General features: G+C 44.4%; 1 pseudogene; it reads right to left on the minus strand.

Moving 5' to 3' along the window:
* Nucleotides 1–33239: 33239 nt before the first annotated feature.
* On the minus strand, nt 33240–43807 carry LOC129137922 (endogenous retrovirus group K member 8 Gag polyprotein-like; annotated as a pseudogene).
* Nucleotides 43808–72089: the final 28282 nt, after the last annotated feature.

A 72089-nucleotide genomic window follows, 5' to 3' on the forward strand; every position in this document is an offset into this window, starting at 1 on the left:
GGATTCCAGAACACTCCCGTTGTTTTTTGAATGTTTTTCCCTCACATAAGATTCCAGAACACTGCTGCTGGGGACTGAATATTTGTCACTCACATTCCAGAACAGTTCTACGGTTGTCTGAATGTTTCTCCCTCACATAGGATTCCAGAACACTGCTACAAGGGTCTGAATGTTTGTCCCTCAGATAGGATTTCAGAACACTTCTACAATCGTCTGATTGTTGGTCCCTCACATCGGATTCCAGAACACTGCGACGAGGGTCTGAGTATTTGTTCCTCACAGGGGATTCCAAAACACTCCTGCTGTGTTCTGTTTGTCCCTCACATAGGATTCCAGATCACTGCAACGAGGGTCTGAATGAATGTGCCTCATATAGTATTCCAGAACACTGCTGCTGGGGTCTGAATGTTTGTCCCTCACATAGGATTCCAGAACACTGCTGCTGCAGTCTACTTGCGTGTCCCTCACATTGGATGCCAGAACACTGCTGCTGGCTCTGAGTGTTTCTGCCACACATAGAATTCCAGAACACTGCAACGGGGGTCTGAATGTATGATCCTCACATAGGATTCCAGACCACTCCCGCTCTTGTTTGAGTGTTTGTCTGTCACATAGGATTCCAGAACACTGCTGCTAGGGTCTGAATGTTTGTCCGTAACATAGGACTCCAGAACACTCCCGCCGTTGTTTGAACGTTTCTCCCTCATATAGGATTCTAGAACACTGCTTCTAGGTTCTGAGTGTTTGTCCCTCACATAGGATTCCAGAACACTGCTACAATTGTCTGAACCTTTGTCCGTCATATAATATTCCAGAACACTTCTGTGAGGATCGAAATGTTTGTCACATTTTATTACAGAACACCCCCGCTGTGGTCTGAATGTTTCTCCCGCACATAGGATGACAGAATACTGCTGAGAGGGTCTGAATGATTGTCCCTCAAATAGGATTCCAGATCAATGCTGCTGGGGTCTAAAGGTTTGTCCGTCACATCGGATTCCAGGCTACTACTACAGGGTTCTGAATGTTTATTCCTCACAGGGGATTCCAGATCACTCCTTCTGTGTTCTGAAAGTTTGACCCTCACATAGGATTCTGGAACACTGCCATGATTGTCTGAAAGTTTTTCCCTCACACAGAATTCAAGAACAATGCAACGAGGGGCTGAATGATTGTCTCTCATGTAGGATTTCAGAAGACTGCTGCTGGGGTCTGAATGTTTGTCCCTCACATACGAGTCCAGAACACTGCTGCTGAGGTCTGCATGTATGTCCATCGCATAGAATACCAGAACACTGATGCGGAGTTCTGAGTCTTTCTCCGTCACATAGAATTCCGGAAAACTGCGATGATGGTCTGAATGTTTGTCCGTAACATAAGATTCCCGAACACTCCCGCTGTTTTTTGTTTGAATGTTTGTTCCTCACATAGGATTACAGAACACTGCTGCTGGGTTCTGAATGTTTGTCCCTCACATAGGATTCCAGAACACTGCTACGATTGTCTGAATGTCTGTCCATCACATAGGATTCCAGAACACTCCTACGAGGGTCTGAATGTCTGTCCCTCACATAGGATTCCAGAACACTGCTGCTGGGGTCTAAATCTTTGCCCGTCACATTGGATTCCAGAACACAGCTATGAGGGTCTGAATGTTTCTCCCTCACAGGCGATTCCAGAACACTCCTGCTGTGGTGTGAATGTTTGTCCCTCACATAGGTTTCCAGAGCACTAGTAGGAGTGTCTGATTTTTTGTCCTCCCATAGGATTCCAAAACACTGCTACGAGGTTCTGAATGTTTTTCCCTCACATAGGATTTCAGAACACTGCTGCGAGCATCTGAATTTTTGTTTCTCACATAGGACAAAAGAACACTGGTGCTGGGGTCTGAATGTTTGTTGCTCCCATAGGATTCCAGAACACTCCTGCTGTAGTCTGAATGTTTCTCATTAACAAAAGATTCCAGAGCACTCCTGCTGGGATCTCAATATTTGTCCCTCACACAGGATTCAAGGACACTGCTGCTCTGGTCTGAAAGTTTGTCCCTCACATAGGATTCCAGTACACTGCTACGAGGGTCTGAATATTTGTCCCTCACATAGGATTCCAGAACACTGCTGCGATTGTTTGAATGTTTGTCTTTCACGTAGGATTCCAGAACACTGATACAAGAGTCTGAATGTTTGTCCCTCACATCGGATTCCAGAACACTCCTACGATTGTCTGAATGTTTGTCCCTTAGATAGGATTCCAGAACACTGCTACGAGGGTCTGAATGTTTTTCCTTCATATAGGATTCCAAAACACTCCTGCTGTGTTCTGAGTGTTTGTAGACACATCAGATCCAGAACACTACTGTTGTGATCTGAATGTTTCTGTATCACACCGGATTCCAGAACACGCTACGAGGTTCTGAATGACTGTCCCACACATAGGATTCCAGAACACCGCTGCTGGGGTCTAAATGTTTGTCCGTCACACAGGATTCAAGAACAGTGCTACGAGGGTCTGAACGTTTCTTCCTCACTGGGGATTCCAGAATACTCCTGCTGTGGTCTGAATGTTTGTCCCTCACACAGAATTCCAGAACACTGTTACCAGGGTCTGAATGATTGTCCTTCATATAGGATTCCAGAACTCTGCTGCTGGTGCCTGAATGTTTTTCCCTCACATAGGATTCCAGAACACTGCTGCTGGGGTCTACATGTATGTCTGTCACATAGGAATCCAGAACACTGCTGCTGGGTTCTGTGAGTCTCTCCCTCACATAAATTCCAGAACACTGCGACGAGGGTCTGCATGTTTTTCCGAAACGTAGGATGTCAGACGCTCTCGCTGTTTTTTGAATGTGTATCCCTCCCATAGGATTCCAGAACACTCTACGATTGTCTGAATGTCTGACCCTCACATAGGATTCCAGAACACTGCTGGGTGGCTCTGAATTTTTGTCCCTCACATAGGATTCCAGAACACTGGTAGGATGATCTGAATCCTTGTCCCTCACATAGGATTCCAGAACACTGCTAGGATGATCTGAATATTTGTCCCTAACATAGGATTGCAGAACACTGCTATGATTGTATGAATGTTTGCCTCTCACATAGGATTCCAGAACACGGCTTTGATTATCTAAATGTTAGTCCCTCACATAGGATTCCTGAACACTCCTGCTGTGGTCTGATAGTTTTTCCCTCACATAGGATTCCAGAACACTGCTACGAGGCTCTGAATGTTTGTCCCTCACATAGGATTCCAAAAGACTCCTGCGGTGTTCGAAGTGTTTGTCCCCCACATAGGATTCCAGAACAATCTTGCTGTGGCCTCAATGTTTGTCCCTCCATAGGATTCCAGAATACAGTTGCTGGGTACTGAGGGTTTGTCCCTCACATAGGATTCCAGAACACTGCTACGAGGTTCTGAATGTTTGTCTCTCACATAGGATTCAAGAACACTGCTGCTGGGGTCTAAATGTTTGTCCATCACATCGGAATCCAGACCACTTCTATGAGGGTCTAAAAGTTTCTTCCTCACAGGAGATTCCAGAACACTTCTGCAGTGTTCTGAATGTTTGTACCTCACATAGGATTCCAGAACACTGCTGCTGCCGTCTAAATGTTTGTCTGTCACATAGGATTCCAGAACACTGCTATGAGGTCTCAATGTTTGTCCTTCACGTAGTATTCCAGAACACTGCTACGAGGGTCTGAATGTTTGTACCTCACAGAGCATTCCAGAACACTGCCATGAGTTTCTGGATGTTTATCCCTCACACAGAATTCCACGATACTGCTACAAGGGTCTGAATGATTGTCCCTCTCATAGGATTCCAGAACACTGCTGCTGGGGTCTGAATGTTTGTACCTCACATAGGATTCCAGAACACTGCTGCTGGGTTCTGGATGTTTGTCCATCATATAGGATTCCACCACACTGCTGCTGGGGTGTAAATTTATGTGCGTCACCTAGATTCCAGAACACTGCTGCAGGTTTCTGAGTGTTTCTCCCTCACATAGAATTCTAGAACACTGCAACTAGGGTCTGAATGTTTGTCCTTAACATAGGATTTCAGAACACTCCCTCTGTTGGTTGAATGTTTCTCCCTCACATAGGATTCCAGAACACTGCTCCTGGGGTCTGAATGTTTGTCCCTCACATAGGATTCCGGAACACTGCTAGGATTATCTTAATACATGTCCCTCACAAAGGATTCCAGAACACTCCTATGAGGGTCTGAATGTATGTCCCACACATAGGATTCCAGAACACTGCTGCTGGGGTCTGAATGTTTGTCCCTCACATAGAATACCAGAAAACTGCTACGATTGTCTGAATGTTTGTTCATCACTGGGGATTCCAGAACACTGCTACTGGGTCTAAATGTTTATCCATCACTTAGGATTCCAGAACACTGCTACGAGGGTCGGAATGTTTGTTCCTCACAGTGGATTCCAGAACACTCCTGCTGTGGTCTGAATGTTTGTCCCTCACATAGCGCTCCAGAACACTTCTACAAGGGTCTGAATGTTTCTCACTCACACAGAATTCCAAAACACTGCAACGAGGGTCTGAATGATCATCCCTCACATAGGAGTCCAGAACAATGCTGCTGGGGTCTGCATGTCTGTCCGTCACATAGGATTCCAGAACAATGCTGGTGGGTTCTGAATGTTTCTCCCTCACATAGAATTCCAGAACACTCGGACAAGGGTCTGAATATTTGCCTGTAACATAGGATTCCAGAACACTCCCACTGTTGTATGAATGTTTGTCCCTCACATAGGATTCCAGAATTCTGCTATGATTGTCTGAATGTTTTTCCCTCACATAAAACTCCAGAACACTGCTGCTGGGGTCTGAATGTTTGTCTGTCACATAGGATTCCAGAACACTTTTACTAGTGTCTGAATGTTTGTTCCTCACTGGGGATTCCAGAACACTCTTCCTGTGGTCTGAATGGTTGTCCTTCACATAGGATTCCAGAACACTGCTACGACGTTCTGAATGCTTGTCCCTCACACAGAATTCCAGAACACTGCTACGAGGGTACGAATGACTGTGCCTCGCATAGAATTCCAGAACACTCCTGCTGAGGTCTAAATGTTTGTCCGTAACATAGGATTACAGAACAATCCTGCTGTGGTCTGAAATTTTGACACTCACCCAGGGTTCCAGAACACTGCTGCTCATTTTTGAGTGTTTGTCCCTCACATAGGATTCAAGAACACTGTGAAGACGGTGTGAATATTTGCCTGTAACATAGGATTATGGAACACTCCTGCTGTTGTCTGAATGTTTATCACTCACATAGGATTCTGGAACACTGCTGCTGGAGTCTGAATGTTTGTACCTCACATAGGATTCCAGAATACTCCTTTGAGGGTCTGAATGTTTGTCCCTCACATAGGATTCCAGAACACTGCTACAAAACTCTGAATGCTTTTCCCTCACATAGGATTCCAGAACACTGCTACAAAACTCTGAATGTTTTCCCCTCACATAGGATTCCAGAACACTGCTACGAGGGTCTGAATGTTTGTCCCTTACATAGGATTCCTGAGCATTGTTTCCGTGGTCTGAATTTTTGCCACTCACATAGGATTCCAGAACAGTGCTACGAGGGTCTGAATGTTTGTCCCTCACATAGGATTCCAGAACACTTCTGCTGGTATCTGAATGTTTGTACCTCACATAGGATTCCAGAACACTGCTGCTGAGGTCTGAATGTCTGTCCCTCACATAGGATTCTAGAACACTGCTGTTGGGGTTTGAATGTCCCTCACATACAATTCCAGATCAGTGCTGCGAGTGTCTGAATGTTTGTCCTGCAGATGGGATTCTAGAACACTGCTGCGAGGGTCTAAATGTCTGTCCCTGACATAACATTCCAGCACACTGCTACGAGGTTTTGAAATGTTTGTCCCTCACATAGGATTCCAGAACACTCCTGCTGTGGTCTGAATGCTTGTCCCTCACATACGATTCCAGAACACTACTACGAGGGTCTGAATTTTTGTCACTCACATAGGATTCCAAAACATTCCTGTTATTTTCTTAGTGTTTGTCCCTCACATATCATTCCAGAACAGTCCCGCTGTGGTCTGAATGTTTGTCCCTCACATAGGATTCCAGAAAACTGCTACAAGATTCTGAATGGTTGTCCTCACTGAGGATTCCAGAACACTGCTGCTGGGGTATAAATATTTGGCCGTCACATAGGATTCCAGAACACTACTACGAGGGTCTGTATGTTTGTTCCTCACAGAGGATTCCAGAACACTAATGCTGTGGTCTGAATGTTTGTTCCTAACACAGGATTCTGGAGCACTGCTATGAGGGTCTGAATGTTTGTCCCTCACATAGAATTCCAGATCACTGCTACGAGGGTCTGAATGTTTGTCCCTCACATAGGATTCCAGAACACTCCTGCTATAGTCTGTATATTTGTCCCTCACATATGATTCCAGAACACTGCTTCGAGGGTCTAAATGTTTGTCCCTCACACAGGATTTCAAAACCTTTCTCCTGGGTTCGGAGTGTTGGTCCCTCACATAGGTTTCCAGAACAATCCTGGCGTGGTCTGAATGTTTATCCCTCACATAGGGTTCCAGAACACTGCTGCTGGTTTCAGTGTGTTTGTCGCTCATGTAGGATTCCAGAACACTGCTATGAGGGTCTGAATGTTTCTCCCTCACATAGGATTCCAGAACACTGCTGCTGGGGTCTAAATGTTTGTCTGTCACATAGGATGATTTCACATAGGATTACAGAACACTGCTAAGAGGGTCTGAATGTTTGTTCCTCACAGAGGATTCCAGAACACTCCTGCTGTTGTCTGAATGTTTGTCAATCACATAGGATTTCAGAACACTGCTATGAGGCTCTGAATGTTTGTTCCTCACACAGAATTCCAGAATACTGCTACCAGGGTCTGAATGATTATCCCTATTCTAGGATTCCAGAACACTGTTGCTGGGGTCTGAATGTTTGTCCGTCTCATAGGATTCCAGAATAATGCTGCTGGGGTCTACATGTGTGTCCATCCCATAGGATTCCAGAACAGTGCTGCTGGTTTCTAAGTGTTTCTCCCTCACATAGAATTCCAGAACACTGCGACAAGGGTCTGAATGTTTGTCCATAACATAGGATTACAGAACACTCCCGCAGTTGTTTGAATGTTTGTCCCTCACATAGGAATCCAGAACACTGCTAATGGGGACTGAATGCTTGTCCCTCACGCAGGATTCCAGAACAATGTTACGATTATATTAATATTTGTCCATAACATAGGATTACAGAACACTCCCGCAGTTGTTTGAATGTTTGTCCCTCTCAAAGGATTCCAGAACACTGCTACGAGGGTCTGAATGTTTGTCCGTAACATATGATTCAAGGACACTCCCGCTGTTGTTTGAATGTTTGTCCCTCACATAGGATTCCAGAACACTGCTGCTGTGGTCTAAATGTTGGTCCCTCACATAGGATTACAGAACACTGCCACGAGGGTCTGAATATTTGTTCCTCACAGGGGATTCCAGAACACTCCTGCTGTGGTCTGAATGTTTGTCAATCACATAGGATTCCAGAACACTCCTATGAGGCTCTGAATGTTTGTCCCTCACACAGAATTGCAGAACACTGCAGCCAGGGTCTTAATGATTATCCCTACTCTAGGATTCCAGAACACTGCTGCTGGGGTCTGAATGTTTGTCCGTCTCACAGGATTCCAGAACAATGCTGCTGGGGTCTACATGTGTGTCCATCCCATAAGATTCCAGAACACTGCAGCTGGTTTCTAAGTGTTTCTCCCTCACATAGGATTCCAGAACACTTTGATGAGGGTCTGAATGTTTGTCCGTAACATAGGATTACAGAACACTCCAGCTGTTGTGGGAATGTTTGTCCCTCACATAGGAATCCAGAACACTGCTAATGGGGACTGAATGTTTGTCCCTCACACAGGATTACAGTACAATGTTATGATTGTCTTAATATTTGTCCCTCATGTAGGATTCCAGAACAAACCTGGAGGGTCTGAATGTTTGTCCCTCTCATAGGATTCCAGAACACTGCTACGAGGGTCTGAGTGTTTGTCCATAACATATGATTCAAGAGCACTCCCGCTGTTGTTTGAATGTTTGTCCCTCACATAGGATTCCAGAACACTGCTGCTGGGGTCTGAATGTTTGACTCTCACATAGGATTCCAGAACACTGCTACGATTGTCTCAATGTTTCTTCCTCACCTAGAATTCCAGACCACTGAGATGAGGGTCAGAATTTTTGTCCCTCAATAGGATTCCAGAATGCTGCTGCTAGGGTCTGAATGTTTGTCCCTCACATAGGATTCCAGAACACTGCTACGATTGTCTGAATGTTTCTTCCTCACCTAGAATTCCAGACCACTGAGATGAGGGTCAGAATTTTTGTCCCTCAATAGGATTCCAGAATGCTGCTGCTAGGGTCTGAATGTTTGTCCCTCACTTAGGATTCCAGAACACTGCTGCTGGGGTCTACATTTATGTCCGAAACATAGGATTCCAGAACACTGCTGCTGGTTTCTGAGTGTTTCTCACTCACAAACAATTCCAGAACACTGCGACGAGGGTTTGAATGTTTGTCCGTAACATAGGATTCAAAAACACTCAAGTATTTATTTGAATGTTTGTCCCTCACATAGGATTCCAGAACACTGCCACTGAGGTATGAATGTTTGTCCCTCACATAGGATTTCAAAACACTGCTACGAGGGTGTGAATGTTTGTCCCTCACTTAGGATTCCAGAACACTCCTGCTGTGGACTGAATGTTTGTCCCTCAGAAAGGAAGCCAGAACAGTGCTACCAGGGTCTGAATATTTGTCCCTCACATAGGATTCAAGAACCCTGCTGCTGGGACCTAAATGTTTGTCCTTCAAATAGGATTCCAGAACACTACTACGAGGGTCTGAATGTTTGTTCCTCACAGGGGATTCCAGAACACTTCTGCTGTGGTCTGAATGTTTGTCACTCACATGGGATTCCACATCACTGCTATGAGAGTCTGAATGTTTGTCCCTCACAAAGAATTCCAGAACACTGCTACGAGGGTCTGCATGACTGTCCATCACATAGGATACCAGAACACTGCGGCTGGGGTCTGAATGTTTGTCCCTCACACAGGATTCCAGAACACTGCTGCTGGGGTCTGAATGTTTGTCCGTCACAAAGGATTCCAGAACACGGCTGCTATGGTCTACAAGTATGTCCTTCACATAGGATTCCAGAACACTGCGACGAGGGTCTGAATGCTTGTCCGTGACATAGGATTCCAGAACACTCCCGAGGATGTTTGAATATTTTTCACTCATATAATATTCCAGAACACTGCTACGACGTTCTGAAATATTGTCCCTCACATAAGATTCTATAATACTGCTGCTGGGGTCTAAATGTTTGTCTGTCAGATAATATTCCAGACACTGCTAGGAGGTTCAAAATGTTTGTTCCTCACAGGGGATTCCAATACACTCTTGGTGTGGCCTGAATTTTTGTCCCTTACACAGGACGCCAGAACACTGCTACGAGTGTCTTAATGTTTGTCCCTCACATGGGATTCCAGAACACTGCTGCTGTGGTCGAAATGTGTGTCAGTCACATAGGATTACAGAACACACCTACGAGGGTCTGAATGTTTGTTCCCCACAGGGGATTCCAGAAGAGTCCTGCAGTGGTCAAAATGTTTGTCCCTGACACAGGATTCTGGAATACTGCTGAAAGTGTCTGAATGGTTGTCCCTCAAGTAGGATTCCAGAACACTGCTGCTGGGGTCTGAAAGTTTGTCACTAACATTGGATTCCAGAACACTGCTACGACTGTCTGAATGTTTGTCCCTCACATAGGATTCCAGAACACTCTTACGAGGATATGCATGTTTGTCCCTTACATGGGATTCCAGAACACTGCTACGATTGTCTGAATGTTTGTACCTCACATAGGATTCCAGAACACTGCTACGAGGTTTTGAAATTTTGTCCCACACACAGGATTGCAGAACACAGCTATGAGGGTGTAAAAGTTTGTTTCTCAAAGGGAATTCCAAAACAGTCCTGCTGTGGTCTGAATGTTTGTCCCTCACATAGGATTCCAGAACACTGTTGTGAAGGTCAGACTGTTCATCCCTCACATAGTATTCTAAAACACTCCTGCTATGTTTTGAGTGTTTGTCACTCACATAGGATTCCAGAACACTGCTGCTGGGTTCTAAATATTTGTCCATCAGATAAGATTCCAGTACACTGCTATGAGGGTCGGAATGTTTGTTCCTCACAGGGGATTCCAGAACACTCTTGCTGTGGTCGGAATGTTTTTCCCTCACACAGGATTGCAGAACACTGTTACGACGGTCTGAATGTTTGTCCCTCACACAGAATTCCAAAACACGGCTATGATGGTCTGAATGATTGTCCCTCACATGGGATTCCAGAACACTGCTGCTGGAGTCTGAATGTTTGTCCCTCACATAGGATTCCAGAACACTGCCGCTGGGTTCCGAGTTTTTGTCCCTCACAGGGAATTCCAGAACACTGCAACGACGGTCTCAATGTTTGTCCGTAACATAGGGTTCCAGAACACTCTCTCTGTTTTTTGAATGTTTGTCCCTCACATAGGATTCCAGAACCCTGCTACGATTGTCTGAATGTTTGTCCCTCACATAGGATCCCAGAACACTGCCACGATTGTCTCAATGCTTGTCCCTCACATAGGATTCCAGAACACTGCTACGACGATCTAAATGTTTGTCCCTCACATAGGATTCCTGAACACTGCTATGATTGAATGTTTGCCCCCACATAGGATTCCAGAATACTGCTACGAGGGTCTGAAAGTTTGTCTCTCATATAGGATTCCAGAAAACTGCTAAGATTGTTTGAAAGTTTGTCACTCACATGGGATTCCAGAACACTCGCGCTGGGGTCTGAATGTTTATCCCTCACACAAAATTCCAGAACACTGCCACGAGGGTCGGAATGATTGTCCCTCACATAGGATTCCAGAATACTGCTGCTGGAGTCTACATGTAGGTCTGTCACATAGGGTTCCAGAACACTGCTACAGGAATCGGAGTGTTTTTCCCTCACATAGAATTCAAGAACACTGCGAGGAGGGTCTGAATGTTTTTCCTTGTCATAGGATTCCAGAACACACCTGCAGTTGTTTGAATGTTTTTCCCGCACATAGGATTCCAGAACACACCTGCAGTTGTTTGAATGTTTTTCCCTCACATAGGATTCCAGAATACTGCTGCTGTGGTCTGAATGTTTGTCCCTCACACAGAATTCCAGAACACTGCTACGAGTTTCTGAATGATTTACCCTCACATACGATTCCCGAAGACTGTTCCTGGGGTCTGAATGTTTGTCCCTCACATAGGCCTTCAGAACACTGCTGCTGGGTTCTACATGTATGTCCGTCACATAGGATTCCAGAACACTGCTAAGAGGATCCGAATGTTTGTCCCTCACGTACGATTCCAAAACACTCCTGCTATGTTCTGAGTGTTTGTCCCTCACATATTATTCCAGAACAATCCTGCTGTGGTGTGAATGTTTGTCCCTCACATAGGGTTCCAGAACACTGTTGCTGGGTTTTGAGTGTTTCTCCCTCACATAGGAATCCAGAACACTGCTACAAGGGTCTGAATGCTTGTCCCTCACATGGGATTACAGAACACTGCAGTTGCAGTTGGGGTCTTAATGTTTGTCCGTTACATAGGATTCCAGAACACTGCTAAGAGGATCCGAATGTTTTTCCCTCATATAGGATTCCAGAACACTGCAGCTAGGTTCTGAATGATTTACCCTCACATAGGATTCCAGAACACTGCTGCTGGGGTCTGAACGTTTGTCCCTCACACAGGATTCCAGAACACTGCTACGAGGGTCTGAATGATTGTCCCCCACATGTGATTTCAGAAAATTAATGCTGGGGTCTGAATGTTTGTCCCTCACATAGGATTCTAGAGCACTGCTGCTAGAGTCCACATGTATCTCCGTCACATAGGATTCCAGAACACTGCTGCTGGGTTCTGAGTGTTTCTTCCTCACATGGAATTCCAGAACACTGCGACGAGCGTCTGAAAGTTTTTCCCTCACATAGGATTCCAGAACACTGCTACGATTGTCTGAATGTTTCTCCCTCACGTAAGATTCCAGAACAGAGTTACCATTCTCTTAAGGTTTCTCCCTCGCATAGGATGCCAGAATATTGCTACGAGGGTCTGAATGTTTCTCCCTCACACTGGATTCCAGAACACTTTTACGATTGTCTGAATGTTTGTCCCTGACATAGGATTCCAGAACACTGCTATGAGGGTCTGAATGTTTGTCCCTCACATAGGATCCCAAAACACTCCTGCTGTGTTCGGAGTGTTTGTCCCACACATAGGATTCCAGAACACTGCTGCTGGGGTCTAAATGTTTGTCTGTCACATAGTATTCCACGACACTCCTACTAGGGTCTGAATGTTTCTTCCTCAAATAGGATTCCAGAACACTGCTGCTGGGGTCTAAATGTTTGTCTGTCACATACTATTCCACAACACTGCTACGAGTGTCTGACTGTCTGTCCCTCACATAGGATTAAAGAACACTGCTACAAGTGTGTGAATGTTTGTCCCACACATAGGATTCTAGAACACTGCTCTGAGGGTCTGAATGTTTGTTCCTCACAAGTGATTCCAGAACACTCCTGGTGAGGTCTGAATGTTTGTCCCTCACAAAAGATTCCAGTACCCTACTGCTGGGGTCTGAATGTTTGTCCCTCACATAGGAACCCAGGACAATGCTACGATTATCTATATGTATGTCCTTCACATACGATTCCAGAACACTGCTGTTGTGTTGTGAGTGTTTGCCCCTCAGAAAGGATTCCGGAACAATCCTGCTGTGGTCTGAATGTTTTTATCTCACTTAGGGCTCCAGAACATTGCTGCTGGGTTCTGAGTGTTTGAATCTCACATAGGATTCCAGAACACTGCTATGAGCATCTGAATGTTTATCTCTCACATGGGATTCCAGAACACTGTTACGAGGGTCTGAATATTTGTCTCACACGAGTAATTCCAGGACACTGCCACGGGTGTCTGAATGATTTTCCCTCACATAGGATCCCAGAATACTGCAGCTGGGGTCTGAATGTTTGTCCCTCAGTTAGGGTTCCAGAACACTGCTGCTGGGTTCTGAGTGTTTGAATCTCACATAGGATTCCAGAACACTGCTACGAGCATCTGAATGTTTGTCTCTCACATATGATTCAAGAACACTGCTACAAGGGTGTGAATGGCTGTCCTTCACCTTGGATTCCAGAGCACTGCTGATGGGGTCTAAATGTTTGTCTGTCACATAGGATTCCAGAACACTATTTTGAGGGTCTGAATGTTTGATCATCACAGGGGATTCCAGAAGACTTCTGCTGTGGTCTGAATGTTTGTCCCTCACCCAGGATTCCAGAACACTGTTACGAGGGTCTGAATGATTGTCCCTCACACAGAATTCCAGAACACTGCTGCTGGTGTTTGAATGTTTGTCCCTCACATAGTATTCCAGAACACTCCTGCTGGGGTCTACATGAATATCCCTCACATAGGATTCCAGAACACTGCTGCTGGGGTCTGAATCTTTGCCCCTCACTTAGGATTCGGGAACACTGCTACGAGGGTCTGAATGTTTGTCCCTCACATAGGATTCCAGAACACTGCTGCTGGGGTCTGAATGTTTGTCCTTCACAAAGGATTCCAGAACACTGCTACGAGGATCTGAATATTTGTTACTCACAGGGGATTGCAGAACACTCCAGCTGTGGTCTGAATGTTTGTCCCTCAAATAGGATTCCAGAACACTGCTATGAGTGTCTGAATGTTTTTCCATCACACAGAATTACAGGACACTGCTGTTACCGTCTACATGTATGTCTGTCACATAGGATTTAAGAACATTGCTGCCGGTTTCTGAGTGTTTCACCCTCACATGGAATTCCAGATCACTGAGACGAATTTCTGAATGTATGTCCGTAACTTAGGATTCCAGAACACTCACTCTGTTGTTGGAATGTTTGTCCCTCACATACGATTCCAGAACACTGCTGTTGTAGTCTGAATGTTTCTCCCTCACATAGGATTCGAGAACACAGCTACGATTGTCTCAATGTGATCCCTCACATAGGATTCCAGAACAATGCTACAAGGGTCTGAATATTTGTCACTTACATAGGATTCCAGAACACTGCTACAAGTGTCTGTATGTTTGCCCCTCACATAGGATTCCAGAACACTGCTACGATTGTCTGAATGATTGTCCCTCCCATAGGATTCCAGAACACTCCTGCTGGGGTCTGAATGATTTTCCCTCACATAGGATTCCAGAATACTGCTGCTGGGTTCTCACTGTTTCTACCTCACATAGAATTCCAGAGCCCTGAGACGAGGTTCTGAATATTTGTCCATAACCAGGGATTGCAGAACACTCCTGATCTTGGTTCAATGTTTCTCCCTCACATAGGATTACAAAACACTGCTGCTGGGGTCTGAATTTATTTCCCTTTCTTGAGATTCCAGAACACGGCTACGATTTTCTGAATGTTTGTCCCTCACATAGGATTCCAGAACGCTGCTATGAGGGTCTGAATGTTTCTCCCTCATATTGGATTCCAAAACACTCCCGCTGTGTTCTGAGTGTTTGTCCCTCACATAGGATTCCAGAACAATCCTGCTGTGGCCTGAATGTTTGTCCCTCACATAGGGTTCCAGGACACTGTTGCTGGGTTCTGAGTTCTTTTCCCTCACACAGGATTCCATAACACGGCTGCTGGGGTCTACGTGTATGTCCGTCACACAGGATTCCAGAATACCGCTGCAGGGTTCTGAGTGTTTCTCCCTCACGTAGAATTCTGGAACACTGCAATGAGGGTCTGAATGTTTCTCCATAACATAGGATTCCAGAACACTGTTGCCGGGTTCTGAGTGTTTCTCCCTAACATGGAATTCCAGAGCACTGCGACGAGGGTCTGAATGTTTGTCCTTAACATAGTATTCCAGAACACTCCCACCGTTGTTTGAATATATGTCCCTCACATAGGATTCCAGAAAACTGCTGCTGGGGTCTGAAAGTATGTCCCTCAGATAGGATTCCAGAACATAGCTAGAAGTGTCTGAATGTTTGTCCCTCACAGAGGATTCCAAAACACTCCTACGAGGTTCTGAATGTTTGTCCCTCACATAGGATTCCAGAATACTCCTACGAGGTTCTGAAGGTTTGTTCCTCACATAGGATTTCAGAACACTGCTACTATTGTCTGCTTGTTTTTTCCCTCACATAGCATTCCACAACACTGCTACGAGGGTCTGAATCTTTGTCCTAACATAGGATTCCAGAACACTTCTATGACTGTATGAATGTTTGTCCCTCACATAGGATTCCAGAACACTGCTAAGACGGTCTGACTCTTTGTCCCTCACATAGATTACAAAACACTCTTGCTGTCTTCTGAGAGTTTGTCCCTCACATAGGATTACAGAACAATCCTGCTGTGCTCTGAATGTTTGTCCCTCACATAGTGTTCTAGAACACTGCTGCTGGGTTCTTGGTGATTGTTCCTCACATAGGATTCCAGAACCCTGCCACGAGGGTCTGAATGTTTTGTCCCTCACAAAGGATTACAGAACACGGCTACTGTGGTCTACCTGTATGTCCACCATATAGGATTCCTGAACACTGCTTCTCGGTTCAGAGTGTTTGTCCCTTACTTAGGATGCAGAACACTTAGACGAGGGTCTGAATATTTGTCCATAACATATGATTAAAGAAAACTCCCGCTGTTGTTTGAATCCTTGTCCCTCACACAGGATTCCAGTACACTGCCGCTGGAATCTGAACGTTTGTCACTCACAAAGGATTCCAGAACACTGCTACGAGGGTCTGAATGTTTGTTCTGCACAGGGGATTCCAGAATACTCCTGCTGTGGTCTGAATGTTTGTTCCTCACACAAGACTCCAGAACACTCCTATGAGGGTCTGAATGATTGTCCCTCACACAGAATTCCACAACACTGCTGCAAGGGTCTGAATGATTGTCCCTCACATAGGATTCCAGAACACTACTGCTGGGATCTGAATATTTGTCCCGCAGATGGGATTCCAGAACACTGCTACTGGGGTCTACATGTATATCCCTTACATAGGGTTCCAAAACACTGCTGCTGGGTTCTGAGTGTTTCTCTCTCACTTAGAATTCCAGAACACTGCAACGAGGGTCTGAATGTTTGTCCTTAACATAGGATTCCAGAACACTCCTGATGTTGTTTGAATGCTTGTCCCTCACATAGGATTCCAGAACACTGCTGCTGGGGTCTGAATCTTTGCCCCTCACTTAGGATTCGGGAACACTGCTACGAGGGTCTGAATGTTTGTCCCTCACATAGGATTCCAGAACACTGCTGCTGGGGTCTGAATGTTTGTCCTTCACAAAGGATTCCAGAACACTGCTACGAGGATCTGAATATTTGTTACTCACAGGGGATTGCAGAACACTCCAGCTGTGGTCTGAATGTTTGTCCCTCAAATAGGATTCCAGAACACTGCTATGAGTGTCTGAATGTTTTTCCATCACACAGAATTACAGGACACTGCTGTTACCGTCTACATGTATGTCTGTCACATAGGATTTAAGAACATTGCTGCCGGTTTCTGAGTGTTTCACCCTCACATGGAATTCCAGATCACTGAGACGAATTTCTGAATGTATGTCCGTAACTTAGGATTCCAGAACACTCACTCTGTTGTTGGAATGTTTGTCCCTCACATACGATTCCAGAACACTGCTGTTGTAGTCTGAATGTTTCTCCCTCACATAGGATTCGAGAACACAGCTACGATTGTCTCAATGTGATCCCTCACATAGGATTCCAGAACAATGCTACAAGGGTCTGAATATTTGTCACTTACATAGGATTCCAGAACACTGCTACAAGTGTCTGTATGTTTGCCCCTCACATAGGATTCCAGAACACTGCTACGATTGTCTGAATGATTGTCCCTCCCATAGGATTCCAGAACACTCCTGCTGGGGTCTGAATGATTTTCCCTCACATAGGATTCCAGAATACTGCTGCTGGGTTCTCACTGTTTCTACCTCACATAGAATTCCAGAGCCCTGAGACGAGGTTCTGAATATTTGTCCATAACCAGGGATTGCAGAACACTCCTGATCTTGGTTCAATGTTTCTCCCTCACATAGGATTACAAAACACTGCTGCTGGGGTCTGAATTTATTTCCCTTTCTTGAGATTCCAGAACACGGCTACGATTTTCTGAATGTTTGTCCCTCACATAGGATTCCAGAACACTGCTATGAGGGTCTGAATGTTTCTCCCTCATATTGGATTCCAAAACACTCCCGCTGTGTTCTGAGTGTTTGTCCCTCACATAGGATTCCAGAACAATCCTGCTGTGGCCTGAATGTTTGTCCCTCACATAGGGTTCCAGGACACTGTTGCTGGGTTCTGAGTTCTTTTCCCTCACACAGGATTCCATAACACGGCTGCTGGGGTCTACGTGTATGTCCGTCACACAGGATTCCAGAATACCGCTGCAGGGTTCTGAGTGTTTCTCCCTCACGTAGAATTCTGGAACACTGCAATGAGGGTCTGAATGTTTCTCCATAACATAGGATTCCAGAACACTGTTGCCGGGTTCTGAGTGTTTCTCCCTAACATGGAATTCCAGAGCACTGCGACGAGGGTCTGAATGTTTGTCCTTAACATAGTATTCCAGAACACTCCCACCGTTGTTTGAATATATGTCCCTCACATAGGATTCCAGAAAACTGCTGCTGGGGTCTGAAAGTATGTCCCTCAGATAGGATTCCAGAACATAGCTAGAAGTGTCTGAATGTTTGTCCCTCACAGAGGATTCCAAAACACTCCTACGAGGTTCTGAATGTTTGTCCCTCACATAGGATTCCAGAATACTCCTACGAGGTTCTGAAGGTTTGTTCCTCACATAGGATTTCAGAACACTGCTACTATTGTCTGCTTGTTTTTTCCCTCACATAGCATTCCACAACACTGCTACGAGGGTCTGAATCTTTGTCCTAACATAGGATTCCAGAACACTTCTATGACTGTATGAATGTTTGTCCCTCACATAGGATTCCAGAACACTGCTAAGACGGTCTGACTCTTTGTCCCTCACATAGATTACAAAACACTCTTGCTGTCTTCTGAGAGTTTGTCCCTCACATAGGATTACAGAACAATCCTGCTGTGCTCTGAATGTTTGTCCCTCACATAGTGTTCTAGAACACTGCTGCTGGGTTCTTGGTGATTGTTCCTCACATAGGATTCCAGAACCCTGCCACGAGGGTCTGAATGTTTTGTCCCTCACAAAGGATTACAGAACACGGCTACTGTGGTCTACCTGTATGTCCACCATATAGGATTCCTGAACACTGCTTCTCGGTTCAGAGTGTTTGTCCCTTACTTAGGATGCAGAACACTTAGACGAGGGTCTGAATATTTGTCCATAACATATGATTAAAGAAAACTCCCGCTGTTGTTTGAATCCTTGTCCCTCACACAGGATTCCAGTACACTGCCGCTGGAATCTGAACGTTTGTCACTCACAAAGGATTCCAGAACACTGCTACGAGGGTCTGAATGTTTGTTCTGCACAGGGGATTCCAGAATACTCCTGCTGTGGTCTGAATGTTTGTTCCTCACACAAGACTCCAGAACACTCCTATGAGGGTCTGAATGATTGTCCCTCACACAGAATTCCACAACACTGCTGCAAGGGTCTGAATGATTGTCCCTCACATAGGATTCCAGAACACTACTGCTGGGATCTGAATATTTGTCCCGCAGATGGGATTCCAGAACACTGCTACTGGGGTCTACATGTATATCCCTTACATAGGGTTCCAAAACACTGCTGCTGGGTTCTGAGTGTTTCTCTCTCACTTAGAATTCCAGAACACTGCAACGAGGGTCTGAATGTTTGTCCTTAACATAGGATTCCAGAACACTCCTGATGTTGTTTGAATGCTTGTCCCTCACATAGGATTCCAGAACACTGCTGCTGGGGTCTGAATCTTTGCCCCTCACTTAGGATTCGGGAACACTGCTACGAGGGTCTGAATGTTTGTCCCTCACATAGGATTCCAGAACACTGCTGCTGGGGTCTGAATGTTTGTCCTTCACAAAGGATTCCAGAACACTGCTACGAGGATCTGAATATTTGTTACTCACAGGGGATTGCAGAACACTCCAGCTGTGGTCTGAATGTTTGTCCCTCAAATAGGATTCCAGAACACTGCTATGAGTGTCTGAATGTTTTTCCATCACACAGAATTACAGGACACTGCTGTTACCGTCTACATGTATGTCTGTCACATAGGATTTAAGAACATTGCTGCCGGTTTCTGAGTGTTTCACCCTCACATGGAATTCCAGATCACTGAGACGAATTTCTGAATGTATGTCCGTAACTTAGGATTCCAGAACACTCACTCTGTTGTTGGAATGTTTGTCCCTCACATACGATTCCAGAACACTGCTGTTGTAGTCTGAATGTTTCTCCCTCACATAGGATTCGAGAACACAGCTACGATTGTCTCAATGTGATCCCTCACATAGGATTCCAGAACAATGCTACAAGGGTCTGAATATTTGTCACTTACATAGGATTCCAGAACACTGCTACAAGTGTCTGTATGTTTGCCCCTCACATAGGATTCCAGAACACTGCTACGATTGTCTGAATGATTGTCCCTCCCATAGGATTCCAGAACACTCCTGCTGGGGTCTGAATGATTTTCCCTCACATAGGATTCCAGAATACTGCTGCTGGGTTCTCACTGTTTCTACCTCACATAGAATTCCAGAGCCCTGAGACGAGGTTCTGAATATTTGTCCATAACCAGGGATTGCAGAACACTCCTGATCTTGGTTCAATGTTTCTCCCTCACATAGGATTACAAAACACTGCTGCTGGGGTCTGAATTTATTTCCCTTTCTTGAGATTCCAGAACACGGCTACGATTTTCTGAATGTTTGTCCCTCACATAGGATTCCAGAACACTGCTATGAGGGTCTGAATGTTTCTCCCTCATATTGGATTCCAAAACACTCCCGCTGTGTTCTGAGTGTTTGTCCCTCACATAGGATTCCAGAACAATCCTGCTGTGGCCTGAATGTTTGTCCCTCACATAGGGTTCCAGGACACTGTTGCTGGGTTCTGAGTTCTTTTCCCTCACACAGGATTCCATAACACGGCTGCTGGGGTCTACGTGTATGTCCGTCACACAGGATTCCAGAATACCGCTGCAGGGTTCTGAGTGTTTCTCCCTCACGTAGAATTCTGGAACACTGCAATGAGGGTCTGAATGTTTCTCCATAACATAGGATTCCAGAACACTGTTGCCGGGTTCTGAGTGTTTCTCCCTAACATGGAATTCCAGAGCACTGCGACGAGGGTCTGAATGTTTGTCCTTAACATAGTATTCCAGAGCACTCCCACCGTTGTTTGAATATATGTCCCTCACATAGGATTCCAGAAAACTGCTGCTGGGGTCTGAAAGTACGTCCCTCAGATAGGATTCCAGAACATAGCTAGAAGTGTCTGAATGTTTGTCCCTCACAGAGGATTCCAAAACACTCCTACGAGGTTCTGAATGTTTGTCCCTCACATAGGATTCCAGAATACTCCTACGAGGTTCTGAAGGTTTGTTCCTCACATAGGATTTCAGAACACTGCTACTACTGTCTGCGTGTTTTTTCCCTCACATAGCATTCCACAACACTGCTACGAGGGTCTGAATCTTTGTCCTAACATAGGATTCCAGAACACTTCTATGACTGTATGAATGTTTGTCCCTCACATAGGATTCCAGAACACTGCTAAGACGGTCTGACTCTTTGTCCCTCACATAGATTACAAAACACTCTTGCTGTCTTCTGAGAGTTTGTCCCTCACATAGGATTCCAGAATACTGATAGGAGGGTCTGAGTGTTTGTTCCTCACAGGTGATCCTAGAACGTTCTTGCTATGGTCTGAATGCTTGTCCCTCACACAGGATTCCAGAACACTGCAACGAGGGTCTGAATGTTTCTCCCTCACACACATTTCTAGAACACTGCTATGAGGGTCTGAATGTGTATCCATCACCTAGGATTCCAGAACACTGTTGCTGGGGTCTGAATATTTGGCCCTCACATAGGATTCCTGAACACTGCTGCGAAAGTCTGAAAGTTTGTTCCTCACATAGGATTCCTGAACACTGCTACGAGGGTCTGAATGTTTGTCCCTCACATTGGATTCCAAAAAACTCCTCCTGTGTTCTGTGTGTTTCTCCCTCACATAGGATTCCAGGACAATCCTGCTGTGGTCTGAATGTTTGTCCCTCACATAGTGTTACAGAACACTGCTATGATGGTGTGAGTGTTTGTCCATCACATAGGATTCCAGGACACTACCACGAGGGTCGGAATGCTTCCCCCTCACATAGGATTCCAGAACACTGCTACTGGGTTCTAAATGTTTGTCGGTCACATGGGATTCTAGAACACTGCTACGAAGTTCGGGAATGTTTGTTCCTCACAGGGGTTTCCAGAACACTCCTGCTGTGATCTGAATGTTTGTCCCTGACATAGGATTCGAGAACACTGCTCTGAGGGTCTCAATGTTTGTCCCTCACACAGAATTCCAGAGGACTGCTGGGAGGGTCTGAATGATTGTCCCTCACATAGGATTCCACAACACTCCTGCTGTGTCCTGAATGTTTGTCAATCACAAAAGATTCCAGAACCCTCCTGCTGCTGTTTCAATGTTTCTTCCTCCCATAGGATTCAGGAACACTGCTGCTGGGGCCTCAAAGTTTGTCCTTCACATAGGATTCCAGAACACTGCAACTATGGTCTGAATGTTTGTCCCTCACATAGGATTCCAGAACACTGCTACGAGTGTCTGAATGTTTGTCCCTCATATAGGATTCCAGAACACTTCTGCTGGGGTTTAAATGTTCATCCGTCACAAAGGATTCCAGAACACTGCTACGAGGGTCTGAAAGTTTGTTTCTCACAGGGGATTCCAGAAAAATCCTGCTGTGGTTTGAATATTTGTCCCTCACACAGGATTCCAGAACACTCCTAAGAGGTTCTGAACGTTTGTCCCTCACGTAAGATTTCAAAGCACTCCTGCTGTGTTCTGAGTAATTGTCCCACACATAGGATTCCAGAAAAATCCTGCTGTGGTCTGAGTGTTTGTCCCTTAAATAGTTTTTCAGAACATTGCTGCTGTGTTCAGTGTGTTTGTCCCTCACATAGGATTCCAGAACACTTCTATGAGGGTCTGAATGTTTGTCCCTCACATAGGATTCCAGAAAACTTCTGATGGGGTCGAAATGTTTGTCCGCCACATAGGATTCCAGAACACTGATATGAGGGTCTGAATGTTTTTTCTTCACAGGGGACTCCGGAACACTCCTGCTGTGGTCAGAATGTTTGTCCCTCACATAGGATTCCAGAACACTGCTACCAGTGTTTGAATGATTGTCCATCACATAGGATTCCACATCACTACTGCTGGGGTCTGAATGTTGTCCCTCTCATAGGATTCCAGAACACTGCTGCTGGGGTCTGCATGTATGTCCGTCACATGGGATTCCAGAACTCTGCTACGAGGGTCTGAATGATTGTCCCTCACATAGGATTGCAGAACACTTCTGCTGGGTCTGAATGTTTGTCTCTCACATAGGGTTCCAGAACACTTCTACGAGGATCTGAACATTTATCCCTCACATAAGATTCAAAAACACTTCTGCTGTGTTCTGAGTGTTTGTTCCACCCATAGGGTTCCAGAACAATCCTGCTGTGGTCTGAATGTTTGTCACTCACATAGGCTTTCAGGACACTGCGGTGGGTTCTGAGTATTTGTCCCTTAATAGGATTCCAGAACAGTGCTACGAGGGTCTGAATGTGTGTTCCTCACATAGGATTCCAGAACACTGCTGCTGGGGTCTAAATGTTTGTCACATAGGATTCCAGGACACTGCTACGAGGGTCTGAAAGTTTGTCCCTCACACAGAATTCCAGAACACTGCTAGGAGGGTCTCAATGATTGTCCCTCACATAAGATTCAAGAACAATGTTCCTGGCGTTTGAATGCTAGTCCCGCATATAGGATTCCAGAACATTGCTGCTGGGGTCTACATGTATGTCTGACACATAGTATTAAAGAACACTGCTGCTGCGTTCTGAGTATTTCTCCCTCACATGGAATTCCAGAAAACTGTGACGAGGGTCTGAATGTTTGTCAGTAACATGGGATTCCAGAACACTCCCGTTGTTGTTTGAATGTTTGTCCCTCACATAGGATTCCAGAACACTGCGGCTGTGTTCTGAATGTTTGTCCGTCACACAGGATTCCAGAACACTGCTACGATTGTCTGAATGTTTGTCCCACGTATAGGATTCCAGAACACCCATACGAGGGTCTGAATATTTGTCCCTAACACAGGAGTCCAGAAAACTCCTACGATTGTCTGAAGGATTGTCTCTACATAAGATTCCAGAACACTGCTACGATTGTCTGAAGGATTGTCTCTACATAAGATTCCAGAACACTGCTACGATCGTCTGAATGGTTCTCACTCACATAGGATTCCAGAAAACTGGACGACGGTCTGAATGTTTCTCCCTCAGATAGGATAAAAATCACTCCAGCTGTGTTCTGAGTGTTTTTCCCTCACATAGGATTCCAGAACAATCCTGCTCTTGTGTGAATGTTTGTCCCTCTGATAGGATTCCAGAACATTGCTAAGATTTTCTGAATGTTTGTCACTCACATAGGATTCCAGAACACTGCTACGAGTGTCAGAATGATTATCCGTCACATAGGATTCCAGAATACCATTGGGAGTGTCTAATGTTTGTTCCTCACTGGGGATTCCAGAACACTCCTGCTGTGATCTGAATGATTGTCCCTCACACAGGATTCCAGAACACTGCTACGCTTGTTTGAATGATTTTCCCTCACATAGGATTCCAGAATACTGCTGCTGGGGTCTGAATGTTTGTCCCTCACATAGGATTCCATAACAATGCTGATGGCGTCTGAATGTTTGTCCGAAACATAGGACTCCAAAGCAATTCCCCTGTTGTTTGAATGTTTGTCCCTCACAGGATTCCAGAACACTGCTACGAGAGTCTGAGTGTTTGTCCCATACATAGGATTCCAGAACACTGCTGGGAGGTTCTGAATGTTTGTTCCACACATAAGATTCCAGAACATTATTACGAGGCTCTGAATGTTTGTCCCTCACATAGCATTCCAGAACATTGCTGCGAGGGTCTGAATGTTTGTACCTCACATAGGATTCCAGACCACTCCTGCTGTGGTCTTAAAGTTAGTCTGTCACATAGAATTCCAGAACACTGCTACAAGAGTCTCAATGTTTGTCACTCACGTAGGATTCCAGAACACTGCTGCGAGAATCTGAGTGTTCCTCACTGGGGATTCCAGGACATTCCTGCAGTTGTCTTAATGTTTGTCCCTCACAAAGGATTCCAGAACACTGCTACAAGGGTCTGAAAGTTTGTCTGTAACATAGGATTCCAGAACACTCCCGCTGTTGCATGAACGTTTGTCGCTAACATAGGATTCAAGAACACTGCTTCTGGGGTCTGAAGATTTGTCCTTCACATAGGATTCCAGAACACTCCTACGACTGTCCGAATGTTAGTCCCTCACATAGAATCCCAGAACACTGCTAAGAGGGTCGGAATGATTGTCCCACACATAGGATTCGAGAACACTCCTGCTGTGGTCTTAATGTTTGTCTCTCACATATGATTCCAGAGCACTGCTAAGAGTGTCTGAATGTTTTTCCCTCACATAGGATCCCAGAACACTGCTGCTGGTGTCTATATGTTTCTCCGACACATAGGATTCCAGAACACTGCTACGGGGGTCTGAATGTCTTTTCCTCACAGGGGATTAAAGAACACTCCTGCTGTGTTCTAAATGTTTGTCCCTCACACACTCTATCAGAACACTGCTATGAGAGTCTATATGTTTTTCCCTCACACAGAATTCCAGAACAATGTTACTAGGGTTCTAATGATCGTCCCTCACATAGGATTCCATAACACTGCTGATGGGTTCTGAATGTTTGTCCCTCACATAAGATTCCAGAACACTGCTGCTGTGGTCTGCATGTATGTCCATCACATAGGATTCCAGAAAACTGCTGCTGGGCTCTGAATGTTTCTCTCTCAAATAGAATTCCAGAACACTGCCACGAAGTTCTGAATGTGTGTCCATAACATAGGATTCCAGAACACTTCCACTGTTGTTCGAAGGTTTGTCGATCACAAAGGATTCCAGAACACTGCTACAATTGTCTGCATGTTTGTCCCTCACATAGGATTCCAGGACACTACTACGAGGGTCTGAAAGTTTGTCCCTCACATAGGATTCCACAACACTCCTGCTGTGTTCTGAGTGTTTGTTCCTCACATAGGATTCCAGAACAATCCTTCTGTGTTCTGAATATTTGTCTCTCACTTAGGATTCCAGAACACTGCTTCGATTGTCTGAATGTTTGTCCCTCACACAGGATTCCAGTAAACTGCTATGATGGTCTGTATGTTTTTCCCTCACATAGGATTCCAGAACACTGCTGCTGGGGTCTAAATGTTTGTTCATCACATAGGATTCCAGAACACAGCTATTAGGGTGCAAATGCTTGTACCTCACATGAGATTCCAGAACACTCCTGCTGTGGTCTTAAAGCAAGTCCCTCACATAGATTCCAGAAAATTCCTACAAGGGTCTGAATGTTTGTCACTAACATAGGATTCCAGAACACCGCTGCTGGGGTCTAAATGTTTGTCCGTCACATAGGATTCCAGAACACTGCTATGAAGGTCTGAACGTTTGTTCCTCACTGGGGATTCCAGAAAAATCCTGCTGTGGTCTGAATGTTTGTCCCTCAGACAGGATTCCAGAACACTGTTACGAGGGTTTGAATGTTTCTCCCTCACACAGAATTCCAGAACACTGCTACGAGCATATGAATGATTGTCTGCAATATAGTATTCCAAAACATTGTTACGAGTGTCTGAATGTTTGTCCCTCACATAGTATTCCAGAACACTGCTAAGATTGTCTGAATGTTTGCCACTCACGTAGGATTCCAGAACACTGCTATGAGTGTCAGAATGTTTGTCCCTCACATAGGAATCCAAAACACGCCTGCTGTGCTCTGAGTGTCAGTCCCTCATGTAGGATTCCAGAACAATCCTGCTGTGTTCTGAATGGTTGCCCCTCACATATAGTTACAGAACACTGCTGCTCGGTTCTGAGTGTTTGTCCATCACATGGGATTCCAGAACACAGCTGTGAGGGTCTGATTGTTTTTCCCTTACAAAGGATTGCAGAACACTGCTGCTGGGGTCTAAAAGTTTCTCCGTCACACACTATTCCAGAGCACTCCTACGAGGGTCTGAATGTTTGTCCCTCATTTAGGATTCCACAACACTTCTGCTGGGGTGTGAATGTTTGTCCCTCACACAAAATTGTAGAACACTGCTATGACGATCTGAATGATTGTCCCTCATTTAGGATTCCAGAACACTCCTGCTGTTTTCAGAGTGTTTGTCCCTCACGTAGGATTCCAAAACTGTCCTCCTGTCATCGGAATATTTGTCTCTCACATAAGGTTTCAGAACACTGCTGCAGGGTTCTGAGTGTTTGTCCCTCACATAGGATTCCAGAACACTGCTACGAAGGGTCTGAATGTTTGTCCCTCACATAGGATGCCAGAACACTGCTGCTGGGGTCTAGATTTTTGTCCGTCACACCGGATTCCAGAACCCTCCTATGAGGGTCTGAATGTCTGTTTCTCACAGGGGATTCCGGAACACTCCTGCTGTGGTCTCAATGTTTTTCCCTCACTCAGGACTACAGAACACTGCTACGGGAGTCAGAATGTTTGTCCCTCACACAGAATTCCAGAACACTGGTACGAGTGTCTGAATGATTTTCCTTCACATAGGATTCCAGAACACTGTTGCTGGGGTCGTAATGTTTGTCCCTCACATAGGATTCTAGAATAGAGCTGCTGGGGTCTACAGGTATGTCCGTCGCATAGGATTCCAGAACACTCATGTTGGGTTCTGAGTGTTTCTCCCTCACATAGAATTCCAGAACACCGCTACCAGGGTCAGAATGTTTGTCCATAACATAGGATTCCTGAACAATCCCGCTGTTGTTTGAATGTTTGTCCCTCACATAGGATTCCGGAACACTGCTACAATTGTCTGAATGTTTGTCCCTCACATAATATTCCAGAACAATGCTACGACTGTCTGAACGTTTGTTCCTCACAGGGGATTACAGAACACTCCTGCTATGGCCTGAATGACTGTCCCTCACACAGGATTCCAGAACACTGCTATGAGGGTCTGAAAGTTTGTGCTTGACACAGAATTCCAGAACACTGCTACAAGGGTCTGAATGACTGTCCCTCACATAGGATTCCAAAACACTGCTGCTGGGGTCTACATGTATGTCCGTCAGATAGGATTCCAGAACACTGTTATTGGGTTCTGACTCTTTCTCCATCACATATAATTCCAGAACACTGCGACGAGCGTCTGAATGTTTGTCCCTAACACAGGATTCCAGAACACTCTAGCTGTTGTTTGTATGTTTGTCCCTCACATAGGATTCCAGAACACTGCTGCTGGTGTCTGAATGTTTGTCCCTCACATAGGATTCCACAACAATGCTACGATTGTCTGAATGTTTGTCCATCACATACCATTCCAGAACACTGCTATGAAGGTCTGAATGTTTGTCCCTCACATGGGATTCCAGAACACTGCTACGATTGTCTGAATGCTTGTCCCTCACATAGGATTCCAGAACAATCCTGCTGTTGTCTGAATGTTTGTACCTCACGTTGGATTCCAGAACACTGCTACCAGTGTCTGAATGTTTGTCCCTCACACGGGATTCCAGAACACTGCAATGACAGTTTGAATATTTGTCCCTCACACAGAATTCCAGAGCACTGCTATGGGGTTCTGAATGATTGTCCAACACATAGGATTACAGAACACTGTTGTTGGGGTCTGAATGTTTGTCCCTCACACAGGATTCCAGAACAGTGCTACGAGGGTCGGAATGATTTTCCCTCACAGAGGATTTGAGAACACTCCTGCTGTGTTCTGAATGTTTGTCCCTCACATAGGATTTCAGAAAATTGCTATGAGGTTCTGAATGTTTTACCCTCACACAGAATTTCAGAACACTGCTACGAGAGTCTGAATGATTGTCCCTCACATAAGATTCCATAACACTGCTGCAGGCTTCTGAATGTTTGTCCCTCACATAGGATTCCGGAAACCCCTGCAGGGGTCTCCACGTATGTCCGTCACATAGGTTTCCAGAACACTGCTGCTGTGTTCTGAATGTTTGTCCCTCACATAGGATTCCAGAACCCCCCTGCAGGGGTCTGCATGTATGTCCGTCACATAGGTTTCCAGAACACTGCTGCTGTGTTCTGAATGTTTCTACCTCACATAGAATTCCAGAACACTGCCACGATGGTCTGAATGTTTGTCCGTAACACAGGATTTCAGAACACTCCCGCTATTATTTGAATGTTTATCCCTCACATTAGATTCCAGAACACTGCTTCGAGGATCTGAATGTTTGTCCCTCACATAGGATTCCAGAACACTCCTTCTGTGCTCTGAATGTTTGTCCATCACATAGGATTCCAGAACACTGCTACGAGGGTCTCAATGTTTTTCCTTCACATAGGATTCCAACACACTCCTGCTGTGTTCTGAGTGTTTGTCCCTCTCATAGGATTCCGGGGCAATCTTTCTGTGGTATGAATGTTTTTCCCTCACATAGGGTTCCAGAACAATGCTGCTGGGTTCGGAGTGTTTGTCTCTCACATAGGATTCCAGAACACTGCTACCAGTGTCTGAATGCTTGTCCCTCACATAGGATTCCGGAACACTTCTGCTGGGTTCTGAATGTTTGTCCCTCTCAAAGGATTCCAGAACTCTGGTACAAGTTTCTGAAGGTCTGTCTCTCATATGTGATTCCATAACACTGCTTCAGTTGTCTAAATGTTTGTCCGTCATATAGGTTTCCAGAACACTGCTAGGAGGATCTGAGTGTTTATTTCTCACAGGGAATTCCAGAAGACTCCTGCTGTTGTCTGAATGATTGTCTCTCACACAGGATTCCAGAAGACTGCAACAAGGGTCTGAATGTTTGAGCCTCATGTAGGATTCCAGAACAATGGTGCTGAGGTCTGAATCTTTGTCCCTGACATAGTGATTAAGAAAACTGCTAAGAGGGTCTGAATGTTTATCCCTCATGCAGGATTCCAGAACTCTGCTCCTGGGGTCTGAAAGTTTGTCTCTCACATAGGATTCCAGGACACTGCTGCTGGGGTGTACGTGTATCTCCGTCATATAGGATTCCAGAACACTGCTGCTGGATTCTGAGTGTTTCTCCATCACAAAGAATTCCAGAACACTGCCACGAGGGTCTGAGTGTTTGTCCATAACTTAGGATTCCAGAACACTCTCGCTGTTGTTTGAATGTTTGCCCCTCACATAGGATTCCAGAACACTGCTACTATTGTCTGAATGTTTGTCCCCTACATAGGATTCCAGAACAATGCTGCTGGATTCTATATGTTTGTTCGTCACATAGGATTCCAGAACACCCCTACGACAGTCTGAATGTTTGTCACTCACAGGGGATTCCAGAACACTCCTGCTGTAGTCTGAGTGTTTGTCCCTCACATGGGTTTTCCAGAACACTCCTGCTGAGGTCTGAATGATTGTCCCTCACATAAGATTCCAGAAAACTGCTAAGAGGGTCTGAATGTCCCTCACATAGGATTTCAGAACACTGCTGCTGTGGTCTAAATCTTTGTCCGTCACATAGGATTCCAGAACACTGCCACGAGGGTCTGAATGTTTTTCCCACAGAGGGGATTCCAGAACGGTGTGGTCTGAATGTTTGTCCCTCATACAGGGTTCCCGAACACCGCTACGAGGGAATGAATGTTTGTCCCTCACAAAGGATTCCAGAAAACTGTTACAATTGTCTGAGTGTTTGCCCCTCACATAGGATTCCGGAACACAGCTATGAGGGTTTGATTGTTTGGCCCTCATGTAGGATTCCAAAACACTCTTACGGTTTTCAGAGTGTTTCTCCCTCACATAGGATTGCAGAACAATCCTGCCGTGTTCTGAATGTTTGTCCCTCATACAGAGTTCCAGAACACTGCTGCTCGGTTCTGAATGTTTGTCCCTCACATAGGATTCCAGAACACCGCTGCTGGTGTCTACATGTATGTCCCTCCCACAGGATTCCAGAACACAGCTGATAGGTTCTACGTGTTTCTCCGTCACATAGAATTCCAGAACACTGCAACGAGGGTCTGAATGTTGGTCCGTAACATAGGATTCCAGAAGATTCCCTCTGTTGTTTGAATGTTTGTCCCTCAAATAGGATTGCAGAACACTTCTGCTGTGGTCTAAAAATTTGTACCTCACAGAGGATTCCTGAATAGTACTAAGATTGTCTCAGTGTTTGTCCCTCACAGAGGGTTCCTGAATAGTACTAAGATTGTCTCAGTGTTTGTCCCTCACATAGGATTCAAAGCATTCCGACGAGGGTCTGAATGTTTGTCCCTCACATTGGATTACAGAACACTGTTACTACTGTCTGAATGTTTATCCCACACATGGGATTCCAGAACACTGCTTCGAGGGTCTGAATGTTTGTCCCTCACATAGGATTCCAGAACATTGCTGCTGGGGTCTAAATGTTTGTCTCTCACTTAGGATTCCAGAACACTGCTACAGAGGTCTGAATGTTGGATCCTCACAGGGGATTCCAGAACACTCCTGCTGTGGTCTGAATGTCAATCACATGGGATTCCAGAACACTGCTACGAGGGTCTGAATGTTTGTCCCTCACATAGGATTCCAAAACACTCTTGCAGTATTCTGAGAGTTTGTTCCTCACATAGAATTCCAGAGTATACCAGATCTGGTCTGAATCTTTATCCCTTACATAATTTTCCAGAACACCGCTGCTTGGTTATGAGAGTTTGTCTCTCAGATAGGATACCAGAACACTGCTACAAGGGTCTCAATATTTGTCCCTCACATTGCATTCCAGAATACTGCTGCTGGCGTCTAAATGTTTGTCAGTCACATAAGATTTCAGAACACTGTTAGGGGATTCTGAATGTTTGTTCCTCACAGGAGATTCCAGAACACTCCTGCTGTGGTCTGAATGTTTCTCTCTAACATAGGATTCCAGAACACTGCTATGGGAGTCTGAATGTTTGTCCCTCACGCAGAAATCCAGGACACTGCTATGAGGATCTGAATGTTTGTCCCTTACATAGGATTCCAAAAAACTCCTGCTGTTTTCTGAGTGTATGTTACTCACATAGGAGTCCAGAACAATCCTGATGTTGTCTGAATGTTTGTCCCTCACATAGGGTTCCTGAATGCTGCTGCTGGTTTCTGAGTGTCTGTCCCTCTTATAGGATTCCAGAACAATTCGACGAAGGTCTGAATGTTTGTCCTTCACATAGGATTCTAGAACACTGCTGCTGGGGTCTACAAGTACGTCCATCATATAGGATTCCAGAAAACTGCTGCTGGGTTCTCAGTGTTCCTCCCTCACACACAATTTCAGAACACTGCGATGAGCGTCTGAATGTTTGTCCATAACATAGGATTCCAGAACCCTCCCGCAGTTGATTGAATGTTTTTCCCTCACAGAAGATTCCAGAACACTGGTGCTGGCTTCTGAATGTTTGTCCCTCACATAGGATTCCAAAACACTGCTACGATTGTCTGAATGTGTGTCCCTCACATACCATTCCAGAACACTGTTACGAGTGTCTGAATATTTGTCCTTAACGTAGGATTACAGAACTCTTATAATTGTCGGAAAGTTTGTCCCTCACATAGGATTCCAGAACACTTCTATGAGGGTCTGAATGTTTGTCCCTCACATAAAATGGCAAAACACTGAAGCTGTGTTCCGAGTATTTGTCCCTCACATAGGGACCCAGAAAAATGCTGCTGGGTTCTGAGTGTTTGTCCCTCACATAGGATTCCATAACACTGCTACTAGTGTCTGAATGTTTGTCCCTCACATAGCACTCCAGAACACTGCTGCTGGGGTCTCAATGTTTGTCAGTCACATAGGATTCCAGAACACTGCTACGATAGCCTGAATGTTTGTTCTTCATAGGGGATTCCAGAATACTCCTGTTGTGATCGGAATATTTGTCCCTCACACTGGACTCCAGAACACTGCTACGAGGGTCTGAATGATTGTCCCTCATGCAATATTCCAGAACACTGCTGCTGGGGTCTGAATGATTGTTCCCCACGTAGCATTCCACAGCACTGCTTCTGGGGTCTACATGTATGTCCACCACATAGGATTCCATAACACTGCAGCTGGGTTCTGAATGTTTCTCCCTCACATAGAATTCTAGAACACTGTGACGAGAACCTGAATGTTTGTCTGTAACATAGGATTCCAGAACACTCCCGCTGTTGTTTGAATGTTTGTCCCTCACATAGGATTCCAGAACACTGCTGCTTGGATCAGAAAGTTTGTCCCTCACACAGGATTCCAGAACACTGCTACGATTGTCTGAATATTTCTCCCTCACATAAGATTCCAGAACACTGCTGCTGGGGTTTAAATGTTTGTCTGACACATAGGATTCCAGAACACTGCTACGGGGTTCTGAAAGTTTGTTCCTCACAGGTGATTCCAGAACACTCCTTTCGTGGTCTGAATGTTGGCCCTGAAGCAGAATTCCAGAACAGTGCTGTGTGGGTCTGAATGATTGTCCCTTACATCGATGCCAGAACACTGCTGCAGGGGTCTGAATATTTGTCCCTCACATAGGATTCCAGAAAACTTCTAAAAGGGTCTGAATGCTTGTCCCTCACACAGAATTCCAGAGCACTGCTATGAGGGTCTGAATGATTGCAAATCACATAGGATTCCAGAACACTGCTGCGGGGGTCTGAACATTTGTCAATCACATAGGATTCCAGAACACTGCTGCTGGGGTCTACATGCATGTCCATCACATAGGTTTCCAGAATACTACTGCAGGGCCTAATGTTAGTCCGTCACATAGGATTCCAGAACAATGCTACGAGGGTCTGAATGTTTGTCCGAAACATAGAATTCCATAATTCTCCCGCCGTTGTTTGAATGTTTGTCCCACACATAGTATTCGAAAACACTACATCTGGGGTCCGAATGTTTGTCCCTCACATAGGATTCCAGAACATCCCTGTTGCGGTCTGAATGTTCGTCTTCACACAGAATTGCAGAACACTGCTACGAGTGTCTGAGTGATTGTCCCTCACGTCGGATTCCAGAACACTGCTGCTGGGGTCTGAATTTTCTCCCTCACATAGAATTCTGAAGGGGTGGGTTGCCCCTCCACACCTGTGGGTGTTTCTTGTTAGGTGGAACGAGAGACTTGGAAAATAAAAAGACACAGAGACAAAGTATAGAGAAAGAAATAAGGGGACCCAGGGAACCAGCGTTCAGCATATGGAGGATCCCGCCAGCCTCTGAGTTCCCTTAGTATTTATTGATCATCTGTGGGTGTTTCTCCGACAGGGGGATGTGTCAGGGTCACAAGACAATAGTGGGGAGAGGGTCAGCAGACAAACACGTGAACAAAGGTCTTTGCATCATAGACAAGGTAAAGAATCAAGTGCTGTGCTTTTAGATATGCATACACAGAAACATCTCAATGCTTTACAAAGCAGTATTGCTGCCCGCATGTCCCACCTCCAGCCCTAAGGCGGTTTTTCCCTATCTCAGTAGATGGAACGTACAATCGGGTTTTATACCGCGACATTCCATTGCCCATGGACGGGCAGGAGACAGATGCCTTCCTCTTGTCTCAACTGCAAGAGGCATGCCTTCCTCTTATACTAATCCTCCTCAGCACAGACCATTTACAGGAGTCGGGCTGGGGGACGGTCAGGTCTTTCCCTTCCCATAAGGCCATATTTCAGACTATCCCATGGGGAGATACCTTGGACAATACCTGGCTTTCCTAGGCAGAGGTCCCTGCGGCCTTCCGCAGTTTTTGTGTCCCTGGGTACTTGAGATTAGGGAGTAGTGATGACTCTTAAGGAGCATGCTGCCTTCAAGCAACTGTTTAACAAAGCACATCTTGCACAATACTTAATCCATTTAACCCTGAGTTTGACCCAGCACATATTTCAGAGAGCACGGTGTTGGGAGTAAGGTCATAGATTAACTGAATCTCAAGGCAGAATAATTTTTCTTAGTACAGAACAAAATGGAGTCTCCTATGTCTACTACTTTCTACACAGACACAGTAACAATCTGATCTCTCTTGCTTTTCCCCACATTTCCCCCTTCTCTTTTCGACAAAACCGCCATCGTCATCATGGCCGGTTCTCGATGGTCGCTGTCTCTTCTGAGCTGTTGGGTACAGCTGCAGACCAACAACAGACAAAACAGGCACACAAGGATTAATATGAGATTTACAATCGTAGTACTTCCGATGGTCTTTACCCAAGTGACAGGGTTAAGATTTGCGAGGCCATCAGCAACTCCTGCAATTGCCTCAGTTCCTGGCACCAAATTTAAACGGGCTTTTGATGCTTTGAAAATTTGTTCTTTTAATTTGGAAATGTCTAAAGTGAGATTATCTTCTCTTCCCTGTAGATGACGTCTAACCATGTCCCAGTGATGCTCAGACTCATTATAAATTTGGGGTGTAATACAAAAGTCTGATGTATTCCAGTCACACTGTAACTGGAAACGATGTTCTAAGCTCATGAGTCTGTCTCCCATCCAAATGACAGTTTGTCTAAGATCATTAATTTGATTTGCCAATTTTTGATCAATACCAGATTGTGAATTCCACAATCATGTAGAATTTTTTTGTCAATCATTAACAAAGTTTACTGACTGAACAGAAGAGTGCAATGCAACTCCTGCCACAGCAGCCATAGCTGTGACTGCAATTAATCCCATAATCACTGCAATTAAAGTAAAAATGAATCTTTTGGATCTATTTAAAACGCCTTTTAATACTTCAGTCAAAATATGGACGGATGGCGAGGCCTCCCATGGTCGGTCCATGGACACAGGGATCCACATGCCTTCTCTTGCTCTCACCAGCAGAATACGGTGTTGCCAATTAAAAGTTGAATCAATGCAAGTAAACAATCTACAATTTTCACAGGTTATAGTTTGAGAGTCTGGTTTAATAACTATATTTCCTACAACTAGCATATAAGGGGGCTTTACACAACTTCGTAAAGGAACCGTTAGACTGGAATTTAGGTAGATAGTATAAAATGGCTTACGATCTCTTGTTTCTAAAGTTTGATTTCCAGACCAAATCCCAATGTGGTATGAGGCTGCAGTAAGCCTCCACAATTCTGGATGTTCAGGACCAGAAACAGGACTTATTATTTTTGGTCTTGGGGTAGAGATTCCTTTTTTCCCCATACCCAAGGGTAGAAAGACTGTAATTTTTTATGCTTATGTTTGTCTAGACTTTCTGTTAAGTCGCTATCAACAGCTGGACTCACTTGTGCACTTGGACATGACTGAGTTTGTCCTGAGCAATTGTGGTAGAATTGACCTCGAGGTGCCCAATCTATAACAGTTCGGAATTCATTGTTTTGTAATATCACCGCACTATTGGCCACACATTCTTCCCAAACTAAAACTTGTGTATTTTTTGACCCTTTGGGAATTTCCTTGGAGCAAGGTTTCCCTTTAGGTCTAAATTTTAATGATCTTTGAAAGCAAAAGTCTTGTAAATAATTTACCCGTGGCCTGAGTGACATCCCGCTTACCATGTGATAAGTGAGTCTACTTTTAGGACCGGCAGTAGGTACTTCTACCAACCAATTTTGGAATGCAGGCATTAAGCATCCTGGTGCTCTTCCTAGGCAAATAGGAGAATAACGATACCCAGTGGAAATATTTATCATCATCCCTTCTTCCTCAGGTTTGGCAGGGCAGTGATCATCTGTGGGGCCAGGTACCCATACACTAACCTTAACATTTAATTTTATAGGATTATCCATCCATGTGACTGGTGTTACCGTCTCCGTGGAGGCGCTTTTCTTTGCATCTCTAATGGGTTCATTGTAGAACTTCAAATGTCTAGTAGGTATCCAAACAGGAAGCTGATTTTCTCCTGGTGAAACACAAGCAAAATGTCTCCCCCACGTTATTACCTTCCCTATTTCCCATGTCTTATTTTTATTATCTTTCCACCAAATCAGTTTTCCTTCATGTGGGCTGTTCTTTTTACCAGTAAGATGTTGTTCTGCAGAACTAGTAGTCTGATTTCTATAAATGTTTAAAAAATTTAAAGTATAGAGTGCTAGATTAAGTTGCATCTGAGGAGTGGTACACTCCTTACTGTCTCCCCCTTCTTTTTGCTTAACTAATTGAGTTTTGAGTGTTCTATTAGTTCTTTCAACTATGGCCTGTCCTTGGGAATTATAAGGAATTCCTGTTGTATGTGAAATTTTCCATTGACTTGAGAATTTTTGGAAAGCTTTACTACAATATCCTGGTCCATTGTCGGTTTTGATTTTTTCTGGAACTCCCATTACAGTACAACAAGACAATAAATGTTTTTTAACATGGGAAGTACTTTCTCCTGTTTGGCAACTTGCCCATATGAAATTTGAATAAGTTTCAACTGTTACATGAACATATGATAATCTTCCAAATGAAGGTACATGTGTGACATCCATTTGCCATAATGCATTAGGACACTGACCGCTGGGATTAACTCCTGCCTCTTGAGTGGGCAGGTGTAAGACTTGACACTGGGTGCAATGTTGTACAATATCTTTTGCCTGTTTCCATGTGACATCAAATTTGTTTTTTAATCCTGCTGCATTTACATGAGTCAAAGCATGAAGTTCTTGTGCTTTTATGAATGCAGATGATACCAGTAAGTCAGCTTGTTCATTTGCTTTAGTCAAAGGCCCTGATAAATTAGTGTGTGCTCGAATATGAGTAATATAAAATGGGAAATTTCTTTTTCTTACAGTTTGTTGTAATAAATTGAATAGCTGGTTTAACTGATCGTCCATGCTATATTTAATTAGAGCTGTCTCAACATCCCTTGTAGCCTGTACTACATATGCAGAATCTGATATAATATTGATAGGTTGATCAGAATCTTGGAACACTGATTCCAAGCATCTCTGCTCTTTGAGCCGATTGAAATGGAGTTGTGATTACTCTTTCTTTTGGCCCTGTGTAAGCTGCTTTTCCATTGCTGGAACCATCAGTAAATACTGTTAGAGCATTTTCTAAAGGTTCACATCTGGTAATTTTAGGTAGAATCCAAGTAGTTAATTTTAAAAAATTGGAAGATTTTTGTTTTCGGGTAATGATTATCAATAATTTCCACAAAATTAGCAAGTTCAATTTGCCATGCACCAGAATTGATAAAAGCTTGTCTAATTTGTTTCTTGGTTAAAGGGACAACTATTTTGTCTGGGTCATTTCCACATAATTTTATTATTCGTAATCTTGTCTGACCAATTAATGTAGCTATTTGATCCAAATACAATTTAAAAGTCTTAACTGTACTGTGAGGAAGGAATGACCACTCCACAAGATCAGTATTTTGAACAATGATGCTTGTTGGAGAATGTGCAGTAGCAAAAATCAAAAGTTGGAGTGGGGCTAAGGGATCTATTCTATTTATTTGCACTGACTGAAATTTTTCTTCCACTAATTTAATTTCTTTTGTTGCCTCTGGGGTTAACATTCTTTTACTATTTAAGTCTGAGTCTCCTCTTAAGATAGAGAACAAATTTGACATGGCATAAGTAGGAATGCCTAGAGTTGGCCGAATCCAATTAATATCTCCTAGCAATTTTTGAAAATCATTTAGTGTTTTTAATGTGTCTTTTCTTATTTCTATTTTTTGTGGCTTAATTTTTCTATTTTCTATCTGCATCCCTAAATAATGAAAAGGAGTAGAGGTTTGGATATTATCAGATGCTATTGCCAGTCCTGCGTTGGCAACCTCTGCTTGTAGAAATGTATAACAGTCAATTAGTTTATCTCTTGTTTCTGCAGCACATAAAATATCATCAAAATAATGAATGATATAACAGTCTGAAAACTTGTCTCTAACTGGTTGAAGAGCTCGACCTACAAAAGTCTGACAAACAGTTGGACTATTAAGCATTCCCTGAGGTAACACTTCCCACTGAAACCTGGTGGCTGGTTCTTTATTATTTATGGCTGGTATAGTAAAGGCAAATTTTTCGCAATCCTGCTCTGCCGGAGGGATGGTAAAAAAGCAATCCTTTAGATCAATTATAATTAAAGGCCAGTCTTTTGGGATCATGGCCGGAGAGGGCAACCCGGGTTGGAGAGGCCCCATGGGTTGAATTACGGCGTTTATGGCCCTTAAGTCAGTTAACATACGCCATTTGCCAGATTTCTTCTGAATTACAAACACAGGAGAATTCCAAGGCGAGAATGCAGGCTCAATATGTCCCTTTTCTAATTGTTCATTTGCTAATAAATGTAAAGTCTCCAGTTTTTGTTTTGGTAGCAGCCACTGATTCACCCACACCGGTTTTTCTCTTTTCCAAGTTAATGCTATGGGTTTAGGAGGCTCTACAGTGGCCGCCCCTAAAAAGGATACCCTAATTCCTTCTCTTTCTTGATTTATTTTAGCCTCAACTGGAACTTTAATGCCATCTTCATTTTATTCCTAGTCCCTTTCCTGGTATATATCCCATCTTGGTCATGATTTTTTGACTCGTGGGGCTATATAATGGAGTGGGCATAGTGATTTCCACACCCCATTGTTGTAATAAGTCTCGACCCCACAGATTAAGAGGAATTGAAGTAATCATTGGCTGAACAGTACTTTCTTGATTATCTGGCCCTAAACAATGTAAAATCTCAGTACTTTGATACACTTCTGAGGCTGTGCCTACGCCGACAAGTCCTGTAACAGCCTTTTGTTTAGGCCATTTTTTTGGCCAGTGATTTAAAGCAATGATAGAGACATCTGCTCCAGTGTCTACTAACCCTTCAAACTGTTTTCCTTGAATAATGGCCTTACACACAGGTCTGTTTTCTGAGACCTGACTTGCCCAATATGCAGCCTTTCCTGTCAGATCAGTGCTTCCAAACACTCCTGTTCTTTTTATTTCACTATTTCCAACCTTAATATAAGGCAGGAGTAATAATTGAGCAATCCTGTATCCTGGACTGGCATTCCAAGGAATTGAAGAGCTAATAACCAATTGAATTTCGCCTTTATAGTCTGAATCAACCACACCAGTATGAATTTGAACTCCCTTTAGGTTTAGACTTGATCTTCCCAAGATTAGTCCTACAGTCCCTTCAGGCAGTGGGCCACATACCCCTGTGGGGATTTTTTGTTTGGGGGTTCCCCTGGAAGCAGAGAGACTGCTTGTATAGTACATAAATCTACTTCTGCACTGCAGCTTGTGGCAGGGGAAAATTGTTGTATTGTGGTAACTGGCTTATTCCTTGAAACACTTGGGACAGTGGGGGTTGTTGTCCCTGAAAACCCTGAGGAACAAATGGCTGAATAGGGAATGCCCCAGTTTGTTGTGGGGCCTGAGGCTGGCCCCTTTGCTATTTTCCTGACAATGGTTGCCTATTTTTATCAAATTTAGAACGGCATTGACTAGCCCAATGTTTTCCTTTTTTACATCTTGGACATAAGTCAGGTGGCTCTCTACCTGTTGTTGTAGTAGCTTGAATAGTTATATTCTGTTTATTTAAGACTGGGCAATTCTTTTTTAAATGACCAATTTGACCACAATTATAACATTTCCCTCCAAGTATTCTAACTTGTCCTCCTAAAACAACTCCTGTTATTGCTTGAGCCATAAGCATAGCTTTATGCATACCTCCTCCGATTCCATCACAGGCTTTTACATATTCTGAGATTACATCTGATCCTGCGGGAAACTTTCCTTTCAATGGCTTAATGGCCGACTGACACTCAGGATTGGCATTTTCGTATACCATCAACTCCACTATGACCTTAAGGGCTTTTTCATTGGAAATTGACTTTTGAGCAACATCTTGGAGCCTTGCCACAAAATCAGGGTAGGGCTCTTTTGAACCTTGTCTTACTGTATTAAATGAGGGGCAGGCACTTCCTGGGTCTTGGATTTTTTCCCAGGCTTTAAGGCAGATAGCTCTAACTTGCTCAATGTCCTCATTTTGCATTAATGCTTGTTGACTAATAGTGCTCCAATTTTGACCTGTTCCTAATAGTTGATCTGCATCTATGTTAACTGGAGGATTGGCAGATCTATTTCTTCGGACCTGTTCTTGTGCACCATCAATCCACCAAGTCTTAAATTGCAAAAAATTGAGACGGTGAGAGACGATTTTGCCAGAATCTCCCAATCATAAGGAATGGGTCTATGTCCATGAGCAACGGAATCTAATAATGTCCTCATATAAGGGGAGTTGGGTCCATACTGTTTTACTCCCTCTTTCATGTCTTCTAGCATTTTTATCGAGAAAGACTTGTATCTGGCCTCAACTGTGAGAGGCTCTCCCTCTTGGGCTCCTTCTCCAGGTGGCATCGGTTCTAACATTACTGGGAATTGCCATGCCTCAGTATCTCCTTCCTTTCTTGATTTATCAATAATTTCATGTAATTCACTACCCTGTCTACTAGGTGGTGCCATAGGATTAAGTCTCCTAGTGGGCGGCTGAGGGTATGGTGCCCTGCACTGTGGTGCTGGGGGCATTCCTGGATATCCATACTGACTTTCTGGGGGTGGCCGATACTGAAGTTCGGCCAGCGGCCAGTATTGATAAGCTACTGGCAGTTGGGTCTTATTTTCTCTAACCTGCGTTTGAGGTTGTAATGTTACGGGCACCTGACCTGCTGGAAGAAGACTTGGCCCTCGTGGTTTACACTCTGATGGCCCCACTAATTCTGGACCTTTTCCTTCTAATTTTAACGTTTTAGGATATATCACCCCCTGTAATTGATTATAGTCAACATTTTGCGTTGACTGAGCCATTACCGGCTCTGCTACATATTCGCAATGTAAACTTTCCGTTTCTTTCTGGGATTTTTTTCCTTGTCTTTTCTTTACAATCTATTACACAGCTTCCAGGGGCATCAGAAACTGAAACCTATCTTATTCCGTTTGAAATGGTTCTAAAGCTGCTTTAATAGTGGCCCAATCATTCCATACTGTAAGTGGAATGATATTACTCTTCCTTCCTGCTTGTTTTAGTTCCTTGCCAATTCTTTTCCAATCTTTTAGATCTAAAGTTCCTTATTCTGGAAACCATGGGCAAAATTTTTCTATTATTTGAAATAGCTTGATTAGATTTTTTGTAGATACTCTAACTCCCCCTCTTTTTAAAATAATTTTAATAAAGCTGAGATAAGAGGCATATTTACTTTTAGTTTTACTTTTAGTTTGCCACATTATCACCCTAACTTCTTCCGAGTGCACAAGCTTACCGTAAGTCTGACTGTAGACGCACTTGGGATCTCTCTTCGACTTGTCCTCAATGACCACGCTCGAGCGTAACTTCACCCTAGAGAAAAGCCTCCACGTTGGGCACCAGATGAAGGGGTGGGTTGCCCTTCCACACCTGTGGGTGTTTCTCATTAGGTGGAACGAGAGACTTGGAAAATAAAAAGACACAGAGACAAAGTATAGAGAAAGAAATAAGGGGACCCAGGGAACCAGCGTTCAGCATATGGAGGATCCCGCCAGCCTCTGAGTTCCCTTAGTATTTATTGATCATTTGTGGGTGTTTCTCCGAGGGGGGGATGTTTCAGGGTCATAAGACAATAGTGGGGAGAGGGTCAGCAGAGAAACACGTGAACAAAGGTCTTTGCATCATAGACAAGGTAAAGAATCAAGTGCTGTGCTTTTAGATATGCATACACAGAAACATCTCAATGCTTTACAAAGCAGTATTGCTGCCCGCATGTCCCACCTCCAGCCCTAAGGCGGTTTTTCCCTATCTCAGTAGATGGAACGTACAATCGGGTTTTATACCCAGCCATTCCATTGCCCAGGGACGGGCAGGAGACAGATGCCTTCCTCTTGTCTCAACTGCAAGAGGCATGCCTTCCCTTATACTAATCCTCCTCAGCACAGACCATTTACGGGTGTCAGGCTGGGGGACGATCAGGTCTTTCCCTTCCCACGAAGCCATATTTCAAACTATCCCATGGGGAGAAACCTTGGACAATACCTGGCTTTCCTAGGCAGAGGTCCCTGCGGCCTTCCGCAGATTTTGTGTCCCTGGGTACTTGAGATTAGGGAGTGGTGATGACTCTTAAGGAGCATGCTGCCTTCAAGCATCTGTTTAAAAAGCACATCTTGCACAACACTTAGTCCATTTAACCCTGAGTTTGACCCAGCACATATTTCAGAGAGCACGGGGTTGGGGGTAAGGTCATAGATTAACAGAACCTCAAGGCAGAAGAATTTTTCTTAGTACAGAACAAAATGGAGTCTCCTATGTCTACTTCTTTCTACACAGACACAGTAACAATCTGATCTCTCTTGCTTTTCCCCACAGAATTCCAGAGCATTGCAACGAGGGTCTGAATGTTTGCATGAAACATATGATTCCAGGACACTAGTGCTGTTGTTTCAATGTTTGTCCCACACATGTGATTCGAAAACACTACTGCTGGGATCTGAGTATTTGTCCCTCACATAGGGTTCCAGAACACTGCTACGAGGGTCTGAATGATTGTCCCTCACATAGGATTCCAGAACACTACCGCTGGGGTCAAAATGTTTTTCTGTCACAAAGGATTCCAGAACACTGCTACGAGAGTCTGCATGTTCGTTTCTCACGAGGTATTCCAGAACACTCCTGCTGTCGTCTGAATGTCCCTCACACAGGATTCCGGAATACTACTACGAGTGTCTGAATATTTGTCCCTCAAAGAGAATTCCAGAACACTGCTACGAGGTTCGGAATGATTGTCCATCACATAGGATTCCAGAACACTGCTGCTGGGCTCTTATGTTTGTCTCTCACTTAGGATACCAGAACACTCCTACTATTGTCTGAAAGTTTGTCCTTCACATAGAGTACCAGAACACTGCTACCATGGTCTGAATGTTCGTACCACACTTGGGATTCCAGAACACTCCTGCTGGAGTCTAAATGTTTGTCCCTCACATAGGATTCCAGAACACTGCTACGTGGATCTCAATGTTTGTTCCTCACAGTAGTTTCCACAACACTCTTGCTGTGGTCTGAATATTTGTCGATCACATTGGATTCCAGAACACTGCTACGAGGGTCTGTATGTTTGTCCCTCACATAGGATTCCAAAACACTCCTGCTGTGTTCTGAATGTGTGTCCAACACATAGGATTCCAGAGCAATCCTACTCTGGTCTGAATGTTTGTCTATTACATAGTTTTCCAGAACACTGCTGCTTGGTTCCGAGTGTTTATTCCTCACATAGGATTCCAGAACACTGCTACTAGGTTCTGAATGTTTCTCCCTCACATAGGATTCCAGAACACTCCTGTGGTGGTCTGAATGTTTGTCCGTCACATTGGATTCCAGAACACCGCTACGAGGGTCTGAATGTTTGTCTCTCACACAGAATTCCAGAACACTGCTACGAGGGTCTGAATGATTGTCCCTCACATGGGATTCCAGAACACTCCTGCTGTGGTCTGAAAGTTTGTCCCTCACATAGCATTCAAGAATACTGCTGCTGGGTTTTGAGTGTTTGTCCCTCACATAGGATTCCAGAACACTGTTACCATTGTCTGAATATTTGTCTCTCGCATAGGATTCCAGAACACTGCTGCTGGGGTCTAAAAGTTTGTCTGTCACGTAGGATTCCAGAACACTGCTACGACTGTCTAAACGTTTGTTCCTCACAGAGGATTCCAGAACACTACTGCTGTTGTCTGAATGTCCCTCACAAAGGATTTCAGAACACTGCTACGAGGGTCTGAGTGTTTTTCCCTCACACAGAATTCCAGAACACTGCTATGAGGGACTGAATGATTCTCCCACACACAGAATTCCAGAACACTGTTACGAATTTCTGAATGATTGTCACTCACATAGGATTGGAGAACACTGCTTCTGGGGTCTCAATCTTTGTCTCTCACATAGGATTCTGGAACACTTCCGCTGGGGTATACATGTATGTCCATCACATGGGATTCTAGAACACTGCTGCTGGGATCTGAGTGTTTCTCACTCACATAGAACTCCAGATCACTGTGAAGAATGTTGGAATGTTTGTCCATAATATAGGATGTCAGAACAATCCCGCAGTTGTTTGAATGTTTTTCCCTCACATAGGATTGCAGAAAACTGTCCCTGGGGTCCGAATGTTTGGCCCACATATAGGTTTCCAGAACACTGCTAGGATTGTCTGAATTTTTGTCCCTCACTTAGGATTCCAGAACAATGCTACGAGTGTCTGAATGATTGTCCCTCACATAGGATTCCAGGACACTGCTGCTGTGATCTAAATGTTTGCCCATCACATAGGATTCCAGAAGACCATTACGAGGGTATGAATGTTTCTTCCTCACAGGGGATTGCAGAACACTCCTGCTGTGGTCTGAATGTTTGTTCCTCACATAGGATTCCTGAACACTTCTATGAGGGTCTGAATGTTTGTCCCTCACGTAGGATACCAGAACACTACTGCTGTGGTCTGAATGTTTGCCCTCACATAGAATTCCAGTACACTGCGACGAGGGTCTGTATGATTTTCCGAAACATAGGATTCCAGAACACTCCCGCTGTTGTTTGAATGATTGTCCCTCACATAGGATTCCAGAACACTGCTGCTGTTGTCTAAATGTTTGTCAGTCACATAGGATTCCAGAACACTGCTACGAGGGTCTGAATGTTTGTTCCTCACCGGGCATTCCACAACAATCCTGCTGTTGTCTGAATGTTTTTTCCTCACACAGGATTCCAGAATAATGACACGAGGGTATGAACGTTTGTCCCTGACCCAGAATCCAGAACACTGCTATGAGGATCTGAATGATTGTCCCTCACATAGGATTCCAGAACACTGCTGCTGGGGTCTGAATGTGTGTCCCTCACATAGGATTCCAGAACACTGCTACGAGGTTCTGAAACTTTGTCAATCACACAGAATTCCAGAACACTGCTATGAGGGTCTGAATGATTGTCCCTCACATAGGATTCCAGAACACAGCTGCTGCGGTCTGAATGTTTCTCCCTCACGTAGGATTCCAGAGCACTGCCACGATTCTCTCAATGTTTGTCCCTCACATAGGATTCCAGAACACTGCTATGAGGGTCTGAATATTTGTCCCTCACATAGGATTACAGAACACTACTGCTGTGGTCTCAATGTTTGTCCCTCACATGGGATTCCTGAACAATGTTAACAGGGTCTGAAAGATTTTTCCTCACATCGGACTCCAGAACAATCCTGCTGTGGTCTGAATGTTTGTCCCTCACACAGGATTCCAGAACACTGCTGCAAGCGTCTGAATGTTTGTCCCTCACTCATAATTCCAGAACACTGCTAAGAGGGTCTGAATGATTGTCCCTCACATAGGATGCCAAAACACTGCTGCTGGAGTCTGAATGTTTGTCTCTCACATAGGATTCCAGAACACTGCTGCTGGGGTCTACATGTATGACAGTCATGTAGGATTCCAGAACACTTCTACGATTGTCGGACTGGTTGTCCCTCACGTGGGATTCCGGAACACTGCTATGAGTTTCTGAATGTTTGTCTCTCACATAGGATTCCAGAACACTGCTACCGTGGCCTGAATGTTTTCCCCTCACATAGGATTCCAGAACACACATTCGAGGGTCTCAATGTTTGTTCCTCACACAGAATCCCAGAACACTGCTACGAGAGTCTGAATGATTTTCCCTCACATAGTTTTCCATAACAATGCTGTCTTGGTCTGAATGTTTGTCCCTCACATAGGATTCCAGAACACTGCTGCTGGGGTATACATGTGTGTCTGTCACATAGGATTCCGGAGCACTGCTGCTGGGTTCTGAGTCTTTCTCCCTCACATAGAACTCCAGAGCACTGCGACGAGGTTCTGAAAGTTTGTTTGCAATAAAGGATTCCAGAACACTCCCGCTGTTGTTTCAATGTTTGTAACTCACATAGGATTCCGGAATACTTCTGCTGAGGTCTAAATGTTTGTCCGTCACTTAGGATTCCAGAACACTGCTACAAGGGTCTGAAGGTTTGTCCCTCACACAGAATTCCAGAACACTGCTACGATGGTCTGAATGATTGTCCCTCACATGGGACTCCAGAACACTGCTGCTGGGTTCTGAATGTTTGTCCCTCACATAGGATTCCATAATACGGCTTCAGGGTTCTACAGGTATGTCTGTCTCATGGTATTCCAGAACAATGCTGCAGGATTCTGAGTGTTCCTCCCTCACAAAGAATTCCAGAAGACAGCAACGAGGATCTGAATGTTTGTCCATAACATAGGATTCCAGAAGACTCCCGCTGTTGTTTGAATGTTTGTCCCTCACGTAGGATTCCAGAAGACTCCCGCTGTTGTTTGAATGTTTGTCCCTCACATAGGATTCCAGAACACTGCTGCTTGAGTCTGAAAGTTTTTCCTTCACACAGGATTCCAGTACACTGTTATGATTGTCTGAATGTTTGTCACTCCATAGGATTCCAGAACACTGCAACGAGGGTCTGAAAGTTTGTCCCTCACTGTGGATTCAAGAACACTCTGCTGTGGTCTGAACGTTTGTCCCTCACTTAGGATACAGAACAGTGATACGAGGGTCTGAATATTCGTCCCTCTCTTAGGACTCTAGAACACTGTTACGATTGTCTGAAAGTTTGTCCCTCACTTAGGATCCAGAACAGCGATATGAGGGTCTGAATGTTTGTCCCTCACATAGGATTCCAGAACACTCCTGTTGTGGTCTGAATGTCTGTCCTCTGTCCCTCTCATAGGGTTGCAGAACACTGTTTCTAGATTGTCAGTGTTTGTCCCTCACATAGGATTCTGGAACACTGCTACAAGGGTCTGAATATTTGTCACACACATAGGATTCCAAAACACTGCTGCCGGGGTCTCAGTGTTTGTCCCTCACACAGGATTCCAGAACACTGCTGCTGGGGTCTACATGTATGGCCGTCACTTAGAATTCCAGATCACTGCTGCTGGGTTCTGAATGTATCTCCCTCACATAGAATTCCGGAACACTGCGACGAGAGTCTGAATGTTTCTCCATAAAGTAGTATTCCGGAACACTCTCGCTGTGGTTTGAACGTTTGTCCTTCATATAGGATTCCAGAACACTGCCACGAGGTTCTGAATGTTTGTTCCTTACTGGGGATTCCAGAACACTCCTCTTGTGTAGTGAATATTTATCCATCACACAGGATTCCAGAACACTCCTATGAGGGTCTCAACGTTGGTCCCTCTCATATGGTTCCAGAACACTGCTAGTAGGTTCTCAGTGTTTGTCCCAAACCTAGGATTCCAGAACACTGCTGCTGGCGTCTAAATGTTTGTCCATCACATAGGATTCCAGAACACTGCTATGAGGGTTTGAATGATTGTCCCTCACGTAGGATTCCAGAACACTGCTGCTGGGGTCTACAGGTATGTCCATCACATAGGATTCCAGAACACTGATACGAGGTTCTGAATATTTGCTCCTCACAGGGGATTCCAGAAACCTCATGCTGTGTTCTGAATGTTTGTCCCTCACGTAGGATTCCAGAACATTGCTGCTGGGGTCTACAGGTACGTCTATCACATAGGATTCCAGAACACTGATACGAGGTTCTGAATATTTGCTCCTCACAGGGGATTCCAGAAACCTCCTGCTGTGTTCTGAATGTTTGTCCCTCACACAGGATTCCAGAACACAGCTACAAGGGTCAGAATGTTTGTCCCTCACACAGAATTCCAGAACACTGCTATAATGGTTTGAATGATTGTCCCTCACATGGGACTCCAGAACACTGTTGCTGGGTTCTGAATGTTTGTCCCTCACGTAGGATTCCAGAAGATGGCTGCAGGGCTCTACATGTCTGTCTGTCACATGGGATTCCAGAACAATGCTGCAGGATTCTGAGTCTTCCTCCCTCACATAGAACTCCAGAAGGCTGCGACGAGGGTCTGAATGTTTGTCCGTAACATAGGATTCCAGAAGACTCCCGCTGTTGTTTGAATGTTTGTTTCTCACATAGAATTCCAGAACACTGCTGCTTGAGTCTGAAGGTTTTTCCTTCACACAGGATTCCAGAACACTGTTACGATTGTCTGAATGTTTGTCACTCTGTAGGATTCCAGAACACTGCAAAGAAGGTCTGAAAGTTTGTCCCTCACTGTGGATTCCAGAACACTCTGCTGTGGTCTGAATATTTATCCCTCACTTCGGATCCAGAACAGTGATACAATGGTCTGAATTTTCGTCCCTCACTTAGGATTCCCCAACACTGCTACGATTGTCTGAATGATTGTCCCTCACATAGGATTCCAGAACACTCCTGCTGTGGTCTGAAGGTCTGTCCCTCACATAGGGTTGCAGAACACTGCTGCTAGATTCTCAGTGTTTGTCCCTCACATAGGATTCCGGAACACTGCTACAAGGGTCTGAATATTTGTCACACACATAGGATTCCAAAACACTGCTGCTAGGGTCTGAATGTTTGTCCCTCACATAGGATTCCAGAACACTGCAGCTGGGGTCTACATGTATGGCTGTCACATAGGATTCCAGATCACTGCTGCTGGGTTCTGTATGTTTCTCCCTCACATAGAATTCCAGAACACTGCGACGAGGGTCATAATGTTTCTCTGTAACGTAGCATCACAGAACACTCTTGCTGTTGTTTGAATGTTTGTCCCTCACATAGGATTCCAGTGCACTGCTACTGGGGACGGAGTTTTTGTCCCTCCCATAGGATTCCAGAACACTGCTACGATTGTCTGAATGTTTGTCCCTCATATAGGATTCCAGAACAATCCTCTACAAGTGTCTGGATGTTTGTCCCTCACAGAGGATTCCAGAACACTATTATGATTGTCTGAATGTTTGTCACTCACATAGGATTCCAGAGCAGTGCTACGAGGTTCTGAATGTTTTTCCCTAACTTAGGATTCCTGAATACTGCAACGAGGGTCTGAATGTTTGTCTGTAACATAGGATTACGGAAAACTACCCCTGTTGTTTGAATGTTTGTCCCTCACATTGGATTCCAGAACACTGCAACTAGGGTCTGAATGTTTGTCCCTCACATAGGATTCCAAAACACTCCTGCCATGCTCTGAGTGTTTATCCCTTACACAGGATTCCAGAACAATCTTGCTGTGGTCTGAAAGTTTTTCCCTCACATAGGGTTCCAGAACACTGCTGCTGGGTTCTGAGTGTTTTTCCCTCACATAGGATTTCATAACACTACTGGAAGGGTCTGAATGTTTGTCCCTCACATAGCATTCCAGAACACTGCTGTTGGGGTCTAAGTGTTTGTCCGTCACATAGGATTCCAGAACACTGCCACGAGGTTCTGAATGTTTGTTCCTTACAGGGGATTCCAGAACAATCCTGTTGTGTTGTCAATGTTTGTCCCTCACACAGGACTCCAGAACACTGCTGTGAGGATCTGAATTTCTGTCCCTCACACAGAATTCCAGAACACTGCTATGAGGGTCTGAATGATTTTCCCTCACATAGCATTCCAGACACCGCTGCTGAGGTCTGAATGTTTGTCCCTCACATAGGATTACAGAACCCTGCCCCTGGGTTCTGAGTGTTTCTCCCTCGCATAGAATTCCGGAAGACTGCGACGAGGGTCTCAACGTTTGTTCCTCTCATATGCTCCCAGAACACTGCTGGGAGGTTCTCAGTGTTTGTCCCAAATCTAGGATTCCAGAACACTGCTGCTGGTGTCTAAATGTTTGTCCGTCACAGAGGATTCCAGAATACTGATACGAGGTTCTGAATATTTGCTCCTCACAGGGGATTCCAGAAACCTCCTGCTGTGTTCTGAATGTTTGTCCCTCACACAGGATTCCAGAGCACGGCCATGAGAGTCTGAACGTTTGTCCCTCACACAGAATTCCAGAACACTGCTACGATGGTTTGAATGATTGTCCCTCACATGGGACTCCAGAACACTGATGCTGGGTTCTGAATGTTTGTCCCTCTCATAGGATTCCAGAACACGGCTGCATGGGTCTAATTTATGTCCGTCACATGGGATTTCAGAACAATGCTGCAGGATTCTGAGTCTTCTTCCCTCACCTAGAATTCCAGAAGACTGCGACGAGGGTCTGAATGTTGGTTCGTAACATAGGATTCCAGAAGACTCCCGCTGTTGTTTGAATGTTCGTCCCTCACATAGGATTCCAGAACACTGCTGTTTGAGTCTGAATGTTTTTTCCTCACACAGGATTCCAGAACACTGCTATGATTGAATGTTTGTCACTCCGTAGGATTCCAGAACACTGCAAAGAGGGTCTGAAAGTTTGTCCCTCACTGTGGATTACAGAACACTCTGTTGTGGTCTGAAAGTTTGTCCCTCACTTAGGATCCAGATCAGTGATACGAGGGTCTGAATGTTCATCCCTCACGTAGGATACCCCAACACCACTACGATTGTCTGAATGTTTGTCCCTCACATAGGATTCCAGAACACTCCTGCTGTGGTCTGAAGGTCTGTCCCTCACATAGGATTGCCGAACACTGCTGCTAGATTGCCAGTGTTTGTCCCTCATGTAGGATTCCAGAACACTGTTACAAGGGTCTAAATATTTGTCAGACACATAGGATTCCAAAACACTGCTGCTGGATTCTTCATGTTTGTCCTTCACATAGGATTCCAGAACACTGTTGCTGGGGTCTACATGTATGGCTGTCACATAGGATTCCAGATCACTGCTGCTGGGTTCTGTATGTTTCTCCCTCACATAGAATTCCAGAACACTGTGACGAGGGTCTCAATGTTTCTCCGTAACGTAGCATTCCAGAACACTCTCGCTGCTGTTCGAATCTTTGTCCCTCACGTAGGATTCCAGAACACTGCTACTGGGGTCTGAGTGTTTGTCCCTCCCATAGGATTCCAGAACACTGCTACGATTGTCTGAATGTTTGTCCCTCATATAGGATTCCAGAACACTGCTACGATTGTCTGGATGTTTGTGCCTCACATAGGATTCCAGAACACTGCTCCTGGGGTCTGAATGTTTGTCACTCACACAGGACTCCAGATGAGTGCTACGAGGGTCTGAATGATTTTCCCTAACATAGGATTCCTGAACAATGCAACGAGGGTCTGAACGTTTGTCTGTAACATAGGATTAGGGAGCACTACCTGTGTTGTTTGAATGTTTGTCCCTCACATTGGATTCCAGAACACTGCAACTAGGGTCTGAATGTTTGTCCCTCACATAAGATTCCAAAACACTCCTGCCGTGCTCTGAGTGTTTAACCCTCACATAGGATTCCAGAACAATCCTGCTGTGGTCTGAAAGTTTCTCCCTCACATACGGTTCCAGAACACTGCTGCTGGGTTCTGAGCATTTTCCCCTCACATAGGATTTCATAACACTACCGAGAGTGTCTGAATGTTTGTCCATCACATAGCATTCCTGAACACTGCTGCTAGGGTCTAAGTATTTGTCTGTGACATAGGATTCCATAACACTGCCACGAGGTTCTGAATGTTTGTTCCTTAAAGGGGATTCCAGAACACTCCTGTTGCGTTGTGAATGTTTGTCCCTCACACAGGATTCCAGAACACTGCTATGAGGATCTGAATTTTGGTCCCTCACACAGAATTCCAGAACACTGCTATGAGGGTCTGAATGATTTTCCCTCAAGTAGCATTCCAGAACACTGCTGCTGAGGTCTGAATGTTCGTCCCTCACATAGGATTCCAGAACACGGCTTCAAGGCTCTACATGTATGTCCGTCACATGGGATTCCAGAACAATGCTGCAGGATTCTGAGTGTTCCTCCCTCACATAGAATTCCAGAAGACTGTGACGAGGGTCTGAATGTTTGTTCATAACATAGGATTCCAGAAGACTCCCGCTGTTGTTTGAATGTTTGTCCCTCACATAGGATTCCAGAACACTGCTCCGACTTTCTGAATGGTTATCCCTCACATAGAATTCCAGAACACTGCGTTGAAGGTCTGAAAATTTATATGTAACATAGGATTCCAGAAAACTCCCACTGTTGTTTGAATGTTTGACCATCACATAGGATTCCAGAACACTGCTAGGAGGTTCTGTATGTTTGTCCCTCACATAGCATTCCAGAACACTAATGCTGTGTTCTGAGAGTTTCTCCCTGATGTAGGATTAACAGAACAATCCTGCTGTGGTCTGAATCTTTGTACCTCCTATAGGATTCCAGAACACTGCCACGAGGTTCTGAATGTTTCTACGTCACATTGGATTCCAGCACACCGCTGTTGGGGTCTTAATGTTTGCACCTCACATAGGTTTCCAAAACACTCCTATGAGGTTCCCAATGTTTGTTTCCCACAGGGCTTTCCAGAAGAGTCCTGCTGTGGTCTGAAAGTATGTCCCTCAAAAAGGATTCCAGAACATTCCTACGAGTGTCTTAATGTGTGTCCCTCACACAGAGTTGAAGAACACTGCTACGAGGGTCTGAATGTTTGTCCCTCACATAAGATTCCAGAAAACTGCTGCTGGGGTCTGAATGTTTGTCCCACACATAGAATTCCAGAACACTGCTGCTGGGTTCTGAGTGTTTCTCCCCCACATAGAATTCTGAAACCCTGCGACAAGGGTCTGAATGTTTGTCCATAGCATAGGATTCTAGAACACTCCCGCTGTTGTTTGAATGTTTGTTCCTCATATAGGATTCCAGAACACTGCAGCTGGGGTGATAGTGTATGTCCCTCACATAGGATTTTAGAACACTGCTACGATTGTCTGAATGTTTGTCCCTCACATAGGATTCCAGAACACTGCTATGAGAGTCTGAATGTTTGACCCTCACAGGGGTTTCCAGAACACTGTTGCTGTGGTCTGAATGTTTGTCCCTCACATAGGATTCCAGAACACTGCTATGAGAGTCTGAATGTTTGACCCTCACAGGGGTTTCCAGAACACTGTTGCTGTGGTCTGAATGTTTCTCCCTCACATAGGATTGCAGAACATTGCTACGAGGATCCAAATGTTTTTTCTTCACATAGGATGCCAGAACACTGCTTCCAGGGTCTGAATGTTTGTGACTCAGATTGGATTCCAGAACAATGCTGAAGGGTTCTAAGTGTTTCTCCCTCACATAGAATTCCAGAACACTGTTACAATCGTCTGAATGTTTGTCTATAACATAGGATTCCAGAACAGTCCCGCTGTTGTTTGAATGTCTGTTCCTCACATAGGATTCCAGAACACGGCTTCATGGGTGTGAGTGTATGTCCCTCACATAGGATTCCAGAACACTTCTACGACTGTCTGAATGTTTGTCCCTCACATAGGATTCCAGAACACTGCTAGGAGGGTGTGAAAGTTTGCCCTCACACAGGATTCCAGAACACTCCTGCTGTGTTCTGAATGTTTGTCTCTCACATAGGATTCCTGAACACTGCTGCGAGGGTCTGAATATTTGTCCCTCAGGTAGGATTCCAAAACACTCCTGCTGTGTTTTGAGTGTTTGTCCCTCACATAGGATTCCAGAACAATCCTGCTGTGATCTGAATGTTTGTTCCTCATATAGGGTTCCAGAACACTGCTGCTCTTTTCTGAATGTTTCTCCATCACATATAATTCCACAACACTGCGATGAGGGTCCTAATATTTGTCCGTAAAATATGATTCGTGAACACTTCCGCTGTTGTTTGAATGTTAGTTCCTCACTTAAGACTCCAGAACACTGCTGCTGGGGTCTGAATGTTTGTCCCTCACACAGGATTCCAGAACACTGCTATGAGGGTCTGAATGTTTGTCCCTCTCAGAGAATTCCAGAACCCTGCTACAAGGGTCTGAATGATTGTCCCTCACACAGGATTCCAGAACACTGCTGCTGGGGTTTGAAGGTTTTTTCTTCACAGGGGATTCCAGAAGTGTCCTGCTGTAGTCTGAATGTTTGTCCCTCACACAGCATTCTAGAACACTGCTACGAGGGCCTGAATGTTTGTTCCTCACAGCGGATTCCAGAAGAGTACTGCTGTGGTCTGAATGTTTGTCCCTCACACAGCATTCCAGAACACGGCTACGAGGTTCTGAATGATTATCCCTCACATAGGATTCCAGAACACTCCTGATGTGGTCTGAATGTTTGTTCCTCACATAGGATTCCAGAACACTGCTGAGATTGTCTGAATGGTTGTCACTCACATAGGATTCCAGAACTCTCGTGCTGTGGTCTGAAAGTTTCTCCCTCACACAGGATTACAGAACACTGCTACGAGTGTTTGAATGTTTGTCCCACACACAGAATTCCAGTACATTGCAACGAGGGTCTGAATGATTGTCCTTCACATAGGATTCCAGAACACTACTGCTGGGGTCTGAATGTATGTCCCTCACATGGTATTCTAGGACATTGCTGCTGGGTACTACATGTATGTCCGTCACAAAGGATTCCAGAACACTACTGCTGGGTTCTGAATGTTTCTCCCTCACATAGAATTCCACAACACTGCGACAAGGGTCTGAATGTTTGTCCGTAACAAAAGAATCGAGAACACTCCCACTGTTGTTTGAATGTTTGACCCTCACATGGGATTCCAGAACGCTGCTGCTGGGGTCTGAAGGTTTGTCCCTCACATAGGATTCCAGAACAGTGCTGTGAGGGTTTCAATGTTTGTCCTTCAAATGGGATGCCATAACACTGCTGCTGGGGTCTACATGTATGTCCTTCAGATAGGATTCCAGAACATTGCTGCAGAGTTCTGAGTGTTTCTGCCTCACATAGAATTCCAGAACACTGCGACGAGGGTCTGAATGTTTGTGTGTAACATAGGATTCCAAAACACTCCCTCTGTTGTTTGAATGTTTGTCCCTCACATAGGACGCAGGAACACTGCTGCTGGGGTCTGAATGTTTGTCTCTCACATAGGGTTCCAGAACACTTCTACGAGGGTATGAATATTTGTCCCTCAGATAGGATTCAAGAACACTGCTGTGATTGTCTGAATGTTTGTCCCTCACATAGGATTCCAGAACATTGCTAGGAGGGTCTGAATGATTGTTCCTTACGTAGGATTCCAGAACATTGCTGCTGGGGTGTAAAAGTTTGTCCGTCACACAGGATTCCAGAACAGTGCTAAGAGGATATGAATGTTTGCTCCTCACATAGAATTTGAGAACACTGTTGCTAGGTCTAAATGTCTGTCCGTCACATATTATTCCAGAACACTGCTGTGAGGTTTGAATGTTTGTTCTTCACAGGGGATTCCAGAACAATCCTGCTGTGATCTGTTTGTCGCTCAAACAGTATTCCAGAACACTACTGCTGTTGTCTGAATGTTTGTCCCTCACACAGGATTCCAGAACACTTCTAAGACTGTCTGAATGTTTGTCCCTCACATAGGATTCCAGAACACTGCTGCTGGGGTCTACAGGTATGTCCGTCACATAGGATTCCAGAACACTGCTGCTGGGGTCTACAGGTATGTCCGTCACATAGGATTCCAGAACACTGCTACGAGGGTCTGAATGTTTTTCCCTCACATAGGATTCCAGAACACTCCAGCTATGGTATGAATGTTTGCCCTAATATAGGATTCCAGAAGACTGCTACGAGGGTCTGAGTATTTGTGGCTCACATAGGATTCTAGAACACAGCTGCTGGGTTCTAAATGTTTGTCCGTCACATAGGATTCTAGAACGCTGTTATGTGGTTCTGAATGTTTGTTCATCACAGGGGATTCCAGAAGACTCCTGCTGTTATCTGAATGTTTGTCCCTCACACAGGATTCCAGAACACTCCTACTATGGTCTGAATGTTTGTCCCTAACCTAGGATTCCAAAACACTCCTGCTGTGTTCTGAGTGTGTCTCCCTCACATAGAATTTCAGAACAATCCTGCTGTGGTCTGAATGTTTGTCCCTCACATTGCATTCGAGAACACTGCTGCTGTGTTCTGTGTGTTTGTCCCTCACATTGGATTCCAGAACACTGCTACTGTGGTCTAAATGTTTGTCCATCACATGGGATTCCAGGCAACTGCTACGAGGGTATGCATGTTTTTTCCTCACAAGGGATTCGAGAACAATCTTGCTACGGTCTGAATCTTTGTCCCTCACAAAGGATTCCAGAACACTGCTATGAAGGTTTGAATATTTGCCCTCACACAGAATTCCAGCACTGCTACACGGGTCTGAATGATTTTCCCTCACATAGAATTCCAGAACACTGCTTCTGGCCTCTGAATGTTTGTCCCTCACATCGTGTTAATGAACACTGCTGATGGGGTCTACATGTATGTCCGTCACATAGGGTTCTAGAACACGGCTGCTGCGTTCTGAGTGTTTCTCCCTCACATAGAATTTCAGAACACTGCGACGAAGGCCTGAATGTTTGTCCGTAATGCAGGATTCCTGAACACTCTTGCTGCTGTCTGAATGTTTGTCCCTCTCATAGGGTTCCAGAATACTGCTGCTGGGGTCTGAATGTTTGCCAGTCACGTATCATTCCAGAATACTGCTACGATAGTCTGAATGTTTGTCCCTCACATGGGATTCCAGAACACTGCTATGAAGTTCTGAATGTTTTTCCCTCACATACGATTCTGGAACACTGCTAAAATTGTCTGAATGTTTGTCCCTCACATAGGATTCCAGAACACTGCTATGATTGTCTGAATGTTTGTCCCTCACATAGGATTCCAGAACCCTGCCACAAGGGTCTGGATGTTTGTCCCTCACATATGATTCCAGAACACTGCTATGATTGTCTGAATGTTTTTCCCTCACATAGAATTGTAGAACACTGCTACGAGTGTCCAAATGTTTGTCCCTCATAAAGGATTCCAGAACACTGTTACGATAGTCTGAATGTTTGTCCCTCACATAGGATTCCAGAACACTCCTGCTGTGGTCTGAATGTTTGTCCCTCACATAGGATTCCAGAACATGGCTACCAGGGTCTGAGTGTTTGTCTCTCACATAGGATTCCAGACACTGTTGCAGGGGTCTAAATATTTGTACCTCACATAGGATTCCATAACACTCCCGCTGTGGTATGAATGTTTGTCCCTCACATAGTATTCCAGAACACTGCTACGAGGGTCTGAATGTTTTTCCCTCACATAAGATTTCAGAACACTGCTGCTGGGGTCCAAATGTTTGTCCGTCACATAGGATTCCAAAACACTGCTTCAAGGGTATGAATGTTTGTTCTTCACAGGTGATTCCAGCACACTCTTGCTGTGGTCTGAATGTTTGTTGATCAAACAGGATTCCAGAACTCTCCTATGAGGGTCTGAATGTTTTTCCCTCAGAGAATTCCGGAACACTACTACTAGGGTCTGAATGGTTTTCCCTCAGATAGGATTCCAGAACACTGCTGCTTTGGTCTCAATGTTTGTCCTTCACATAGGATTCCAGAACACTGCTGCTGGGGTCTACACGTATGTCCGTCACATAGGATTACAGAATACTGCTGCTGGGTTGTGAGTGTTTCTCCCTCACATAGAATTACAGAACACTGCGACGAGGGTCTGAATGATTGTCCCCCACACAGGATTCCAGAACACTCCTACGAGGGTCTGAATGTTTATTCCTCACATATGATTCCAGAACACTGCTATGAGGGTCTGAAGTTTTGATTCTCACAGAGAATTCCAGAACACTGTTACGAGGGTCTGAATGATTGTCCCTCCCATAGGATTGCAGAACACTGCTGCTGGGGTCTGAATGTTTTTCCTTCCCATAGGATTCCAGAACACTACTGCTGGGTCTACATGTATGTCAGTCGCATAGGATTCGAGAACACTACTGCTGGGTTCTGAGTGTTTCTCCCTCATATAGATTTGCAGAAGACTGCGACGGGGGTCTGAATGTATGTCCGTAACATAGGATTCCAGAACACTCCAGCTGTTGTTAGAATGTTTTTCTCTCACGTAGGATTGCAGAATACTGCTTCTTGGGTCTGAATGTTTGTCTCTCACACAGAATTCCAGAACACTGCTACGATGGTCTGAATGCTTATTCCTCATGTAGGATTCCAGAACACTGCTGTGAGGGTCTGCATGTTTGTCCCTCAGATAGGATTCCCGAACAATCCTGCAGTGGTCTGAATGTTTGTCCCTCACACAGGATACCAGAACTCTGCTAGAAGGGTGTGAATGTTGTCCCTCCCATAGGATTGCAAAACACTAATGCTGTTTTCTGAGTGTTTCTCCCTCACATAGGATTCCAGAACAATCCTGCTGTGGTCTGATTGTTTGTCCCTCACATAGGGCTCCAGAACACTGCTGCTGGGTTCTGAGTGTTTGTCCGTCACAGAGCATTCCAGAACAATGCTGCTGGGTACTCATTGTTTCTCCCTCACATAGAATTCCAGAACACTGTGACAAGCGCCTGAATATTTGTGCATAACATAGGATTCTAGAACACTTCCGCTCTTGTTTGAATGATTTTCCCTCACATAGGATTCCAGAACACTGCTAGGAGGGTCTGAATGTTTGTTCCACACAGGGGATTCAAGAGCACTCCTGACTTGATCTGAATGTTTGTCCCTCAAATAGGATTCCAGAACACTGCTATGAGGTTGTGAAAGTTTGTCCCTCATAAGGAATTCTAGAACACTGCTATGAGGGTCTGAATGATTGTCCCTCACATAGCATTCCAGAACACTGCTGCTGGGGTCTGAATCGTTGTCCCTCACATAGGATTCCAGAACACTGCTGCTGGAGTCTACAAGTATGTCCGTCACATAGGATTCCAGAACACTTCTGCTGGGTTCTCAATGTTTCTTCTTCACACAGAATTCCAGAACAATGCGACGAGGTTCTGAATGTTTGTCTGTATCAAAGGGATGCAGAACAGTCTCGTTGTTGTTTGAATGTTTGTCCCTCACATAGAATTCCAGAACACTGCTGCTGGGGTCTGAAATTTTGTCCCTCATATAGTATTCCAGAACACTGCTACAATTGTCTGAAAATTTGTCACTCACATAGGATTCCAGAACACTGCTACGAGGGTCTGAATGTTTGCCCCTCACATAGGATTCCAGAACACTGCTACAATGGTCTGAATGTTTGTCCCTCACATAGGATTCCAAGACACTCGTGCTGTAATCTGAGTGTTGGTCCCCAACATAGGATTCCAGAACAATCCTGCTGTTGTCTGAATATTTGTCCCTCATAAAGGGTTTCATAACACTACTGCTGGGTTCTGAGTGTTTGTCCTTCACATAGGATTCCAGAACACTTCTATGAGGGTCTGAATGTTTGTCCCTCATATAGGATTACAGAACACAGAGGCTGGACTCTAAATATTTGTCCGTCACATACGATTCCAGAACACTGCTACGGGGTTATGAATATTTGCTCCCCTGAATGGTTTCCAGGACACTCCTGCTGTGGTCTCCATGTTTTTCCCTCACATAGGATTCCTGAACAATACTTCGAGGGTGTGAATGTCTGTCCTTCACATAGGATTCCAAAACACTCCTGCTGTAGTCTCAATGTTTGTCCATCACATAGGATTCCAAAACAATCCTGCTGTGGTCTGCATGTTTGTCCATCACATAGGATTCCAAAACAATCCTGCTGTGGTCTGCATGTTTGTCCCTCACATAGTGTTCCAGAACACTCTTGCTGGTTTCTGAGTGTTTCTCCCTCACATATAACTCCACAACACTGCGACGAGATCTGAATGTTGGTACATAAAATAGGATTCCTGAACACTCCCGCTGTTTTTTGGATATTTGTTCCTCACTTGGGACTCCAGAACACTTCTGCTGGATTCTCAATATTTGTCCTTCACACAGGATTCCAGAACACTGCTATGAGGGTCTGAATGTTTGTCCCTCACATAGGATTCCAGAAAAATCCTCCTGTGGTCTGAATGCTTGTCCCTCATACAGGATTCCAGAACACTGTTGTTGGGGTCTGAATCTTTGTCCCTCACATAGGATTCCAGAACAGTGCTGCTGGGGTCTACAAGTATGTCTGTCACATAGGATTCCAGAACAATTCTGCTGGGTTCTCAATGTTTATTCCTCACATAGAATTCCAGAAAAATGCGACGAGGTTCTGAATGTTTGTCTGTATCATAGGATTGCAGAACAGTCTCGTTGTTGTTTGAATGTTTGTCCCTCATATAGAATTCCAGAACTCTGCTGCTGGGGTCTGAAATTTTGCCCCTCATATAGTATTCCAGAACACTGCTACGATTGTCTGAATGTTTGTCACTCACATAGGATTCCAGAACACTGCTACGAGGGTCTGAATGTTTGCCCCTCACATAGGATTCCAGAACACTGCTACGACAGTCTGAATGTTTGTCCCTCACCTAGGTTTCCAAAACACTCGTGCTGTGTTCTCAGGGTTTCTACCTCACATAGGATTCCAGAACACTGCTACGAGGTTATGAATATTTGTTCCTCACAGGGTTTTCCAGAACAATCCTGCTGTGGTGTGAATGTTTGCCCCTCACACAGGATTCTAGAACACTGCTACGAGGGTCTCAATGTTTCTCCCTCACATAGAATTCCAGAAAATTGCTACGAGAATCCGAATGTTTGTCCCTCACATAGGATTCCAGAACACTGCTACTATTGTCTGAATGTTTGTCCCTCACGTAGGATTACAGAACACTCTTACGATGCTCTGAATGTTTGTCCCTCACATAGGAATCCAAAACACTCTTGCTGTAGTCTGAGTGTTTGTCCCTCACATAGGATTCCGGAACACTGCTACGAGGGTCTGAATGATTGTCCCACACATAGGATTCCAAAACACTCGAGCTGTGTTCTTAGTGTTTCTCCCTCACATAGGATTCCAAAACACTCGAGCTGTGTTCTTAGTGTTTCTCCCTCACATAGGATTCCAGAACACAGCTGAAGGAGTCTAAAAGTTTGTCCGTCACATAGGATTCCAGAACACTGCTACAAGGTTATGAATGTTTGTTCCTCACAGGGTTTTCCAGAACAATCCTACTGTGATCGGAATGTTTGTCCCTCACATAGGATTCCAGAACACTCCTGCTGTGGTCTGAATGTTTGTCCCTTACAGAGGATTCCAGAACGCTTCTACAAGGGTCTGAATATTTGTCACTCACATAGGATCCAAAACACTTGTGCTGTGTTCTTACTGTTTCTCCCTCACATAGTATTCCAGAACACAGATGCTGGAGTCTAAATGTTTGTCCATCACATAGGATTCCAGAACACTGCTACGAAGTTATGAATATTTGTTCCTCACAGGGTTTTCCAAAACAATGCTACTGTGGTCGGAATGTTTGTCCCTCACACAGGATTCAAGAACACTGCTACGAGGGTATGAATGTTTCTCCCTCACATAGAATTCCAGAACACTGCGACGAGGGTCTGAAAGTGTGTCCATAACGTAGGATTCCAGAACACTCCCACTGTTGTTTGAGTGTTTGTCCTTCACATAGGATTCCAGAACAGTGCTAGCAGTTTCTGAATGTTTGTCCTTCACATAGCATTCCAAAATACTAATGCTGTGTTCTGAGTGTTTCTCCCTCACATAGGATTCCAGAACAATCCTGCTGTGGTCTGAATGTTTGTCCCTCCCATAGGGTTCCAGAAAACTGCTGCTGGATTTTGAGTGTTTGTCCCTCACATAAGATTCCAGAACACTGCTACAAGGGTCTAAATATTTGTCCCTCACATAGGATTCCAGAACACTTCTGCTGTTGTCTAAACGTTTTTCCGTCACAAAGAATTCCGGAACACTGCTACGAAGTTCTGAATGTTTGTTCCTCACAGGGGGTTCCTGAACAGTATTGCTGTCTTCTGAATGTTTGTCCCTCACATAGGATTCCAGAACACTGCTACAAGGTTGTGAAAGTTTCTCCCTCACAGAGGATCCCAGAACACTCCTGCTGTTGTCTGAATGTTTGTCCCTCACACAGTATTTCAGAACACTGTTACTATGGTCTGAAAGTTTCTCCCTCACATAGAATTCTAGAACACTGTGACGAGAGTAAGAAAGCTTGTCCGTAAAATAGGTTTCCAGAAGATGCCCACTGTTGTTTGAATATTTGTCCCTCACATAGGATTGCAAAAAACTCCAGCTGAGTTCTGAATGTTGGCCCTCACAAAGGATTCCAGAACAATCCTTCTGTGGTGTGAATGTTCGTGCCTCACATAGGGTCCCAGAACTCTCTGGCTGTGTTCTGAATGTTTGTCCCTCACATAGTATTCCAGAACACTGCAGTGAGGTTCTCAATGATTGTCCCTCTCGCAGGATTCCAAAACATTCCTGCTGTGCTCTAAGTGTTTCTCCCTCACATTCGATTCCAGAACGCTGCTGCTAATGTCTGAATGTTTGTCCCTCACTTTGGATTCCAGATCACTACTACGATTGTCTGACTGTTTGTCACTCACATAGGATTCCGAAACACTGCGACGAGGGTCTGAATGTTTGTCCCTCACATAGGATTCCAGAACAATCCTGCTGCGGTCTGTATGTTTGTCCCTCATATAGGATTCCCGAGCACTGCTATGAGGGTCTGAATGTTTGTCCCACACATAGGATTCCAAAACACTCCTGCTGTGTTCTGCGTGTCTGTCCCTCACATAGGATTCCAGAACAATCCTGCTGTGATCTGAAGGTTTGTCCCACACATAGGATTCCAGAGCACTGCTGTAGTGTTATGAGTGATTCTCCCTCACATAGAATTCCAGAACACTGCGTCGAGGGTCTGAATGTTCATCCGTAACATAGGATTCCATAACACTCTTGATGTTGTTTAAATGTTTGTCCCTCACATAGGATTCCAGAACACTGCTGCTGGTGTCTGAATGTTTGTCCGACACATAGTATTCCAGAACTCTGCTATGATTGTCTGAATGTTTGTCCCTCACATAGGGTTCCAGAACACTGCTACGAGGGTCTGAATGTTTGTCCCTCACATAGGATTCCAGAACACTGCTATTATTGTCTGAATGTTTGTCCCTCACATAGGATTACAAAACACTGCTAAGAGGGTCTGAATGTTTGTCCCTCACATAGGATTCCAAAACACTCTTGCTGTAGTCTGAGTGTTTGTCCCACACATAGGATTCCAGAACAATCCTGCTGTGGTCTGAATGTTTGTCCCTCACATAGGATTCCAGAACACTGCTACCAGGGTGTGAATGTTTGTTCCTCACATAGGTTTTCAAAACACTCGTGCTATGTTCTTAGTGTTTCTCCCTCACATAAAATTCCAGAACACAGCTGCTGGAGTCTAAATGTTTGTGCGTCAGGTAGGTTTCCAGAACACTGCTATGCGGTTATGAATATTTGTTCTTCACAGGGTTTTCCAGAAAAATCCTGCTGTGATCTGAATGTTTTTCCCTCACACAGGATTCCAGAATACTGCTACGAGGGTCTCAATGTTTCTCCCTCACATAGAATTCCAGAAAATTGCTATGATGGTCCGAATGTTTGTCCCTCACATAAGATTCCAGAAATCTGCTACTATTGTCTGAATGTTTGTCCCTCACATAGGATTACAGAACACTGCTACGATGCTCTGAATGTTTGTCCCACACATAGGAATCCAAAACACTCTTGTTGTAGTCTGAGTGTTTGTCCCTCACATAGGATTCTAGAACACTGCTACTATTGTCTGAATGTTTGTCCCTCACACAGGATTCCAGAACACTGTTACCAGGTTTTGAATATTTGTTCCTCCCAGGGTTTTCCAGAACAATCCTGCTGTGTTCTGAATGTTTGTCCCTCACATAAGATTCCAGAACACTGCTGCGAGGTTCTCAAAGACTGTGCATCTCATAGGATTCCAAAACGTTCCTGCTGTGTTCTGAGTGTTTCTCCCTCACATAGGATTCCAGAACACTGCTGCTCGGGTCTGAATGTTTGTCCCTCACTTAGGATTGCAGATCACCACTACGATTGTCTGACTGTTTGTCACTCACCTAGGATTCCAGAACACTGCAACGAGGGTCTGAATGTTTGTCCCTCACATAGGATTCCAGAACAATCCTGCTGTGGTCTGTATGTTTGTCCCTCACATAGGATACCCGAGCACTGCCATGAGGGTCTGAATGTCTGTCCCACACAAAAGATTCCAAAACTCTCCTGCTGTGTTCTGAGTGTTTCTCCCTCACATAGGATTCCAGAACAATCCTGCTGTGTTCTGAAGTTTTGCCCACATGTAGGGTTGCAGAGCACTGCTGCAGTGTTATGTGTGATTCTCCCTCACACAGAATTCCAGAACACTGCGACGAGGGTCTGAATGTTCGTCCGTAACATAGGATTCCATAACACTCTCGATGTTGTTTAAATGTTTGGCTCTCACATAGGATTCCAGAACACTGCTGCTAGTGTGTGAATGTTTTTCCCACACATGGTATTCCAGAACTCTGCTATGATTGTCTGAATGTCCCTCACATAGGATTCTAGAACACTGCTATGAGGGTCTGAATGTTCTTTCCTCACATAGGATTCCAGAACACTGCTACTATTTTCTGAATGTTTGTCCTTCACATAGAATTCCAGAACACTGCTACGAGATTTTGAATATTTGTTCCTCACAGGGTTTTCCAGAACAATCCTGCTGTGTTCTGAATGTTTGTCCCTCACACAGGATTCCAGAACACTGCTACGAGGGTCTGAATCTTTCTCCCTCACATAGAATTCCAGAAAATTGCTACAAAGGTCCGAATGTTTGTCCCTTACATAGGATTCCAGAACACTGCTACTATTGTCTGAATGTTTGTCCCTCACATAGGATTACAGAACACTGCTACGATGCTCTGAATGTTTGTCTCTCACATAGGAATCCAAAACATTCTTGGTGTAGTCTGAGTGTTTGTCCTTCACATAGGATTCCAGAACAATCCTGCTGTGGTCTGAATGTTTGTCCCTCATATAGGATTCCAGAACACTACTACGAGGGTCTGAATGTTTGTCCCTTACATAGGATTTCAAAACACTCATACAGTGTTCTTAATGTTTCTCCCTCGCATAGGATTCCAGAACACAGCTGCTGGAGTCTAAATGTTTGTTCATCACATAGGATTCCAGAACTTTGCTACGAGATTATGAATGTTCCCCACAGGGATATCCAGAACACTCCTACTTTGGTCTGAATGTTTGTCCCTCACACAGGATTTCAGAACACTGCTACAAGGGTTTGAATGTTTCTCCCTCACGTAGAATTGCAGCACTCTGCGACGTGGTTCTGAATGTTTGTCCATCACAAAGAATTCCAGTTCACTGCTACGATTGTCTGGATGTTTGTCCATCAAATAGGATTCCAGAACACTGGAGGGCAGCCAAGATGGCCAAATAGGAACAGCTCAAGTCTACAGATCCCAGCGTGAGTGACGCAGAAGGTGGGTGATTTCTGCATTTCCATCTGAGGTACCGGGTTCATCTCAGTAGGGAGTGCCAGACAGTGGGCGCAGAACAGTGGGTGCAGTGCACTGTGCGGGAGCCAAAGGAGGGTGAGGCATTGCCTCACTCGGGAAGAGTAAGGGGTCAGGGAGTTCCCTTTCCTAGTCAAACAAAGGGGTGACAGACGGCACCTGGAAAATCGGGTCACTCACACCCTAATACTGCGCTTTTCCGACGGGCTTAAAAAACGGTATACCAGGAGATTATACCCCACACCTGGCTCGGAGGCTTCTACGCCCACGGAGTCTCGCTGATTGATAGCACAGCAGTCTGAGATTAAAGTGCAAAGCGGCAGCGAGGCTGGGGGAGGGGCGCCCGCCATTGCCCAGGCTTGCTTAGGTAAACAAAGCAGCCAGGAACTGGGTGAAGCAGACCACAGCTCAAGGAGGCCTGCCTGCCTCTGTAGGCTCCACCTTTGGGGGCATGGCACAGACAAACAGAAAGACAGCAGTAACCTCTGCAGACTTAAATGTCCCTATCTGACAGCTTTGAAGAGAGCAGTGGTTCTCACGGCATGCAGCTGGAGATCTGAGAACGGGCAGACTGCCTCCTCAAGTGGGTCCCTGACCCATGACCCCCGAGCAGCCTAACTGGGAGGCAACCCCCAGTAGGGGCAGACTGATACCTCACACGGCCGGGTAATCCTCTGAGACAAAACTTCCAGAGGAATGATCAGACAGCAGCATTCTCGGTTCACGGAAATCCACTGTTCTGCAGCCACCGCTGCTGGTACCCAGGCAAACAGGGTCTGCAGTGGACCTCTAGCAAACTCCAACAGACCTGCAGCTGAGGGTCCTCTCTATTAGAAGGAAAACTAACAAACAGAAAGGACATCCACACAAAAAATCAATCTGTACCTCACCATCATCAAAGACAAAAAGTGGACAAAACCACAAAGATGGGGAAAAAACAGAGCAGAAAAACTGGAAACTCTAAAAAGCAGAGTGCCTCTTCTCCTCCAAAGGAATGCAGTTCCTCACCAGCAACAGAACAAAGCTGGATGGAGAATGACTTTGACGAGTTGAGCGAAGAAGTATTCAGATGATCAAACTACTTTGAGTTACAGGAGGAAATTCAAACCAAAGGCAAAGAAGTTGAGAACTTTGAAAAAAAATTTGACGAATGTATAACTAGAATAACCAATACAGAGAAGTGCTTAAAGGAGCTGATGGAGTTGAAAGCCAAGGCTCGAGAACTAAGTGAAGAATGCAAAAGCCTCAGGAGCCAATGTGATCAACTGGAAGAAAGGGTATCAGTGATAGAAGATGAAATGAATGAAATGAAGCGAGAAGGGAAGTTTAGAGAAAAAAGAATAGAAAGAAACGAACAAAGCCTCCAAGAAATATGGGACTGTGTGAAAAGACCAAATCTACGTCTGATTGGTGTACCTGAAAGTGACGGGGAGAATGGAACCAAGTTGGAAAACACTCTGCAAGATATTATGCAGGAGAACTTCCCCAAACTAGCAAGGCAGGCCAACATTCAGATTCAGGAAATTCAGAGAACACCACAAAGATACTCCTTGAGAAGAGCAACTCCAAGACACATAATTGTCAGATTCACCAAAGTGGAAATGAAGGAAAAAATGTAAAGGGCAGCCAGAGAGAAAGGTCGGGTTCCCGTCAAAGGGAAGCCCATCAGACTAACAGCTGATCTCTCGGCAGAAACCCTACAAGCCAGAAGAGAGTGGGGTCCAATATTCAACATTCTTAAAGAAAAGAATTTTCAACCCAGAATTTCATATCCAGCCAAACTAAGCTTCATAAGAGAAGGAGAAATAAAATACTTTACAGAAAAGCAAATGCTGAGAGATTTTGTCACCACCAGGCCTGCCCTAAAAGAGCTCCTGAAGCAAGCACTAAACATGGAAAGGAACAACCGGTACCAGCCACTGCAAAATCAGGCCAAATTTTAAAGACCATGGAGGCTAGGAAGAAACTGCATCAACTAACGAGCAAAATAACCAGCTAACATCATAATGACAGGATCAAATTCACACATAACAGTATTAACTTTAAATGTAAATGGACTAAATGCTCCAATTAAAAGACACAGATTGGCAAAATGGATAAAGAGTCAAGACCCATCAGTGTGCTGTATTCAGGAAAGCCATCTCACGTGCAGAGACACACATAGGCTCAACATAAAAGAATGGAGGAAGATCTACCAAACAAATGGAAAACAAAAAAAGGCAGGGGTTGCAATCCTAGTCTCTGATAAAACAGACTTTAAAGCAACAAAGATCAAAAGAGACAAAGAAGGCCATTACATAATGGTAAAGGGATCAATTCAACAAGAAGAGTTAACTATCCTAAATATATATGCACCCAATACAGGAACACCCAGATTCATAAAGCAAGTCTTGAGTGACTTACAAAGAGACTTAGGCTCCCACACAATAATAATGGGAGACTTTAACACCCCAGTGTCAACATTAGACAGTTCAACACGACAGAAAGTTAACAAGGATACCCAGGAACTGAACTCGGCTCTACACTAAGCGGACCTAATGGACATCTACAGAACTCTCCACCCTAAATCAACAGAATATACATTTTTTTCAACTCCACACCACACCTATTCCAAAATTGACCACATAGTTGGAAGTAAAGTACTCCTCAGCAAATGTAAAAGAACAGAAATTATAACAAACTGTCTCTCAGACCACAGTGCAATCAAACTAGAACTCAGGATTAAGAAACTCACTCAAAACTGCTCAACTACATGTAAACTGAACAACGTGCTCCTGAATGACTACTGGGTACATAACGAAATGAAGGCAGAAATAAAGATGTTCTTTGAAACCAATGAGAACAAAGACACAACATACCAGAATCTCTGGGACACATTCAAAGCAGTGTGTACAGGGAAATTTATAGCACTAAATGCCCATAAGAGAAAGCAGGAAATATCCACAATTGACACCCTAACATCACAATTGAAAGAAGTAGAAAAGCAAGAGCAAACACATTCAAAAGCTAGCAGAAGGCAAGAAATAACTAAAATCAGAACAGAACTGAAGGAACTAGAGACACAAAAAACCCTTCAAAAAATTAATGAATCCAGGAGATGGTTTTTTTAAAAGGTCAACAAAATTGATAGACCGCTAGCAAGACTAATAAAGAAGAAAAGAGAGAAGAATCAAATAGACGCAGTAAAAAATGATAGAGGGGATATCACCACCGATCCCACAGAAATACAAACTACCATCAGAGAATACTACAAACACCTCTATGCAAATAAACTAGAAAATCTAGAAGAAATGGATAAATTCCTTGACACATACACTCTCCTAAGACTAAACCAGGAAAAAGTTGAATCTCTGAATAGACCAATAACAGGCTCAGAAATTGTGGCAATAATCAATAGCTTACCAACCAAAAAGAGTCCAGGACCAGACGGATTCACTGCTGAATTCTATCAGAGGTAAAAGGAGGAACTGGTACCATTCTTTCTGAAACTATTCCAATCAATAGAAAAAGAGGGAATCCTCCCTAACTCATTTTATGAGGCCAACATCATCCTGATACCAAAGCCGGGCAGAGACATAACCAAAAAAGAGAATTTTAGACCAATATCCTTGATGAACATTGATGCAAAATCCTCAATAAAATACTGGCAAACCGAATCCAGCAGCACATCAAAAAGCTTATCCACCATGATCAAGTGGGCTTCATCCTTGGGATGCAAGGCTGGTTCAATATACACAAATCAATAAATGTAATCCAGCATATAAACAGAACCAAAGACAAAAACCACATGATTATTCCAATAGATGCAGAAAAGGCCTTTGACAAAATTCAACAATGCTTCATACTAAAAACTCTCAAAAAATTAGGTATTGATGGGACGTATCTCAAATAATAAGAGCTATCTATGACAAACCCACAGCCAATATCATACTGAATGGACAAAAACTGTAAACATTCCCCTTGAAAACTGGCACAAGACAGGGAAGCCCTCTCTCACCACTCCTATTCAACATAGTGTTGGAATTTCTGGCCAGGGCAATTAGGCAGGAGAAGGAAATAAAGGGTATTCAATTAGGAAAAGAGGAATTCAAATTATCCCTGTTTGCAGATGACATGATTTTATATCTAGAAAACCCCATTGTCTCAGCCCAAAATGTCCTTACGCTGATAAGCAACTTCAGCAAAGTCTCAGGATACAAAATCAAGGTACAAAAATCACAAGCATTCTTATTCACCAATAACAGACAGAGAGCCAAATCATGAGTGAACTCCCATTCACAATTGCTTCAAAGAGAATAAAATACCTAGGAATCCAAATTACATGTGACGTGAAGGAACTCTTCAAGGAGAACTACAAATCACTGCTCAATGAAATAAAAGAGGATGCAAACAAATGGAAGAACATTCCATGCTCATGGGTAGGAAGAATCAATATCGTGAAAATGGCCATACTGCCCAAGGTAATTTATAGATTCATTGCCATCCCCATCAAGCTACCAGGGACTTTCTTCACAGAAATGGAAAAAACTACTTTAAAGTTCATAGGGGACCAAAAAAGGGCCCGCATCGCCAAGTCAAGCCTAAGCCAGAAGAAGAAAGCTGGAGGCATCACGCTACCTGACTTCAAACTATACTACAAGGCTACAGTAATCAAAACAGCATGGTACTGGTACCAAAACAGAGATATAGATCAATGGAACAGACCAGAGCCCTCAGAAATAACACTGCATATCTACAACTATCTCATCTTTGACAAACCTGAGAAAAACAAGCAATGGGGAAAAGATTCCCTATTTAATAAATGGTGCTGGGAAAACTGGATAGCCATATGTAGAAAGCTGAAACTGGATCCATTCCTTACACCTTATACAAAAATGAATTCAAGATGGATTAAAGACTTAAACGTTAGACCTAAAACCATAAAAACCCTAGAAGAAAACCTAGGCATTACCATTCAGGACATAGGCATGGGCAAAAACTTCATGTCTAAAACAGCAAAAGCAATGGCAACAAAAGCCAAAATTGACAAATGGGATCCAATTAAACTAAAGAGCTTCTGCACAGCAAAAGAAACTACCATGAGAGCAAACAGGCAACCTACATAATGGGAGAAAATGTTCGCAACCTACTCATCTCACAAAGGGCTCAATGTTTCTAACTCACACAGGATTCCAGAACACTGCTAAGAGGATCTGAATGTTTGTCCCTCACACAGAATAGCAGAAAACTGATACAAGGGTCTGAATAATGGTCCCTCACAAACGATTCCAGAGCACTGCTGCTGTGGTCTGAATGTTTGTCCCTCACATAGGATTCCAGAACACTGCTGCTGGGTTCTGAGTGTATCTCCCTCACCTAAAATTCCAGAACACTGCGACGAGGTTCTGAATGTTTCTCCATAACATAGGATTCCAGAACACTCCCGCTGTTGTTTGAATGTTTGTGCCTCACATAGGATTCCAGAACACTGCTACGATTGTATCAATGTTTCTCCCTCACATAGCATTCCAGAACACTGCTGCGAGGGTGTGAATGTTTTCTCTCATATACGATTCCAGAACACTCATGCTGTGGTCTGAATGTTTGTCCCTCACATAGGATTCCTGAACACTGCTGCGAGGGTCTGAAGGTTTATCCCTCACATAGGATTCCAAAACATTCCTGCTGTAGTCTCAATGTTTGCCCCTCACATAGGATTCCAGAACAATCCTGCTGTGGTCTTAATGTTTGTCCCTTACATAGGGCTCCAGAACACTCCTGCTGGGTTCTAAGCGTTTCTCCCTCACCTTGAGTTCCTCAAAACTGTGACTAGGGTCTGAATGTTTGTCCGTACAATAGGATTCCTGAACACTCCCGCTGTTGTTTGAATGCTTGTTCCTCCCTTAGGACTCTGGAAAACTGATGCTGGGTTCTGAATGGTTGTCCCTCACACAGGTTTCCAGAACACTGTTACAAGGGTCTGAATGTCCCTCACATAGGATTCCAGAACACTGTTGAGGAGTTCTAAATGTTTGTCTGTCATATAGGATTCCAGAGCACAGCCACGAGGGTCTGAATGTTTGTTCCTCACAGAGGATTCCAGAAGAGTCCTGCTTTGATCCGAATGTTTGTGCCTCACACAGGAATACAGAACACGGCTACGAGGTTGTGAATATTTGTCCCTCACACACAATTCCAGAACGCTGCAATGAGAGTCTGAATGATTGTCCCTCACATAGGATTCCAGAATACTGCTGTTGGGGTCTGAATGTTTGTCCCTCACATAGGATTCCAGAACACTGCTGATGGGTTCTGAGTGTTTCTCCCTCACATAAAATTCTAGAACACTGCGACGAGGGTCTGAATGTTTTTCCATAGCATAGGATTCCAGAACAATCCCATTGTTGTTTGAATG

The sequence above is a fragment of the Pan troglodytes genome, chromosome 17 (assembly GCF_028858775.2).
Source record: "Pan troglodytes isolate AG18354 chromosome 17, NHGRI_mPanTro3-v2.0_pri, whole genome shotgun sequence".
Classification (NCBI taxonomy): Eukaryota; Metazoa; Chordata; class Mammalia; order Primates; family Hominidae; genus Pan; species Pan troglodytes.